At 37.6% G+C, this 72,089-nt stretch overlaps 1 protein-coding gene and 1 long non-coding RNA gene across 2 annotated transcripts; one reads left to right on the top strand and one right to left on the bottom strand.

Annotated features, from left to right (window-relative positions):
- Positions 22,726 to 32,144, bottom strand: SLC10A2 (solute carrier family 10 member 2). The gene is made up of 6 exons (XM_021385296.1): positions 31,699 to 32,144; positions 28,332 to 28,450; positions 27,114 to 27,202; positions 24,944 to 25,119; positions 23,973 to 24,130; positions 22,726 to 22,859 (listed from the first exon to the last, which is right to left on the bottom strand). Exons 1-6 carry the CDS (start codon positions 32,142 to 32,144, stop codon positions 22,726 to 22,728), a joined length of 1,122 nt encoding a protein of 373 aa, XP_021240971.1.
- LOC110392892 lies at positions 34,996 to 39,482 on the top strand. The gene is made up of 3 exons (XR_002434685.1): positions 34,996 to 35,374; positions 37,311 to 37,437; positions 38,333 to 39,482. It is a non-coding gene; the product is annotated as an uncharacterized LOC110392892 (long non-coding RNA).

Genomic DNA, 72,089 nt, shown 5'->3' with positions numbered 1-72,089 from the left:
TAAACTGGGAGTAACAGCCATCAGTGCAATGAACCAGCTGCAAAAAAAAAACAAAACAGGGTGTGAGAGTTCATGCCAGACGTGATAGTATTTTATAAAAGTGATTATTTTTATGTTATGAGCTGTGCTGAGAACATTCATTTACTTTGTATAATCCTGTAATATCAACAAGACTAAACTTCAGTAAATAAAAGCTCTAACTTCTGTACCAGATGCAAGTATTCCTTCTACAATATTGCCCTTCAAATAGTAACCTTTTGTTCAGAGTTTATTGGGTAATAAATTCCAAGCATTATGTTTATAGAGTTATATAGACAGCCAGCATTTTGTTTTGCAGTTTCTGTAGGTACAACTGCATCATCCTTGTAGAGTGATGCAGGCTCTATGCCGTATGGTACACAGTGACTCACATTCCTGTGCCTCAAGGCTGGCCCAACCCAAGATTTCTGTCTTGCATTTTTCACTGCTCGAACTTAACCCTGGGTATCCAATAGGCTTTGTGATCTTATGCCATTATCATCATCATCTTTGTTTGACTTTTCATTTCATTGTGTCTGAATTAATGCAAGTAGCTGCATTTCAAAGCATTAAGGTAGCAATACCATTACATGAAATGAAATACATATGTTTTGTAAGCACACAGGATTTCATAGGTGAAAATAACTCTAAAATTTCCATGACAGTGAATGACCAGATTTGAAATTAGTGTGAAAATGTAGTTCCTTAATGTTAAAGATATTTTTCTTTTGATATCAGAATTTGCTTTTATTCGTGATAATTACAGGATCCTTCTATGTTGCACCTGATACTAATTCTATTTTCCTTTCAAATCTAGTCTTACGGAAAACTTTTACAGCTCTTACCAGAGATGATGGTTTTCAAATGCCATCAGTTGCTTAATATTTAACATGCCTTCTGATGTCCTTAACCTTAGAGGTTATCAGATTAGGTATTCATTTCCTGCAAGGTGGGGAAAAAAACTGAAAATTGGTCTGGCTGATATTAAGAATGCATTTGAAGTTTTCATTAAGGCATTGCCTTTAATTGATTGGGAAATTCAAATCATACTACTAACAATTACTTGCATGTTATTACCAGAGTAAGAATATTTGCAAAATATTATTTCTTTCAGAAACTACAACTGCCTTATCCACCGCATATCTCCAAGACACATGCCCAGCAAACATTTCTTCCAATGCAAGACTTTGGAAAAGGTGGCTGTATTAAAATATAATATAGCTACTTATTTTATGTTAACTTGGTCCTGCATAGCTAAGAATGAATCAAGACTGCAAAGCTATGTGAGAGCAATAGTTTATTTCCATTTGGAAGTTGTGTAAGGCCTTGTGTGTAGTTATATACAAGTATATCTGACTGTGGAATTAATACCCCTAAAGATCTGCTCACTTTTTTTTTTTTTTAAACTTTAATTTCCTTTGTGAGCATTTTATTGTAATGTATTTATAAAGAAATTATTTCTACTGAGGCAAGAAACCAACAGTGCTGACTCTGTGTCTTTCTGTCAGGAAGGCAGAATGGAGTACAGCAAACATTTATTTAAGATCTGCGGGAATCTCCCATGAGGACCTTGCCAAGCAATGGGAACAGATAATTTAGGTCTGCTTTATTTTTAATTTCTTCACAGAAAGCTGAAACCGTCTAAGTGCATTGTTGACAGAAGGGGATTTCCAGAAGATGCTTGCCTTTGATCTCCTGCCATACAGTGCAGTGGAAGTTATCAAGTGTTCTCAGGGCTGATAGAACAAAATTTGCCCTCTGAATGCTCTTATCCATCAGACCATGTCCCAAATCTGTAATAGCTGTCACAGTTTTCTCACCAAGTTATCTCCATTTGAAGGAGAGCAGGTGTTATTTCTAGCACTCCTTCATGGCCTGGCATCAGCAGTCTCTCACTGTCAGGACTGCAGGAGTGTGGCAGTGCTCCAATCTGCACATTTCCCACAAACACCGGATGGCAGGCATCTAGGGATTAACAAGAGAGCCCACACCTACTTTACTGAAAGAAAACTATGGCAGTCAGGCTCTTAGTTTCACCTACCTACATTCTTTTAAATCTGTTTCTATTACAGAAATGTTAGAGTTCAAATGAACGCAGACTTTCAGCTTAGCTTTCACTTGCTTTGGGCATAGTGTGGTTGCATGAAAATCAAGTCCACAGCAAAATGAAAAAATGCTTCCTTTTCAATGCTTCTTTCAGAACACTGACAACAGATGGCTCTCTCCATGCTTCTTGACTCTTTGCACTTTACGTGAATTATCTTCAGTGTTTGAATCTGACATATACAAGAGAACTGCTCTCTGCTTTAACACGGCTTTCATATCTCAGAGATATCTAGGGATGCTACAAGACACTCGTTCTGAGTAGCTCCTTAGGCTGTGGTAGCCCTGTGATGCAATCACTGTTAAGAGAAAAAAATGTTCAGTTGTCACTATGGAAAATACTTTGCCTAAGGCCAGTTATACATCTGCATCATGTGGCTGCTAATTCATGAAAAGTGACTGTCTAAATGGAAGATCCATCTCTATTTCATCTTTCTTGCTTAAACAGATCAGAGAAGCATCCAGACTCATGACCCCATTCTGCTAGCCAGAGCAAAATCATGCAGGAAGCCCTGATTCTTTTTTGGATGTCTGTAGTCAGCTCCAGATAACTTAGGTCTGCAATTTAATGTTCCTGTATATCTATTTTTACTGAATCGTATTACAATATATTTTAGTCTAAAACAAAACAGAACATTTGGAACAATCAGCATTGGACTCATGAGCCTAAAAAACCCAACAGTTTTTTACTTTTTGGATTTTCCATTTCTCTACTTTCTACCCACACTTGAAACCATGCTTTTTTTTACCTTTGCTTGGAGCTTCTTAATGAATGTAGACCATTGACTGAGATACCTTGAGCAGTGCAAATAATGCTTAGTGCATCTAATTGTTTTCATCAATTAAGTTTGTTTTTCCTACAGAGTGGGATTTCAAAAAATGAAGTGTCTAGTAACATTTCTTCCTTTAAATTAATGTAATGTTGAAAGATTTTCCCAATGATTTTTGAAGAAATCTGTTACTGACTTTATCCTGAATCAGTTGTTGTCCTTACACAATTTAAATGGCAAGATTCAGCGTCCTAAGTCAGAAGGAGAATTATAATGGAAGTGACTTGTAATTGCAACACATAAATTTGAGATTTCCAACAACAATATACTTTCACATATCAGAACTCAGAAATAAATGCAGAATCATTATGAGTCACCGTTATGGTTTTGAGTTGCAAAAATTAAAAACACTAAGATTTTTTGGAGTGCTTATTATTTATTTCTTTTTCCTTCAGAGATTTTTCTTCCTCCATTGACTTCATGGGCAATTGAACAAACTACTGAAGGAAGCAATTATTTCAGCTATTGTGCAAAAGACGAATGGCAGCAGTATTACCATCACCTTCTTGAGCTATGTTTTAAAAGTACAGAGAAGTAAATTAATAGAAAAATAAATAACTTTGAAGTCTACCTGTAGGCTGGTTTTTGTGCCTGGGAATCATATTTCCACACACCAGTAATATAAGGTGTATTCCTTTCTGCACTGATTTACAGCTGGTTAGCTTATTTCAACCTGCCACTTCCTTCTACAATCCAGAAGATTGTTGCTCAGAATCCCGTGCTCTGTTTCCTTGCTTTCCCTCTCTGTCACATGTGGAGCTCAGGTAGTGACCTTGGCATGCTCATCTTCCTGAGCCAGCCCTGATTTGTTTGTGGGTGTAGTCTTAAATGATTTTCCAGGTAGTCCAAGGAAACATTTGACTAAATGGTAGATTGAAGCCAGCTCCTAAACCAGCCCTAAAGGTATTTTCCTAACATTTACTTGTTTTTGCATAAAATGTCCAGGCAGATCCTGTGGCCATGTCATCATTTTTTGCAAGGAAGTAATGAATGGCACTGGGACAGGGGTGATGGCACATGAATTAACTAGATATATCACACAATCTTCTTTGAAATATACCTTTCTGTCTGAAGGGTTGTGCGTTAGAAGGAGGGACACCATGGACTTATGTGCCCACCTAAACAAATAATTGATAACTCAAGCTTCCTGTGATTGAGTATTCTACTGATAGTAAGGACTATAAGTGATGATATAGGCAATGCAATAAAACATAATGAAAGGTAATGAAACTCTGCACTTTGTCTTACTAGATTTACTTGCTTACTTTCTTGTGATGTCTTCAGCAGGACTGGAAGCATAAGCTGCCCAGTCTGATATTTGTAAATTGTGATATGGCTCAAACACATGGCATCTTAAAATCAGGCAGAAAAATACTACTCCAGCTCTAAAGTATACACTTGTTGCTGTATGGTGGGGAAAAACATTTTGTGATGATGCTTTCACTACAGTAAGGAAGTTCATTTCAAAGTAGTTCCTTCTGCAGTAATAGAGGCCTGCAGTAGAATCATCAACAGGTAATCCCAAACTCTAACTTCAATGTTGGGAGAAGATGAGGAAATTAAATTTATCTTTCTAATCTGATAAAAAAAATAAAGGAACATGCCATTCTGGAGCTGAACATTTTCCATATAAGAGATGTCCAAGCGCTTCTTTTTTTTTTTTTTTTTTCCCTTCAAGAAAATACACATCTTTTCTGACCTTTCATCCACTTCTGCTTTTCTGTATCTCCTTCATTTAAATCAGTGCAGAGCAACAACGAAAAAGTATCTCTCTTATCTAAGTATACATTTTTTTCTTTTCCATCCTGAAAAGGATGGTTGTTAAGAGAGAAAAGTGTTCCTTTTAAAATCAGATGGTTGAAGTGTTTTAATTTAAACTCTCATGATTAAGGATGCACAATTTAAAATTTGAGGGCAAATGAGGCTGGCATCAGAGAAAAACTCAATGCAGATAATCTGAGGTCCAATTATTTTCTTATTGTCATCCTAGAGAAGAACACCTGGGTTACCAAAATAGCAAATACCAAAGTAGATTTGTTGCATACCGTAGGAAAAATTTAGAGATAAGCTAAAGAAAATCTAGCTTCCAGTCTCAGTCATTCCAGTGCTAGAGAAGGATTTGCTAAGAAAGATCTAACCCCACTACCTTTTTCATCCCTTAACCATTTTTTTGTTGTTGTTCCTACGATGGGGAACAGTTGTGTAATGACCAATTTAGCCCCAAAATGTGACCTCATCTAATTCTTAATACACACTCCCATCTATCTGTGAGGGAGGTACCAGGAAGTAGAACATCACTGGAAACCCATGTTCTTATTATTTGATGATTCATTTGATCCTTAAGTGGACAAAACTCAAAATAATTACCGGATAACAAAAGCCATAAATCAAAAACATGTTTCTTTTACCACTAACTAGACAATATCTCTTTCTAGAAGCCTTAATTGCACCCCTGTCTCCCTCTCTGTGCTATCTGTGGCATGAGGATCTTGCCTTAAGAAAACTAGTTCCTTCAAGACTAAAAATCTGAGTATAGATTACATGTCTGAATCAGGCAAATTTTACTTAGCCAATGTGAATTTTCAGTGACATCTAGCTTATGCATATATTTTATGTGTGTGCCTGTATGTCTATATATCTGAATATTATGTACACACATATAGTAATATCTAATTAACATGAAGAACTCTTTAGTAAATATATTAAGCCTTATAAAGGTGCAGCATATGTATTAAGAGCCAAATTAGAAAAGGTTTTTGCCATTTAAATTGCCAAGATAAACACAGCACAATTGAAGCAAACCTGTCCCTCTAGGCATTCACAAGCCCATGCCTGGGAGCTCTTAGAAGTGAACTTAGCACTAGCTGTATCTTATTTAACTTGGCCATTTAAAGGACTAACCCCTTAGCAACTTGGCTCACATTGACCGTATCACACCTTTAGATGACTGACCTTCCCCTCTCAACTTTCCCTCGTTTAGTGCACACTGAATGTTTTTGATCAGATCTGATTTACGTTATTTTGGCCAATTAGTATGAAAGACAAAAACAAGATCTCTAAAGAACACCTCTGAACATAAAATATAATTAGATTGAAATGGACCTGTTCACATTCTTTTTGCCTTAGCTCAGAATGTGAGCATTAAGTGCTAGCCGTCTTTTTTTGCCTGCTCACTGTGCCACCCCAAGAAGCTTTCCTCAAAGCCTGACAATGCTCTTATGCAGAGCTGTATTCTGCTCTAAAAGAAGAATCTTCCCTCTGCTTTGGGAGAGCATATGTGCTCTGTGCAGAGGGAGCAGGCAGCCTGTGTGTTACTGAAGACTTCTGCTGTCATACGTCAGGGCATGTATGTGGTACAGGCATATGATACTGTTAAAGTAGGGAAGAGGTCCAGGCTCTGCTCCTTCTGGTAAATCCATGCCTGAATGGGACTAACTTACAGTATGAGTATCCCATGGAAAAGTAACAATGCTTGCTACTACTCTGAAGAAAGAAGATTTTGGAAAAGGATTTCAAAATTCTGTTGCTGTACAAGACACAGGAAACAGAACTCCTTCATGTTATGCACGGTCCTTCACAGATCATGCCTATTTAAAGATACTCCCACATAGGCTCCTATCATTTGAGTCAGCAAAATCAGAATCAATGACAATGGAATTAGATAGAAATTTTGTGTTGCAATCTTTGTAGATTATTACCTATGATAATTAAACACTCAGAACTCACAGTAATGACAGCAGTATAAGGGTTTGGACAGATTAGATAGAAAGAATATAAAATGACTTCCCTGAGGTGCTTATGTCATCACGTACATGGACTCATGCCATCTACAGACCTAGCGTGAGATTCTACCCTATGCAATAAAATCTCTGGAGGAGACTCCATTCAAGGTGAAGTGGGAACGGAGCTGCCCGAGGAGCAAAGGAAAAGGGGGAAAGTATGGCCCCCAAGAGCTCTGTGGTGGATAAAAGCAGATTTTTTTTTCATGTGTGTGTGAGAGAGAAGAAGGGAGCAATTGTCCGATCCATCTTCTTGGTAGAAGCAGCTATGCAACATGGTCAATGTGCAGAATGTCTTTATGCCTATATTGCAGCACTTCTTCCTGCAATTACACAATTTGCACGTGGATGGCTGGGAAAAGAAACATGGAGTAAGATCAGCCAGCAAGGACATGCGACTTACAGTACATGGAAGTAACTTCTGCCTTCCCTAAGACTCTCATGTTAATTTAGGCCGTGTTTATACATGACTTGCTCCATTGTGCAGCTTGCCACAGACCGAAGGCTTTGAGGGTTATCTCTGTTTCTTAAAGATGATGGGTGGAATTTGTGTTAAAATCTCATTCCTTTTTGCATCTGCAAGGCTTTTAATAACTAGATACAGTTCAAAACTTCATTAAAAACATGAGGCTTACAGTAGGTAAAAGCAACTAATACTTGCACTGTTCACCTCTGTCTTCTCTTACTGTCTTCTATTTTCTTCCCTGAAATCAAATAAACATTTTACTGATAAAAACTTATAAGAGCATAGGGAGAGAATAGACTATCCTCTGATTAATATCTGTCTTGCGTTCTAAAAAGAGGTGCTTTGTGAAGCATTTGAAGAATATCAACCCGACATGTCAAAATGTTTTATTGCACATATAGTACATCACAGCAGCGAGCTGAAGAGATGAGAACACTACTAGTGCTGCAAGTCCCTGTTATAGAGGAAAATCAGCTAATCAAAATTGCTGAGATACCGAGCAGATGTCCCAAGCGCTGCATGGTGAGACAAAAAGTTCAGTAGCTCCTTCCAGTTCTACCTGGGGTTGGGACAGAAATAAATAATCTTTCTGTTAATCTTTTTCTGTTAATCTTTCTGTAATCTTTTTTTAGCTCTGAAAGTGTGAAGATGTAGGGACTAACAGGAAAATAAGATCAATACCACCAAGTATTAAGAAGATTCAGTTCTACAATATCTTTTTAGCTATGATAGATGAAAAAAATGCAGATGAAAAGATTCCTACAGCAGTTTTAGATCCTTTGAAGATGTATTGTCAAGAAGACATAGAAAACATTGTACTTCTTGATCTAAGTAGAATCTGAAAACATGATCACTGATCAAATGAGGATGTCTACTGTTTAAAAGTACTAACCTGAGCTAAATAGCCTTGACTCCTTTCTGTGCTCAAGGGATAGACACAGAGATCCCATTATGCTTGGCTTAAAGATGCTTCTAACAAATCAGATAATCTATGTTTTAAAAGTTGTTATTTCTTTCCCTTGATTACAAAGGGGAGTCTAAGGAAAGTAGATCAAATACAGACCATTAAAGTTAGGAAAGATAAATGTCTGTCAAGGTAGTCAGACTGTATCTCTTTCACAAGTGTAATAATGAAGATTTATTCTTGAACATATCACTGAAACTGAAAATATAATTGGAGAGAAAAATTAGAAAACTGAAAAATACAGACATACTACTTAAAATTCTGCATTCTATTATTTTTTTTTTTTCAGGGACGTAGTTGTATCTCAAGAACTTTAGTCAACAACATTTCCTCCCTTTCAGGGCCCTTTTTATGAATTCTCCTCTTAATCCAAGAGGATTAAGCAAAAGCAAGAGTTTTTGGGTGGCTGGATACCGTAGAGCAAAGGAGGAGCAACAAAGGAGGAATGCCTTATCCAGACACTACCTGCCTTTACCATAGTTTTGACTCTGAGGCTGCAAATCCAGATATTCAGCAACATGCAGAGGGGAGCAGGAGAGGCCTCTGCCACTGTGGACACATGGTGGGCAGGAGGGCATAGGTCCTGCTGGGCACCACAGCTGTAGGAATTTTCCTTGCATACATATTGTCTATAAGCTGGAAACCTGGTCTTCAGGCTTGAAATATAAGTGTTTAAGTGGATAGACAGATAGTTATGACCCGCACACTGCATTTCACAGAAGAGAAATATTAGTAGTGTGAACATGAGCTGCAAGGTGCTGTGTGTAAATTCTGAAAATTGCCCCTTTACAGTCAGGCCAGCCAAGCCCTTGGAAGTGTTGTCTGATGGTGCCTCCCATAAGGAGGACAAGGAGGATGTTCCTTGATGCCAGGGATGTGACCACCCATTGGGATTCCCTGCTGCACAGGGTGAGCAGCCGTGCGACTGCGACTTCTTGCAAAGGCTGGGCGTTTTTGTTCAAAATGACATAACAGCCAAGGACGTATCCAGGAGACTGGTAACATTCAGATTACTTGTATCCCCTTGGTCTTTGAGCTGGAGCTTTTTATTGGGGAAGGTAAATAAAGATCTTTTAATAGAAGCACACACAGTCTGACAATATGCCATCAGTATACCCTGTAGCTATGTTGTTGAGAGCTAAAAATTAAACCAATTAAATTCTGGTCTTAAACTCCACCTTCATATCTCTGATTGCAGATTTTGAGAACAAGATATACAAAGAAGCAATAACTTTTTCACACATTCTTTGGTAGGTAATATTTCTGGTCGTTTTTTTTTTTTTTGAACATGTGCTGGTATGTGCTGCTGTGCAGTGAAACTTTGTGATCTCTGGGGCAAATTATGCAAAATTAAATTCTGGAGCTCAATTCTCCTGCTCCCATTATACGTAAGGTTAAATGATGATATTTTCACATTTCTTTGTAAACATTTCACATAATTTCAGAAGCCTAGTTTCTGGACATAGAGTGAAAAATAGAGGCAACACAAAATAATTTAGGCTTCTCAGGAGGAAGAAAGAATAAATGCAATAGAATAGGAATTTTTTTTCTCTTGGAAGAGTAAGCAAAGATTTTGATATCAATTTAAGTCCACAGTTCTCTGTTTTTTTTTTTTTTTTTTTTTTTTTTGTTGTTGTTTTTTAAGATTACTGAATTACTTTAGTTTGGTAATATAGGGTAGAATATGGAAATTCAACAGCCAAAAAAATCCCATCCTACAAAGAAATTTAACTTTTGTTACAACATGTCAAGCAACAGAGTACTTACTCTTACTGAGGCCAGTATTTCAAGGTATTGGTTAGCTATTAAGATCTAAAACAAGACTAAAATATGAATTTACAATTTTCCATCATTTAAGCAGAGCTTTCCCCACACAAAAATAAGATATACTCATGTAGGTTCAATATCAACATTAGGGATGAAAGAAAGAATCAATTTGTGCAGGCTAAAACCTATGAGAACACAGTAAGATATCATTAAAATATTTTATATTTGCTTAGGTTGCTTTATAAGCTTTGCCCTATGAATACATTGATTACATTTGCAGCAGTTGTATTACAGTGCTGCTTAATAACACGGTCACAGAGGAGAACAAAATTATTCATCCTTTTTGACAAGCCTATTCCTGAGGATGCTCAGTCTGCTGCATAAATTCAGTAAAACAGCACATTAGTTGAAACTGTTTAATGTATATCTCACCTTTTCTGACTCAAATTAACCAATAAAATTAATGCCAGTCTGAGCACAGTACTGCAGCCAGATAAAACAAATTCTGCTTGAAAGTAACAGAATAAAACTGATTGAAATGTTTTGTTTAAAAGAACAAAATTAAATAAATCTTTGTATAGTTGAGGGGGTACAGAAAGAAAGGGAAAATAAATTATTTTCCTTTGTTTCTTTACAGTTTAGTAGCTGCCCATTGCTCACTTGCTCATCCAAAGTGCATATCTTTTAGTTGAACTGCTGTTTCTTATCTCCTGAAATTAATCTGATAAGAAAACCCACTTATATCTACAGAGTTGTAAAGGAGAGACTCTTTGATAAAAGTGTATGGCACACCCTATTTGATTTCAGTATGCAGTTAAAGACAGAAGGAACATTAAGATCCAAGTTGATCTCTACTTTAAAAGGGTACTCTTTCAAAAAGAAAAGTCACTCAGAGGCAGACTGAAAAATTCCTTCTACAGTTCTCGATATCAACAAGAAAGAGTATTACAAAACCTTTTCCTCCTACTAAATCTGATCCCTGTCATTTCAGACCTCTTCTTGGCTGGACTGCATTGCTTCAATTTAAGTTTCTTTTTTTCTTTTGTGTTATATCCACTTTTGTCTCTGTCTGCTCATATTCTTGCTCCAGTCAATAGTTACAGTAGTTGCTCAGCTGTTACCCACCCTTCTGTTATCCCTTTCTCATTTATTTTCTTTCTTTACAGTGTCCTGCGTGCAAGTATCTACTTACACACTGAAATGTGTATTCCTGGAAGAGATAAAACCTTTTCATGACAGCACACTGGCAGTGATCTAGCCAATCTGCATGTACTTAGAACAGAGGAGTGCTCCTGTGAGATGTGTACACCTCTGGCCATATCTAGACTTATCATCTGTTGTTACATGTCACACAATATGTGGTGTTATCTATTAAATGCTGACAAAGGGTTGGTATGTACTACGGTGCCTTTCTGGATGCAGTGTTTATATTTTGTAGAAACCCAAGTAAACACTGTCAGTAATGGGACTATCAGATGTTCAGATACTTCTTGATCTGATAAAAAAAATGTATGCAGTTACAAGGAATATTCTTCCACTATATAAACACTACTGAAGGAAAGAGGACTAGTGTCTGATTCTTGTCTTTGTTACTGAGGACTGGCCTCTGGCATTATGAATGGGTATCACAGAAACAGACGGCAGTATAGATGACTTGCTTCCAGGCCACCTTTTCATTTAGCAGCATACTCTTGTGTGGTAGGTAACCTCCACTGACAAAATGGAGGTTGTTGTTGACACACATTGCCCTGGGATGCATCTGTGTTTTGTGCTCATTGTCAGCGTGACTTTCTCCATCCGCCAGTTGAGCTGTACTCATCATTACTTGTCCTGCTTCTCCTGTGGCAGCCCTAGGAGCAGAAAATGGTGTCTGTTCTGTCTCTTGAGAATCTTGAAATCCTGCAGTACTGCACCACTGATTATCAAAGTACTCTTATATGTGAATAAAACACATCCCCCTTTACTAAATTTTGTGATTAAAGTCAAAATCTACATATTCTTCTGGCTAAGATGAGTTACTTTGGGGGTAGTCTGGAAGCAGTCCTCTGTACAGTGCTCAGTACACTCCTCCTGTTGTCTACGCACTATTCACTGTGCTCTTGGATCATCTTCATTTCAAGCTTCAGCTGAAAAAGGCAGGGATGTAAGCAGCTGTACCAACTCCTGGGAAAGATACGCTCTTTGGAGGCTTTTGAGAATGGCCATCAAAGATATGACATGGGGAATCCAGTCAAGAGTAGAGCTGTAAGGACCAGTTGGGGCACAGTCTACATGATGAGAATGCTGAGATATACTGAGCACAATAAAAAGAATGAAGAGTTTGAACTTTATTTTAGGGAATTAAGAAATATAGTATATCTCCTTAGACAGAAGAAAAAATGGAACTCTGCCCACCCTGCAGCAAAGGTCAGTTGGCTAATGTACACTGAAAGGGAGAGGGCAAATGAATAGAAAATGGTTTATCAACAAGAGCTGGATAGGAAAAAAAAAAACAAAACAACCAGCCAGTATCTACCCATTTGTCTAGATCTCTGCTGGGTTTACTCGGTAAAGGACCATTCGACTGAGGTACTGGGGAAAAGCACGTGTCAGGACACCTTATTTCTAGGACCTGAGTGGATGCTGGAGTAAACTTGTTTCCAATCTGAATGGTTTTATAAATGAAATACTTTCAGAGTCTGCATGTATCTGTTTCTTGAAATGCCTGATGAATTCTTCAGTAAAACTGTCAGTTGTTTCTGGAGTTCAGATATTTTTGCTGAACAGTTTTGCATCAAGTACAAAAATCAGTTTTGCACATTTGCAAAGAGTCTACAGATCTAACCTAATAGCTTCACAGCACCAATATTCCTCCTCCCTCTATTTAGTCAAGATGTGCTTTCTCATTATGTAGAGATGTGATTCCATATCATCGTATATGTTTGAGTTGCATATTTTTGAGAAGCATGCCTGAAGGCTGCACATCACCTCTGAACCTCGGTAGTCCTCTGTAGTTAAGCCCAAATGACTCATGTGATACAATTAGCCTTCATAACATAGTAAAAATCAGAAATCTGACTTTGAAAACTTAATTCTAAGGATCACTTTCATTCCCACTCATAGCCATTAACTTATTTAAAAGTAAAAGTATGTAACATTCAAACAGCAACATAAATGGTACCAGGATGAAATAGTTGAAAAAATGAACATTACATCAAAAATAAATACTCTTATGGGATGTGCTCATTTTTTGTATAAATGGATATTCTGTGTTCCACAGAGAGAGCAACTGTTTACACTAAAGTATTTATTTACACTATTATTATTTCATTATTACAATACACTAGTATTACTTACACTAAAGCTTAATTTGCCATTAACATCATGAGTCAGAGCGACTATAGATCTACAAGGAAATAATAGCAGAAAATACATGGTCTTTACCTAGAATTCTTTGATCCCACTCAAGTGAGATGATTTTGAGTATTTAAAGAAAAAAAAAGAGTTTGAGCATGTACTGCTACATTTATAAGTAAATAAGACAAGAGCAGGGCACAGGCTTGAGGACTGTCGCAGGGCAGATTGTGTCTGACTAATCTGGTGGCCTTCTACAATGGAATGATGACATGGTCCTGCAGAACATCCTTCTCTCAAAATTGGAGAGATATGGATTTGAAGGCTGGACTATTCAGTGGAGAAAGAATTGGTTGGATGGTTGTAGCCAGAGGGTTGTTTTCAGTGGCTCTATGCTCAGGTGAAGGCTGGTCAAGAGTGATGTCCCCTAGGGGGCCGTCTTGGGACCTGTGCTCTTTAACATTTTTATCAATGACATAGATGATGGGATCAAGTGCACCATAAGCAAGTTTGCTGATGATACTAAGCTGAGTGGTGCAGTTGACACAATAGAAGGAAGGGACACCATCCACAGGGACTTGGACAGACTTGAAAAGCAGGCATGCAAGAACCTAATGAGTTTAACAAGGCCAAGTGCAAAGTGTTGCTCTTGGGTTGAGGTGATCCCAGATATGATTACAAACTGGGAGAAGAACTAATTGAGAGCAGCCCTGTGTAGAAGGACTTGGAGGTCCTCATGGACAAAAGCTGGACATGAACCAGCAGTGTCCTCTTGCAGCCCAGAAAGTGAAGAGTATCCTGGGCTGCATTAAATTTTTTTTCCTAAATCCTTGTTGGATGTAAGGAAAAAGTCTTTTACAGTGAGGGTGGTGAAGCACTGAAACAGGTTGCCTACTGATGTGGTGGATGTCCTGTCCCTGGAGACTTTAAAGGTGAGGCTGGATCAGACCCTGGGCAACCTGGTCTAGCTGTGGATGTCCCTGTTCACTGCAGAGGAGTTGTACTAGATGATCTTTAGATGTCCCTTCCAACTCTAAGGATTCTATGATTCTATGAAAATAAGGGTGGCCAGCAGGGACAGGGAGGTGATTGTTCCCCTCTACTCTGTCCTAGTGAGGCCCCATCTGGAGTACTGTGTCCAGGTCTGAGGCTTCCAGTACAGTAAGGATGTGAATCTGTTGAAGAAGGTCATGAAGAGAGCCACAGAGATGATCAGAGGGCTGGAGCACCTCTCCTTTGAAGAAAGGTTGAGTGAGTTGGACTTGTTCAGCTTGGAGAAGAGAAGGCTCTGAGAAGACCTCACTGCAGCCTTCCAATACTTGAAGGGAGCTTATAAGCAGGAAGAGGACCAACATTTTCTGCCATCTAATAGTGGTAGGACAAGGGGGAATGGTTTTAAATTAAAAGAGGGAGACTTAATTTAGATATTAGGAGGAAATAATTTATTCAGAGGGTGGTGAGGCATTGGCACAGACTGCTCAGAAAAACTGTGGATGCCCCATCCTTGGAGGAGTTCAAAGCCAGGTTGGATGGGACTCTAGGCAGCCTGATCTAGTGGTTTAAAGCTCTGCCCATGGCAGTGGTGTTGGAATTAGATGATGTTTAAGGTCCCCTCCAACCTAAGCCATTCTATTTTTCTATGACTGCCTGTGGTGTTTGCCTGTTTGAACCCTTCCTGGCATAGCTTCATGCATTTGGAGTCAGGCTGATGAAGAGCATGTGGCAGGAGACAGACTGAAACATGATCATCTTGCTTGTGTCCCAAGAGAATTTAGGTCTGTGAACATGAGGGGAACAATGCCACTTGACTTTGGGGCCAGACTCTGCTTTCTGGCTTACTTTATTTATTAGCAGAGGTGTTGCCTAAAATTGCATCTCTGCTGTTTTGTTAGCATGGATTTGTTCCTGACCCCAGGCTATTCTTTACATAAAAGCTGAAGTGATAGATGGAAATCTGCTTCTGGTCTGGAGAAAACTGAGTGAGGAAAACTAGCACAAAGTGCAGTATAGGTTCATCTTCCTTGACCGGATCTATCTGATTCCTCACCACCCACTCTGTGTGATTGCATGGCATATTTCTGGTAGGTTCCTGCAAAGACCACGAGGAATATTTGTTATCTCTGAGTGAATGATCTCTAATGACTAGTCTGATCATATTCCAGTGGTGCTCTAAATACCATTAATGATTCCAGTGTTGTAAATGGTCCAACTGTCTTATGTTTTCTAATTGTGGTTGTAGTTTGTGTACCAAATGGGTGCTGTGGAAAAATTCTGAAAAATGAAACGGAGTGGGTGAGGTGATATAGAATGGAAAGGTCATCAGGGTGATGACTAGTCCCTCTGCAGACAACTAGGTATGTCTTCATAAAATAGTTTTCTCTAATACATTATTCATTTCACTAGATGTTATTCTGTACCTCTACTCTGCTGTTATTTCCAGACTGAGTGACTTTTTCTTTCCTTTCAATAGGCAAAATATCTGTAAGCAGATTGTACTTTTCCTTAGATGTAACAGTTTCTGGAAATGATTGCAGACACAAGAACTGCAGAACTACAGTTAGCTCTGTAATGGAAGAAGCAGGTGGTGGGAAGAAAGGGTGTAAGAGACAAGGGCTCATATCTCCACAGCTTCCAGAAGTTATTTAAGGATATTCTAAGCTGTGACTTGCACATCAAGCATCATATTAAATTGCCAGCAATGAACTTCTGGTCCATGAACTAGTTTTTCTTCCTTTCTTTCATGTCTATTTTTTGCACATGAATTTTGTTCATTTTTAAATTGATCCCTGGACATTCTGAAACATAAAATATGTCTTCACCTCCATAAGCTGTGTGTTTTGCTGTTTCCACAGTAGGTGTGCTTTTATGGAAAATTGGTCCATATCAGCTGTGGGCTACTTTATGAGTTCTGGGTATATTTTTAAAGAAAGAGCCTATGTGGAAAGAATTTGTGTTCTACCTACAGCAGATTTACTACTGACATTAGAAACACATCAGCAGCACAGCCTGTAACCCTGACATTTTCATTAATCCCTTGTAGTTAATTCCACTTGTGGGGAATTAATTGTACCATCAAATTATTTAAACAGGGACTTACCATCTTAGTATGACCTCCTTACATTTATTTGGAATTCAGATGGAGGAAAGTGGCTTTTAAAAACTGTGATGAAATTTCCCAAATGAGTAATACATAAACTCATAGCAGAAGAAGGAGACAGAAGGTCTGCAGTCATATTTAAAATAATGTCTCAGATTACCTAAATGATATCTGATCAGCATATCTAATCAGTATATCTGAAGCAATTAAATTACCTATGTGAAATGTCAGGCAAAGTTAGATTTGTGTAAGATAGAAACACCAAGTATGTGATTATAAATATTTGTCACTATTACGAACATTTGCAGTGAATAAAAAGTGCGCACTATCTGTGTGTGCTCTAAGGAAAGGGAACTGATCCGATTGCCTGGAAAAACTGTTCCTTTCCATAAGAATACCTAAGATATGTCATAACTTGGGGATAGATACATCACTTAAAGGAACTGATCAACTCCTTGTTGTGATCAGTAAGATTTTTCTTCAGTAGTGAGATTTCTTTTCTCTCTCTTGGGTGTTTAAAGGTGTTTGCTGTTATTGCAATAAATTTCTCAACTGAATAGTTTTAGAAAGGCAAAAGTTGAGTACTCATAGCTAAATCTCCATCCAATTGATGTCCAAATGACAATGATCTTATTCTCAATTTACTATTTCTGTAGTTGTGTGTTCACAAATCAACCCCATTATTTGAGGGAGGAGGCTGATTTATGTCCTCTTGAATGTTATTGGCAACACAGTTTTGTAGTGATTCATTTTAGAGTAAGTCTTTTATGAGCAAGTAGAGATAGCACTAATATATTTTTATATATTCTTTGTTTACACACACATAGTTCTAAGTGTCCTCACAGAATTTTATTCCTAGCCCTTTGTTCTGGTTTCAGCTGGGACAGAGCTGACTTTCTTCACAGTGTCAGGTATGTTGCTGTGTTTTGGATCTGGGAGAAAAACAATTTTCATAACACATGGATGCTTTCATTGTTGCTGAGCTGTGCTGCACAGAGCCAAGGATGTTTCAGCTTCTTGTGCTGTCCTGTCAGAGCAGGGCAATGAGGGGACACAAAGAGCTGGGGTGGGGGGGGAAACAGAACCTGAACAGCTGACCTAAACCAGCCAAAGGGATGTTCCATACTATATGACATAATTTGAAAAAACTTGGGGAGCTGGTTTGGGAGGGGGTTGCTGCTCAGGGATGGGCTGTGTACTCATCAGCTGGTGGCGAGTAATTGCACTGTGCCTACCTTGTTATGTTAGCATGTATTATCATTTCTATTATTAATTTCATTTTCTCTTCCTTTTCTGTCTTGGTAGCTTTTATCTCAACCCACAGGTTCTGCTTTGTTGGTTTTTTTCTCCCAGTTCTCTCCTCCATCCCACTGGGAGGGGGGAGTGAGAGAAAGACTTTGTGGCGCTGAGCTGCTGTTAGGTTAAATCACAACAGCCTTCCGAAGTCTTGTGTAATCGTCACCAAAGGGCTGGGAGAAATTTGTTAAGGAGGCATGGTTTTGGTAGGTTCCAAGAGGCAGCTCAAAATAACAGTTTTGTTTGTTTGTTTGCTTGTTTCTCATAATTCTGAAATATTTGCGGTAGCAATAAAATGAATTGAGCCTTGTGAGAGATGCCTAATGGGAAGAAAATTACAACAGTCTTCTTATGGACTTGCAATTACCTTGGGTGAGTACTAACCCTCTTCTGACTGTAGCGGGTTTCACATAGTTTGGGGGAAACCCCGCAAATAATGATGACTTGCACAGAAGTCACAAGGAAGATTCAGCTATCTTAACAAGGGTCTGCTACCATTTTAAATTGTGTAGAGACATGATAGGTGGAGGCAAGACACAAAACCTACAGAATACTCGTGACTTTCTGGATTGGCAGCTGAAAGCCAGGCAGGGCACTCCAGGACATCTCACGTTACACTGGACACCCGTGTTCAGGCAACTTAATTTCACTACTGATTCTATATAATGTCTTTTCTTCCAGAATTCCTTCCAAACTAAACCAAGTACCTGAGAGGTGTGATGGCTTTCTTTCCACAGATGTTTATCTTTTCCTACTGACAGTACTGACTCATGTTTTCAGGCAATAATGAAGGTTGACAACGGAAAATTACTTGTATATAGCTAAATTTAATGGAAACTTAAATGAGATAGTAATATAATTCCACAGCACATAGCTTCTCATAAAAACATGCACACTCCTTCAGGGCTTTCAACTATCCATCATCTACCATTCCAGTTTGAAGACTGGCAAATATCATGACAACTATTAGGTTTTGATTTGGTGTTTCCATTTAATTTAGTGTTCAGCTTAACTGAGATACTAGCGCTTCTGAAACAAATATATATTCCTTAGCAAACAGAAGCAGAGATTTTCTTGTGTTTTTCATCCGTTCTGGCTCAGAAAATCTAGACAGTCATGCTTAGTTGCAATTTGGTTGTACTTTTGCACTGTACTTTTGCATGATACTTATTTTAATTCTGGATGTGGGCAACTGATACGGTTAATCTGGGAAGAACAGGAGCATTACTGTAAAGTACTGAGTAGTGAAGGTCTGTGCTTTCAGAGATAGGGAATATTGATTACTGTTTTAGGCTAGCATCAAATGTACAGTATATTGATTGTCTGGGCCACAAAAAATAAGTTCACCTGTCTTTTCAGAGGCTGACAGAAACAATAATGATTAGCAGAGTTTGTAATTATGTTTCTTGAACATCATAACCTCATTACTCTGAAGCAACAAACTCATTTAACTTAAATTGCAAATCAATTTACTTGTTAATTCTATTCAAATTGTACTCTCTTGTGACTAAGATAGCACACTTTGTGATAGAATCACTTCTTCTACCTGTCTTTCGGTCAGCTGAAATATTAGTTGTATGTTCACAGGAGATTAAAGTCATTATATTCTTCTACCTAGTTTTCCTTTTTTTTTTTTTTTTTAAGATATGAAGACCTGTTTTCCTGGTTAAAGGAAACATACTGGATGCTTAGTGATTTTATGCAGAGAAAAGATACATTTAATTTCATCTTTTTTGTTAAATCTGATAGTCAAAAAACGATGCATTTAGTCAGACCATCTAAATCTTCTTTATCTAATTAGACAGTTCCAGTGAATAACTCATCCTATAACAGATATGCGAGACAGAGGGCTTGATTAATTTTGGTGGTCCTTCCTTTTCTTTGCTGACTAGAGAACACATCTTTATTCCCAGATTTATAGCTACAAACTTTGGCTTGGAAAGTACGATCACTGAATCTTTGCAGACCTTATACCACCTACCATGGGATGAAATATACAATTAATTCAAATACCTTTTGAATTTTGGGGTATGCTTATCCTTAAGTATACTTCATTTCATTTTTCCTGCAATGGTTTGAGATCCAGAATTGCAGCACAGTTAGAACATGAATGACTATGTAAAAGAAGACTCATTTTGTTAACCTAGAACATGTTAAGACATCAGAGTAACTTTTTAACCTGAATTGGTAAATACATGATTACCAGCATGTGTAAGTGTTAACTGCATCAGGAATCTGTTAGACTGAACATCGCTGCTTGATTCTTCTTAAATGCACATCCTGTGATGTCTCATCAACAGACTGTTTCAATGGATAGAAATAATGTTGCCTAAATGATACTGCCTTTCTTTGAAAGGATTTTCATAATGAAGGAGATTTTCGTGACAGGAGATGACACAGAGTGGATTAAATCAGTTGATCTCTGTAAACTGGCCTTTTCGTTCTGATGATACCAAAAAAAAAACCTGCAGCTGCAAGGCTGGAGGCCACCAGCATCCTTCAACTGAGAAGTTCACATCTCAGCATTTATAGGGATAACAGCTGAAGAACCATAACATCTTTCTGGAGATCTATGGAGAAAGAACACAGCTTCTCCAAAAGTTCTTGTGAGATAGCCCAGCCCAGTTGCATCATTGATGGGCACTGATGCTGCCCAGCCTCCTGCAGCTGGACATTTAGCAGCTGTCATGTCAACACAGCCCTGCCTCTGGCAACATCAGCAAGCCATGGAGTTTTTTTTTTTGTTGTTTTTTTTTTTTTAAGTACGATGTGCTCTAGAGCCATGAGTTGGTCAAAACATTTAAGCTGGCTTTACTTCACACAAAGCTTGGAACATCCAACTCCCACTAGAATTCATTGTAATGGCAGCAGAAACCGCTCCAGGCTTCATCTGGGGCCCTAAGTGCACATACACAATGTACACGATTAAAAAATACATATCAAATATGACTTCAGATGTCTCATGTTCATTTAAACTTCATCACTACTAAACATATTCATTTTACACATAATCTGAGATATTTTTGTTACATCTCGCAGCCATAAACTTTGTCTGCATGTTAAGATTTAGTCTCAGTTCTTTCCACCACAAATTACTCCAGTGGGCAAAATTATAAATAGTTTCTGACTTTATTCAGTGCAGTGTTTATACAGTTGCTTTAAATACATACACATACATAGTATAAGCAAGACGGGCTACTATTCTTCAATACAATTTCAAATTCTCCCTTAAAAAAACACAGAAGCATTGGGGTTCAGCATGGGGGAAGAGTAGCAGTTTGTTGTAAGAATGACTCTATCCTAACTAACATCTGCTGCCCATTTTTAGATGAAAACAGGATAAAGACAATAGGCTTCTTATCACAGATATTACAACTAGCAGCTTATTCTTTTCTCATTGAAAGTGGTGTTTCACATTTGTGATTCCTCCATAGAAGAACTGACAATATTTTTCTGTTTATTCTTTATTCTATAAAAAAATAACACACCCAGCTATGTGACTTCTCTCCCTAAAGGTTGAAATCCTCCTTGGAGGTATGACCATTCTGAACTTGCCCTGAAAGCAAAGCAACTTCAAGCCTCTCCAAACTCAGGAACATTTCAAGATCCTTTCCCCCACATATGGTATATAAAAATAATTTATCATTTGTTTAACATTGGGCAAGTTTCTGCAACAGCGGAAAGCTACACGTCTGGAACTTAAATTCCACAATTTCAGTTGTGTTTGTAGAAAACCTGCCATTTCAACTCATAACACCTCAGAAGGTCCACTTGAATATGACAAAGAGGTGTATAGTTTCCATGTGTTGACAGTTGGCTCGCTCTTGAAGTTTTTGGTCAGCCAAGCTCTCACTTATTTCATCTGAAGTTCTCTGGATGTTTTCTTTGCATAAGAGCTACAAGGACTAATGTTACTGAATGTATTCACAAAAAATTACAGCTGCAAAAAATTTACTGTGCTATTTCTCTTAAAATTATGGTATTTCTTCACACACACAGGACAGTTTTCCATATGTGCCCTTGAATTTTAAGAGACAAATAATGTATATTTACATCCAATTATGTTGGTTTGTGGTTTATATAATTAAAATATTACAGTCATTAACTACATTAGTGTCTTAATGTCATGGACATGAAGTAAGTCCAAACTTACTGAGTTTGTGCAACCACAGAAATATATGACTATCAACGAGTAGTGTCTCAACAGTGGTGAACATAGTCCTGAAAGATTCAAGGACAATTTTGTTGCACTTCAAAATGCCTCTCTTTCAGTGCAGAAGAGTATTATTTCTTACACTTCCCAAAACTCAGCCTGCTTTTTTTTTGCATGTAGCTGTCACTGAAATGGCCCTAGACTTACACCCTAAGCTTTATCTCTCTGCTCATGTTTCTAGCACCTAAAGATCCAGACTGAAGACACAAAACTGTTACTTTTCATTAATCCAACAACAACAACAACAAAAAGAGACTTAAGGTACTTTGCATTTGCAAAATTTATAGCTTTAGAACAAATTAATGCTTCGAGCAATTAGTACAGTGGAATAACTTTAGCCTGCCCAGACTGACCTAAATGAAACTTCATTTCATTACTAGCTTGTTTCAATTTCATGGTTGATTCATGTTCAGTGGAAGTCCCCCAGCTTTATCAGATCTTCCACATCAACTCCTGTTGCTGCTCAGGCACTTTTACAAGATTTATCTTTGTTTGGTGCAGGGGCTGAGACTAGCAGACCAATTTGCAGGATCATGATCCAGAGTCTGTAAAGCAAATATCTGCTTTTTCATTTTTAGCAACGGCCCAACTTTATCTTTCCTTTCTTTACAGAAACCATAATAATACATTAAATATTTCAGGGAATTATATTAAAAAAGAGATTTTAAAATTGTGGTAGAAACCATGTAGAAAATCAAAACAGAAATTTTTCATAAGTTAATCATTTTGAAGTCTCACTGTCCAATATCAGAAGAACTCCATCTTTTGCTAAATATTTAGCAAAAGATATAAAGCAACAGCATCTGAAAATAAGTTTTAAGTAAACCATGTATATTTTTCGGAACAGGGAGGTAATTGTCTATTTTGTCTCATTTGATACAAATCCTCCATTTGCTTTCGCTTGTGACGAAATTGATTTTGAATCATCTTTTTCTTCTGTTTTCTCGACGTCTGTATTAGTTTTGACACAGCGCCTTATGTAAACACGGTAGCCTGGAAATAATATTAAATGAAAAAATTATAACAATGACCTGAGAAACACTGTATTCACACGTAGCCACACCACATTTTATTACCTTGCTAAAATATTCAAATGTGTTGCTAAAATATTCAAATACTTCAATACAATTTGAAGACAGATTTAACTGTTCTATGTCAGCAACTCTCATCACTAAATAAATATGTTTAGAAAATAATAAGGAAAATGTTTAAATTCTGTTTTTCATGCTTGACTGCTTTTTGTTCCTGTTAAAACTACTGTCTATCTTTCTCAGGAAGCCTTTAGGCTGTTGGTTGGATCTGTGGGACTCATCCTTACTTCTACACAAAGCCTGTTTGGTGGAAACTAATACAAAGTGAGGAAAAATGATTATTCCATTTTCATGCAATTGCCAGCTATAGAGGTAAGAGCTGGGGCTATAGCTCCCAGGTTGTGTCCCTGGGACAGTGCTCTAGATGCCTGTTAAGATGGCTCATTTGAGACTGGGTGCTAAAAAGTCCCAGCTAGTTTTGGGGGTGAGCAAAAGGGATAAAGTCTCAATCCTCAGTAGGCTAGGTGTGTACTTGTAGTGCAGTGCGTATGAGGTGCCTGTAGGAGTAAAAAGGGATCTTTACATATAACAGAAGATTTATTTTCTCATATTAGCTGTGAAGCTAATCTTTCTCTTGATGTATGTCAGGAGAGTGAGCTTGTGCATACTTTTCAGGATGGTCCTGGTGTGAAGCTGTAAGCTCAGGCACCTTGGAGTGGTAGAGGGCTCTAGAGGAAGACACATTTGCCTTTCCTCAGGAAAGGGCAATAGCAAATTTCTGCCTAGGGTATACTTCTGTAGTCAGTTGTAGGTGACAGAGATCGCCTCCTTTGTTCTGAAAAATAAAGGGTCTTCCAAATCTTAACCTGATACTTACATAGTCCCAGTTACATACAGGACACAGTACAGTGGTGATGAACAAAGATAATTTGGGTCATTATGAAGTTAACTATTTTTCATTTTATTATTTTTCTCTCTCAGCTGTATGTTCTTGTTTTCTCCATATTGACGGAAAATGAGACTGGTGATGATGGCAATAATAATAGTGTTATAACAGAGAATATCTATACTTTACCTGCTAAAATCATTAGTGCAAACAACAGCTGGAAAATGCTGTAGATGAGTGGGAAAGTAAACATCAATTCAAGTTGTTCAGGGCTGAAGGAGAGCTGTACTATTGTTGAACATAGCTGAGTGTTTTGCATGCCTGTTTCCAGAGACACCGTACGACATCTAAAGGGAATAACACAATGACAACTGTGAAATAGCATCCTCTGCATCCCTCTTCCTTACAAGGTATCTTCAAAATCAGGAATCACACAGATAAATGTAGAAATACATTTATCTACATTCTTCAGCTTACAAGTGATACAATTTTTAGAACCAGAACACATGCAATTTATGTCAGTTAAGCAATTGCAGAGGAATATTATATGGTGTAGTCAAAGCTACTTATTGTAGAATCATAGAATACCCTGAGTTGGAAGGGATCCACAAAGGTTATTAATTCCAACTACTGGCTCCACACAGGACCACCCAAAATTCAAACCATATATCTGAGAGCATTTTCCAAAAGCTCCTTGAACTCTGTCATCCTGGGGCTGTGACCACTGCCCTGGGAAGCCTGTTCCAGCGCCCTGCCACCTTCTCAGTGAAGAACCTTTTCCTCATATACAATCTGAAACTTTATTCTCTCTCTTTTTTGTAACAATCCTCTAAATCATAGGCTTCTGTTTCTTCATGAGAAGTTGTACTTGCCACAACCTTTTTGTTTGTTAGGTATATTCTGCTCACTTCCTTTGAAGTGCAAGTCACGGTCACACGCGGGAAAGACAGGAGGAAATACCAGTCATAATCCATAGAGAAAAATGTGAACATTAAAAGTTTTATTTACACATTGTATACCAAAAACATGATTGAGGAATGAGTGACACTGCTGCAGAATTAATATTTAGGAAGCAGTCTCAGCATTGATTATTCCTTAAATAAAAACTTTCTTCACCAGTGAAATAAGACTATAAGGCTATGTCAGAGAGAAATCTATACCTGCTCCAAGATAGACCAGCAAGACGAGCCAGAAAGAATCCCAAAGAATAGCCAGCTGCTGGAAATATGGTACCAATGATCCATAACTTAGGTGAGATAATCCAGGAGCCTTTGTAGAGTATTCCCCCAACCACAGCAATGAGGACAATGAGAACTGCTCCCACTATGGAACCAACCTGTGAGAAAAAAGAGGAAGGACTGTGTGAATAAGAGACGCCAGAGAAATGTTGTGACATCAAACACAATGTCAAACATACCTCTGAATGTCTTTAACTGAGCCACTGAAACATCTTATTAAACATAAAGCTAAATATTTACCACCATTTAATTCCTGGGAAGCAGACAGATTAGATGACTGCCATTTTTCCCCAAAATGGAGTTGTACAATGTACTTCAAAGTGTGACTACAGACAGATCAAAGCACCGCTAAAATTAAACATTAAAAACTTCAGAGCTGTAACATGAATGAGGAACAACTCATGGGTTAGATTTTTCCCAGTTACTGGGACAATAACAGTCTAATAGCTAGGATAATGCACTTTTCCTGCCCACTTTTTGAGCAGTCACACTTTGGGCCTTAGCATAGTATATGCTAATTAGATGCTAGATTGTTGGTGCTAGGAAATTATTTGTCAAGTGGAGGAATATTTATTGCGTATGAGAACTGGCTGTGAGCTCATATGCGTTTCTGTATACACATAGTCACTGAGTTGATCTTATTTTCTGTGGCTGAACGTACTGAGATCCTCACTGCTTCTTGCCAAAGTAAGCGATAACACACTCTCTTCTCAATATCCAGTTTATCTCAATATCTCAATTTATGGTATGAGTTGCAAGAGATCTCGCCAGCAGATTTCTATGGTTAAGTGAAGGAGAAATCCATTTCTCAGCTAAAATGTGTATTCTCATTGAAATGACTTCATCAATCTTTGACTGAATCTTTTTAGAGCACTGAGTCAACAAGTGCTTTTGTTTGACTGAGAGATTAACCACAGGCACCTAGGAAAAAGAAACATGGTCTAGCCATGACATGATTTCTCACTATCTGGACCTTAATCTGACAGCTCAGTTCAATCTTTGCTTGATGCTTCATTGTCCAATATCAAGCAAACTGGCAGTGGTATCTACTGTGGGTTGCTCACCCATTCAGTACGAATGAGGATGAAATTGTGTTTTGCTGAAGGAGTAAGTGGAGTATTTTCTCATGTGAGTTCAAGTCCATGACTTTCCCTTAACTGATTATGTGGGAACAGCACTGTTTTGAAGTCATCTCTCAATGCCATTCAAGTTTTTAAGTAAGCTTTGGATACACTTAAAAATATAACAGGATAAACAAAAATGTCATGAAAATTAGTTTGACTTAAAAGGACCTTACTTGCATTCTGTAACTTCTGAGCTGATAGCAGAAAAAGAATAATAAAATATAGGTAGAATAATCAGTTGTCAGGTTATTTTTGTTTAAGAAAAAGTAGAAAATATTTATATTAACTTAGGGTGGTCAACAAAGGTGAAGGGTACTTGGCACATCTGAGAATACCTTTGAACCAAGCAGGGAAATATTCAGAATGATTAATTTTCTGTTAACATAAAATGTAGATAAGCTGTTACTATTACTATTTTGGTAAGGTTTGTTTCTGCCAAAAATCATAGATTCAATGCTTCTGAATCTATCTTGCAAATATAGTTGAACTTTCTGAATAGTTTTCTTAATTTTTTTAAATGTTGGAACATTTTCAACATATATATATTTAATATATGCATATTTAAATCAACTTCACACTCAAAATTGCCAAAAAATGATAAATTGGTTTAAAAGTAGAAATGTTTTTGTTTGACCCAGAATGTCTTCATTTTTTACCATTTTGAAGAAAAAATTCCATTTGACCTGAATGATTTTCCTTCTAATTTTCAATTTACATTATAAGCTGAACTCAGTTGTAGCCAAAAACAAAAGTATGTTCTTTGATGATGGCTTCTAATAACACGTACGACTCATGGACGTTTATGTAGGGGGAAAGCAATACATTTCTGCAGCGTCTCATTTGTTTTCTGCTGAAAACTCTAAGGCTGTCAGATACGAATACTATGAACAGTAATATTCTGCTTCAGTAGTGCCACCAATTCCATAATTTGTCTATAATTACCAATGCTTCAGCAGTACAAATCCCACCTTAAGTATTATTTTTGCCTTACTGGGCCATTTGTGATTAACAAATACTCCAACAGAAACAGGAACTACAAGAGCCACCAGTGAAATTCCTGTAAAAAAGAAAAGAGAAAAGATAAACCCACACATCATGTAGAATTTCATGATGGGAGCAGGCACTTTGTGGAGCAGCTGGAGGTACAGAACAAGCCTGTGGTGGATGTTTCTGGTATGCACACCCCAGCATGTGCACACTGTACCTGCACCTGCCCATTTGCTTTTCTACAGTCTGTTATCTTTGGCAACCTGTTGAAGTAATTGCCATTCAGCTGAGCTACATGCTCATTCACCTGAATCAAAAAGGCAGACAGAAATTTGAGTGCACTAATCACCACTATCCTGTGATGTGTGTAGCTATATTAAATGTTCACTTTGTCTGCAGGTGTTTCGCTACTGTACCAAATCAACAAATGGTTTAGAGCTTCTTTTGTTCTGGCCTTCTTTCTCCAGCTTGTCTTTTGAAAGCACAAGCAATATATGTGATTTTTTTTTTCCAGGACAATGGGAATTGAAATTGAAGAATATGAAAGTGACTCTGCTGGCTTTGTAAGATAACCACAACATGGAACTGAACTTGATAAGCACCAGGGCTACAGTTCTGCAGAGCATTGGAGCATATATTTCTAAATACTTTGACTATTTTCTCTTTGTAGCTGGATGAGATTTCTGACAGGAAGTCAAATGAAGCCACTCCTGGTGGTGTAGATTGCAGCTTTTCAATGAGACTCAGCAGTTTTAATCGCTTGCTTAATTATCCACATGTGCTTAAGTACTTTGCCAGATATGGCCCTAGCTCTTAGCTCTTTGCAGGATTGTGCCTTAAAGCTGTTACTGATGCTTTCATCCAGGGAAAGCAGCTATTTCTGTATGAATTACTCTTATCCCAGTACCACGCAGGTTTTCAAACCATATAAAAAGAAAAGAATGCGTGAACTTGTGAAAAATAACTGTACCATGTTTACAATGACATAAAATCTTTGATCTGAAGAGCTGTGGATGATTTGAAGTGATCTAGGTACCTGATTCCCACCAAAATCACTGAAAAGTAGGAAAATACACATTTTTAAAAAGTCTGGGGTCATTTCTTTGTGCCTCTGCAGGATGGTGATAGTATAAGAGTGATTGTTACTAGAAGGAGGATAAAGGAGAGTCAGAAGGGAAAGCGTGGTTCACTTGACTTACCAATGCTGTCATAGGGGAGTACAATTGCATCAGAATCAGTCCACATCTTAGTATAAACAAAAAGACAGAGAGGCATCATGCCCATTGCAAGAAGTGTGGAGCAAGTTGTCATGCTGATGCTGCAAAGAGATTGGTTAAAGTGACGATTTGTCTCATGCTAGTCTATACTCTCTTCATTTCCTTATTATGACTTAACAGCTTATGAAAAGATAGGCAAGAAATGCTGCTGGCTATAGTCAATTTATCCATGTGTCAAGTTAGAAAAAAGCTAAATGTTTCGTGCTGAAAAAATAAAAGGAAAGAAAAAAAACCCACATAAATACCAACATGTTCTGAAGACATAACACAGTAAGTTTCAGTGCAGAGCACATAACAGTAAATTTCAGTGCAAACAAAGAAGCAGAGCGGCAACCATCAGGAAGGGCTGTTGGCAAGTCTGTATGTGTGCTGACTGGCTGGCCTCTGAGAGGGCAGCAAGCTGGATCAACGGCCACTTTCTATTTCAGCATCAGTTCTGGAGCATTTTAGAATTTCACTCCAAAGCCAAAACAACAACAACAACAACAAAACATTCACCATCTAGGAAATACAATGTAATAAAATTCCCTTTTCTGGCTTTTCCTGCCCTAGGCCAAAGAGCAGGTACTGATAATTACTCTTTGAAGCTGAGCATAAATATTGTTGCTTCCTTGGTTTGTTCAAAGATGTTTCTGTGTTAAAATATAAAGTCTTAGAATCAGAGAATCATTGAATGGCTTGGGCTGGAAGGGACCTTTAAGATCATCTAGTTCCAACCCTCTGCTATAGGCAGGGACACCTCCCACTAGACCAGGTTGCTCAAAGCCCCATCCAGCCTGGCCTTGAGTGCTTCCATGGTGGGAGCATCCAAAATCTTGCTAGGCAACCTGTTCCAAGTCTTGAATCCATTGGGCATGGTACACTTTGTAGAAAAATGAGCATTCTGCTGGACAATGGAAGACAGAGTAAGACAGCTGAAAAGAGAGATAGCACTGGAGGATATAGTCAGATTTTTCTGAGTAGCATAGGTAAAATGTTGACTCCAAATCTTTCTCCTATGAGGTAAAAATAATGACAGAAGGCTTTACTTGGGGGACTTTGGAAACTTCCTTATGAGCCTCCCTTCTGATTGCTCTTTAATGTAGTTTACCCTCATAACAGAAGCTACAGAAACACAAACTGGCTACATTCAGAGAGATCTGGAAGAATTCATACAGAAACTACAGAAATGTCTGTTTTAGTTTTGGTTCCTTTGACTCTCCACTTCTGTGTTGTTGTATATAGTTAGGTAAGAGACTGTAGAAAGAGAATTCTTACACACAAAGGAAAAAGAGCAATGGGCTTTAACTCAGGTCTGATAAAGCCCCAAATGGATAAAAGAGCTCATGTTTCCTGTGTCTATACTTCCTACATATTCCTACAGTTTCTATATCTACATCCTGCTACAAAGGCTGCTCATTCTCCAACCCCAATCCCTGCAGCTTGCAGGAGAGGAAATGGTAATGCAGAAGCAGTTGTTGTTATGAGTTAGCAAGAAATGTCAAAAACAGGTGTTCCCATGGGAAACTTTAGAGGACATAATCTGGGTCTGAGCTCCTAAGAAAGGTATAAAACCTCATACTTCACCTTCCAGTGATTACACAAATAGTAGAAAATTAATTCTTGCTCTAGCTTATGGTTTAATTGCACTAGGAAGTGTTGAAGCAGGACTGTAGATAATGGTGATGGCTTATTATATACACAGATAAAATATCAGTTAATAGCAAAAGTCAGTCTGATATACTGTGCTGGCTCCAGAAACCAGTCAAGCTACTTCTACTGTTATTCTATCAAGACTGAAGATACTTGCATCACCGTCTCTGCTGTACCTCCTGTTTCCTCTAGTCCTTGAATTATTGTGAAAATGTAGTGATCAAAAGCCTCTGAAATCTTAAGGTAAAGGCCCTTACTTGAAGAATAATATTTAGTATGTGTTTTCAATTTACCTCACCCTCTGCCACCATCATGGGATATAAATTCTACTCATATTTATAGCGTCATCAATTAGGATTCTGAATATATGGACCTGAGAAAGGACAGTTTAGCTCAGTGTATTCTTCCAGGGAAAGATTAGGACGGAATTTAAGACTTGTGCTGGATGTCTTTTTATCTATGTTTTCTCAGCCCTGCACTCACTGAAATAGTCTTATAGTTTCTATTATCATAGGTTTTTCCTCCACAGTGAGGAAGCTGGTGATTAGTGGAGGCTGACTTCATACATAATTTGAAAGCAGGCATTACTTTAACACCTGTATGTAACAGAAAAGTTCACTGTTTTCAAAAGATGGAAAAAATGTCTTATTAAAGGCACAAATATTAACATTCTTAGTCAATTTGCTCTAACTCCACATCTTTCTTACTTCTATTATTTTTTCCATTTCTACTTCAGACGAGCATATGATAAATTGGATGAATGCTCCAATTTATGCTTCTCTGCAGGAAATAGAAAAATTATCTTGTTTATTTTAGAGCAGAGTAATCAGGATATGAAAAGAAAAAAAGATGGCTCATTTTTAAAAGCTGTTAGAATTAATGAATGCCCCAAGAAATTTTCATCAGGCGTAGGGTGCACTTCTACAGCGTGTTTGATGTCCAAGACCACACTATATATCCTACATATCTGTTTCTGAGTTTGGAGCACCCAGTCACAGACCATCACACCTAGTCACAAAGGAGTTTTTCCATAGCACCTCATGTACATGGCTGCACTGATCAGCAGCTTTGTGCCTGTAAAAATTTCCTTCAGTTTGAAGACTTTGCAGGAGGTGCCAGGAGCACGTAGAATTGTCACAAGTAATTTTCTTTTGTATTAGTTTCCAAAGAGAAAGGCTATGCCCGTCTGTTCATTGTGCAGAACACAAAAGGAGGAAAAGATATTTTTCCACAGGTGGTTTCTTTTAAGAAACTTTACTTCAAAAACTGCTGCATAGCTGCTCTTTCATACATGGGACCATGGTTCTAAAATTCTGTATTGTATTTTTTTACTGCCCAAAGTCTTGGAATAACAAAATCACAAAAGTCTAACTTAGTCAATGAGTTCATAATCCTTAGTATGCTATTTTCTGAAGAATCTGAGATTTTACAGCAAAGACATTCTCTAATATTCACAATTCTGTTATGGTATCTTCCTAATGAATTGTCAAGAACTAAGGATAATTCTGGTCTGCTTATATTTACCGGTATTACAGTAACTAAATATCTCTTCAAGAAGGAAGCTCCACCACACATCAGTCAAGACAAGAAAAAATCAGACAGTCCTTTTCAATACAAAGTTTACAATGTGAACATTTTAGAAAACAGCTGCTCTTACCTTAGGTCCATGTCACCATCCACCCAGTAGGCGATGATATTAGAGGCTGTGCCTCCCGGACAGCATCCCATGATCATCACCACGACGGCTTGAATAGGAAGCACGTTAAAGGCCAGCGACAGCAAGAAGGCTGTGAGAGGCATAATTCCAAACTGACAGAGGAAACCCACAAAAATACCCCAGGGTCTTTTTATGTGGTGCCAGAATTTCTTAATTTCCACATTGCAACCCATGGAGAACATCACCAAAGCCAGCATGATTGTTAGAACGGTACTTAAAACCACACTCAAAGTGCGGTTAAAATCGTCTTCTGATAACACACAAGATGTGCCACTGCAAACAGTAGCATTTTCTGGACAAGCTGTAGAGTTGTCCACAGCTGGACAAGCTGTGGAGGTGTCCAGCAACTTGGTATTAAAATGCCGAGAAAGTAAGTAAGCCTGCATTTTGAAATGCAGAACTGCTCAGTGTATCCGAGGCAAACTTTTAAGCCTGTGTAAATTATTGTTTGTCAGCAACTCCTTTTAAATGATCCAGGAAGCAATAAAGTTCAATAAATACCTGGACGCTGTTACTATTCCTTAAGGGTTTGGCACGATGGTGATTCATATAGTTATAAAAGTTGTGCTTACTTGATATGGTGGTAATCAATCATTTATTCATATGATAACGAGGAATCCCACATTGAGAGAACATCTGTGTTAATATTTAAGGGTGTAAAGGAGGCTTGTGGAATAGCTAAGCACACAAAATGAAAATCACAGGAAGAAGAGAAAGTTTAGACTTCATTCTTTGAATTTCTTGCATGCCTCCAGGAGAGCTGCTCGTGCATGAACAATGTGTGCATTACAAGGATCTGTGGGGCTGAGAGGAGCAACTGACACACAAGAAAACCTGGGTAGAGGCCCTGAGCAAGGATAAAAGATTCACCTTCTAAAGACTGCACAGAGCTGCATTTTAGGATACCATAAGAGCTTCTCTGCAACCCCAGCAGAGTAGTCAAAACTTCAGTTCTGCCCAGGGAGTGCTGCAGGAAGAGCTCTGAAGTGTCACATCATGCTACGTGCCGCAGCATTCAGGTGCAAGGGTCTACTGGATGCAGGGAGTCATATTGAATGGGATGTGATCCACGTTTGATTGTATTTCTGGTGTAATAGAAGTTATGGCTGGTGTACAGTGACAACATTCTAATCGTGTTCAGTTGCATTCTTTGCCATTCTTTCTCCATTTCCATGTAGTCCTAGAAATGGTTAGGATCCCCAGCCTTGAATTTTCCTGCAGTCTGCTAAAAGGTTGCCTGTATTTTTGGCTCTGGTTCATACAGAACAACTGTATGAGCTGACACTTGACACCCTGACATCTTCATGTCCCATCAGCCCACGTACCCAGTGACCAGCCTTCTGTGTCTCGCCTCACTCCTGGACGGGTCTACCCCTGTGCTGAGCCTGTCACGTGGGGAAGGGAGGGGAAGTGGCACAGGCTGGGCGTGGTGGAGCAGCAGGAGATTTATGGTTCTCCTGCCATATTTTGCCAGGTACAGCTGGCACTGTCATGCTTTGCTCCAGCTTGTGCTGGAAATGTTGGATATAGAGAGGAAGAGCACTGGGAGATGAGAGCAGAGGAGGAGGGAGATTTGTTTGCTGGGCTGGGCACAGGGAGTGGGACTGTGGGGCTGGCATGTTGCTTTGGAGCCTACTGTAGTCAGCTCTGGCCAAGCTGAAGCAGAACGTGTCCCCTTTGATGTGATCCCTGGTCTGAGGCCTGCTCCTGTGGGGGCTCTCTATGGGCTGTGACCTCCTTCAGACTCCTTGCATTGCTGCCTTGTGGGCTCCTCCGTGGCTGCATGGGAAGATCTGCTCCGTGTGGTGCCTGTGGGCTGCAAGGGGATGGCCTGCTCCTCCATGGGCTTCTCCTGGGCTGCAGGGAGCTTCTGCTCCGCATCTGGCCTCCTTCTGCACTGACCTTGGTGCCTGAAGGGCTGTTCTCTCACATTTCTCACTCCTGTCTTCCAGCTGCTGTTGTGCAGCAGTTTTCTCTTCCTTAAATCTGCTCTCCCAGAGACACCACCAGTGTCACTCATAGCTCAGCTCTGGCAGCAGTGTGTCCCTTTGGAGCAGCTGGAGCCAGCCATGCTCTGACACAGGGCAGTGCTGGGCTCTGCTCACAGAGGCCATCCCTGCAGCCCCCTGCTACCAAAACCTTGCTGTGTAAATGCAATACAACTGTGGTTATCATCCTGCTGGGTGGATGCTGTGTGAATATTCATGCATTAAACAACACAGTAACATTGTGAAATTAATATACTGTAAGAGCAAAAAAGAAAGTCACTAGAAAAGTTAGATGAGTTCTTCATGCTAAAACAACAACAGTAACAGTAGCAACAAGAACAAAACACTAGAAAGCTGGTTATCTTACAGTTCTTTTGTCTGTATAGCATACATGAATCCATCTCATGTTTCCTAAACCCTACCAAGACACTTTTTTTTAATCAGAGTTTTACACCCTCAAGCTTCTCCAAAATAGGGAACGTTTTCAAGGGAAGAATTAGGATACTTATTTGTCTATACTCGAGTTTTGGGGCAGATATAGCTTCAAATGTAGATCTTATACAAAAACCTAGTCCAAAACGTAAAGTACAACTGATGACTCCCAAACATCTTTAGTTTTCCATACATAACTTTTTTTTTTTTACTACACTTATAAGCTAAGCCATAATTATCTTCAGCAAGTAAGACTCCCACTAAAAGTCTCAGCATTTTGTGCCTAACCTCACTGTGCAAAATGATAGGTATTACTTTTTTTTTTTTTTTTTTTGACATTTAACAGTGAACCATTGAGAGGAAGTAATAGAAAGGGTTTCTGAGCATGCCCTATGGCACCTGTTTCTTTAAAAGTGGATCAGCTACACTGCTGTATCTCCCAAGTCACTGCTGGATGCCTGATGGGATAATGTCAGGCTAGCTGGCAGCTGGCAAGCCCTGCCCTGTGATTAGTGCCACATCTGTGTGACTATGATATGTTTTACAGGACAACAAGCAAAATAATAAGGAGTAGATTAAAGGAAGAGAAGGCTCCAAGATCTCAGGCAGAAAACTTATTCTCCTTATTACACTCTCTTTCAGACAGAATGTTTTATTTTTTCAAGCCAAGTCTCTTAAAGGGCTAGTTAGCTTTTAAAAGTATGGCTATATCACTTTATTTATTTATTTATTTTTTGTAAAATCCACATCAGAATCTGTATGTGCACTTGAATTTGCTTCTTGTTGAAACTAAACTTCTTGACCAGACCATCTTGAAATCTCAACAAGCCTCAAGGTCAATGGCAGCTTTCCAAAATGTATTAATATCTGTTATCTTGTGGGAACCAATGATGAGTGGTTTGGGAGAGGAGCTAGTGGGATATCATCTGCTGTTGCTCAGGTGGAGCTTGATGCATGGGCTTTCTTCTGCTACCTCCCCCTGCCAAGCATGTATGTGAATTGTGCAGTGTGCTGGATGCCCCTCCAGAACCAGCATGGTGGGGATGTTAGAGCTGTTGGTCTCCAGCTTCAGCGGAAAGATGTGAATGCCAGTTCTGATTTTGGAGTTACACCTCTGGATGTGGAGTTGAGACCTTCCTGCTCAGGCTTGGGGCTCAGCTAAGGGCAGCAGGAACATCACCAGCGTGGACTTGTGGGTCAGTAGATTGTGTAAACTTAATCTGTACTTGCTCCTAGGTTTGCTTTTGCTTCTAATCCTCTATTGTAGAAGGGGTGGCTCTGAGTCACTAATTCATCTGCTTATCATATAAAATCTTAGATCACAAAGCATCCTTTCTGGGGAAAGAATTGGACCATTCTGAACTCTGCATATTATTAGGCTGAAAACACCAATTTAGCTTGGATGCTAGTACTTATTTCAAGAATTCCTCATGTGTTGTTAGGGTACTGAAACCATATCCAGACATTGAAATATTTACAGACATGTTTAAAAGTTGATATGTTGTAGGGGGTACAGTATTATCAAGAGGGTGGTTGTCTGTTTCAGGAGTGCTGGATTTCAAACAGCCCTCTAGTTTATTTTGCTTTTTACAGTGTACTTTTGAGATTGGAAATGGATCAAAAAATGCAAATTTTTCTACTCCTTGCAAGTTTCCCTTACATTGACAGGGAAAACAACATTTCAGCAATGGCTGTCAGACACACTGAGCTGTACAGCTTCTGTTTTGCTGCCTGTTTTCTACTTGGGTTCTGGTTCTCAGCTGCTGAGATGGACTATGTACTCTATGAACACAGCTGGCGTATTTGCCTATTCCTGTTGCATACGTTATTCAGTGTGATTTTAAGAATTTGTAGCTGATGTCCAGGGAAGAAAGCAACTGTGAATGTGATGGCATTTCAGTGATGATTAACATCTCTCATTTGATTGTGGATGCTATCTGCCAGCATACCTCAGGAGTGGAAATAAACAACACTTAAAGTGAGAAATATCAGCCCAGCTGTATGTTTGTGACGTAGAACTACCGAATTGCTTTATTCTTAATTGCCTTCTTGAATTCTGTGATGGATTGATGAGGCTGCCAGCTTGTGCAAGTTACTTTAGTGGCACTTCAGCAAACATATCTAGGCAGATTAAGCCTGTACAGATCCGTCCCTCTGCCGACAATTATATAATTGATTTATCCATTAACTCAAGCAGTTATAAAACATGAATAGCAGTAAGTGCATACTAAGCTCTACACTGGGAGAGAAACAATTTAACAGTTTGTCTTTTATGGCTGTCTGGTGCTTATTTCTGTGATGTTTCTCCTAATGAGACTTATGAATCTTTCCTGTCTGCTTAATTCAGATTCTGAGATGCTTCTTAGTATATTTATGCTTTGGTTAGAAGAATCTTTTATTTCAGACAATTAATTTCCTAAAGGCAATTACCTGCTTCTTTATAGCATCTCAGAAAAAGAGACAGCAGTTATATCTAATGTCAGTGATTTTGTTTGTAGCTTTAAACTTTAGTATAAATATAGATGGAAGACTTCTTTTTTGTTTGTTTGGAAAAAGTGGTACTACATAATTGAAAGTTTATAGAGGGCATTATGAAAAGGAAATCTGTATGGGATGGAAAGAGAGAAAATTCTTGATGTTAAAACGTACCTAGCTCAGATTAGGTTCCCAAGGAATGCTGAAAAGTAACTATAAAGTGGTCTTACTGAGTCTTTGTTTTTACACATTTACATTTCAGCACTGGTTGCGTACATATGAATTCTGCCTGCCTGTTAGATTCCTGAGCTATGTCTGAAATGAAACATCTGTGGCAGGGGATATCTTGCAGTTGGCTGCTGATGAATTCAGCTGGCAAACAACCTGATGTACGAAGAGTTGGGCTTACAGGCAAATGTATTCCTCAGGTGTACTAGGTTTGAGAGATGCACTGTACGCCGATGACTGAGCTCCTGCATACGCTAAATAGTTGGTCTGAGGGATGCAATTCTCCTATGATTTGCCAAAGCTCTAAAAGCTGTGTGTGCAAGGAGATCTGCACAGAGCATTTGTGTTCTCTGATACATTTCAGCAGTGCCTATGTAAATTATGATAGAAAATGTAAACTTCAGTTACTGAGCAAGCTTCTGCCCTTAGTTTTCCCATTTAGAGCTTTCTCATGAAGAGGAATGCCTTGAAGCTGGAATTGTTTCTTGTAAGCACTGATCAGTGCTTCCAGGAATGGGAGAAGGATGTGAAGGAGATGGAATGCAAAGGCCTCTAGGTAAAACTGTTTTTCACTGTTACACATATGTTTCTCTCTGATTTAAGGCTTTTTTAAAGAAAACAAGCAGATTCATCAAATGGGAAGCCTGTGCCCCTTTCTCAAAACCTGAACTGTCTCTCTGAATAAGGCAGAGGAACCTTCATAGCACTTTTTTTTCTGATTTAGAGCAAGGATTTGTACTCAGGTCCTCTACATAGTGTTTTTGGAGGTGCTGGACGTGGACTTTCTAGAGAGTAACAGCTTTAGCTGTACAGTTCTGTGGGAAGGCCTTATTACCAGTGATTATTCTTTCATCCTACGGCTTTATAGAAAGTTCTGGGTCAGCTGGAAACGATTTTTTCTGGTGAATATAAAAGAATTGTCTCTTCATTAAAACTGGATCAATGTGTGGTAAAAGGCACATAAGATTTACCTAATGCTGACTCTAGAGCTTTAAGATCCCATATAATGAGGGGAATCAGATAATGGCAGTTGTTACAAGGTTAAGATTCCATTTGTGCTAGGTGCTGTGAAAGACCATAGTCAGAATGATTCTCTGTCATTTCTGGCTTTTCTTCTAATACTTCTCGTCTTATTTTGACAAATGGAAAATGCCAATACTGCTGGCACAGAAGTGAAGGCAAATCAAATGCAAAAAGGTGTTCATTGCACATATAAATGGCATATGACAAAGACGCATGTTCTCCTGAAAAGCCAATCTGTAGCTTTTACCCTTTTGTTTTTGGGAAAAGTCTTTTGATCTTCATGTCCATCATCTTAACTGAATTTTAATTTGCCTATAACACCCATCTTCATTATGGGTAATACTGGCAGGACTGCATTATTATTCTAGGCTGTTAAATTTTCATTTTTAAAATGATTTCAGTGATTATTCTTGGCTGTTTGTTTTCAGAAAACCTCTTACCACAATGAGACACTTCAAAAGCTCTTTAAATATTGGCTCAGTATCTGCAAAGATAATCTTAAAACCTTCAACAGTGCAACATGCAACTTTATCTGGGAGTCGATGGATTCTCAACGCTTTGGAAATTTAACAATTCTGTCTGGATATTGGAGGTTTACTCTTTGTAGCCTGAAAATTCATGCAGCTGGTGGTTTCGCTGTGGGAATTGAAAGTATGGAGGATGTGGTGTATTGTAGTGCTCATGTAATTGATGGGATTGGTACACTCTCTGTGTGAGTGTCTGTGTTGAATGTTTGTGGAACTGTGGGCATAATTGTTACTGGAGATATGAAAATGGTAATAATAAAGTTGTATTATTTAATAGAACTTGAATAACATTTGGGGCCTTCTGTTAGCCATTTGTATTCCCATTTGGGTGCACGATGCTGAAGATGCAAAAGCCTAACAATGTTGAATCTGATGATTTTGAGATTTAAGAGAATCCATGCTTAGATGCTTGACATTTTCACACAATGTTCATCAAAACAGGCAGTCTCACAAATTAGTACAGCAAGACAGGAGTTATCAGTTGAAAATGCTGAGAGATAGGACTTTGACCTCCACTCGTCCCCTTCTTCACTGACTCCTGCAATATGAGAGCTGGAATAGGACCTGGACCCTGGGTATCTTTTTCTACAAGTCCTGTGCGCTCATGCCTCTCTCTGCCCTAGTGAGTATTTGATTACGCCACTCCAAGAGGGACCATTCCAGCAGGAGGGCTGAGGGAGTACTTGCCTGCAGTAGCCTGCTGGCTCTGCACAGGGCACTTTGCAGGAAGCTCACCTGGGAGCTGGATGATGCAAGTTCAGGTCCCTTCAGGCAGAGATTGCCATTTTAATTCTGCTTCCCTTGCAGCTTGTGTGAATGTTTCAACCAGTGGGCTTTGGGGGTAGGAAAAGAGCAGAGATGTCAGTGGTGCTGTCTGCACGTTAGTGCATCTTGCCTGCGCTTTACTTCCATTGGTAGTTTTGGTGGTGCTGGGGCATAGTCAGCAGCAAATGGCAGCTTAGTGGAAGCCTGAGGAGCTCATCTGGAATCAGACTCCTGCAGTAGGATATTGTTAGTATAGTACCCATCACTCTTCATGGGTTCTTGCTCACAGGGGTATCTGTTTTGAAAATGCTTAATTTCCACCAGTTCTGTTTTGGAATGATTTTCAACCCTTATTTCCATCAAAATATAAACCGTCTTGTAACTTGCACTTCTGACAGAGTTGAGTGTCTTCTATTTAGAGTGTAACGTATCAAGAAAGTGAATTTAATCCATCTTTATAATAAAATGAATTTACATATGAATATGTAAAAAGTTATATGTATAGAACTATACATACACTTTTATATAAAAATTACACGCAGTGTGAATAATGACTGAACATAAGCAGAGAAGGTGGGGTTTGTTTTTTTTTGCAGAGAAAAATTGTACTTTCTGAAAATTTCCATGTGACTGAAGCAATTCTTCTAAAGACTTCAGTGCTCCTTCAGTAACTAATGACAACTTAAGAAGTGACATTTTTGCTATTGTTACTGAAATAAGCATAGGCAGTATAAACTTTCCGTACATTGAGAAGCCTTATGATCTTCACTAATATCTATTTTTTTCTTCAGTGGGATTTTGTGATCGTTTGAAAACCTGGTGGCCTACTGTAGAGTGGCATTTATTAGGAAGAAGAAAATTTGTTTTATTTAGAAAGCATTTAACAAAAATAGGAACACTCTAAACCATATTTTATAATCCTCCTTATGATATTTGCATAATTCAGTACAGTTTATTTATCCCTTTGCCCTCTATGCCTCAGTTTACAACTCTAAACATATGATTATTTACATATACAATCTTCCATTTAAAAATGTTTGAAATATACTTGACCTTTTTTAAATCATCAGATAGTAAATGGAGGAACTTGCTTGCTTTGTTTTCTGATTCCTGGACACTTGGAATATGCTTTAGTGCTATTTCTGTACTCTGTCTCCTGAAGTCTGGAAATGATCTTAAAATGAAAGTTGGAATGCTAACACATGGAAAAAATAATACTGTGGAACTCCAATAAAATTAAAAATTTTATGACAAAAAACCCACCAAACCCACAGTTATCTGTATTATCTGCAAAGAAACCTTTTAAATAAGTTTTAAATAAAAGTGTACAGGCTCAAAATACTAAAGTGGATGTGACTTTTGCAACTGTGAGGAATACAAAATAGATGAGTGCTAGTCATTATAAAAAATAGGACAGCACCATATTAACAGATATGTTAACATTTAAATATTGTATTAAGCCTCTTTTAAAACAGTCTGTGCAGTGTTATGTCAAATAACGAAGTTGCTGTCCAAAATTTTTTCATGTATATCTCTAAATGTGTGGGTTTAACTTTCTCCTCCTTTTTTTTTTTTTAACCAGTGTGACCTGGAAACATCTTGCAGTGGAAATAAAAAAAAATATTGAAAAAATGGAAGACTTAAGAGTAAAAAGTAGATCCTTAGAGACTGAAGTAATAGCATTAGTGGACAAGCGAAAATGAAAAAAGCAGCTCCAATTTAGATGTGCAGCCTGGTGAAGTCCATTTACATTATAAAATATTTGTCAGAAGTACATATTTTTTTAAACAAGTAAGAAAAAAGACTGAAAAAAGCAAAAAAGACTAATTTTTTGGGTCACGCAAGAATTTAGTTAGGAGAAAGAAAATAATAACTCTGGTTCAGTGCCAGCATCTGAACTAGTTTCCCCTACTTTTTGCAGAAAAGCTGCTATCTCTTTAGCTTTCTTGTGGAGGAACAGTCCTGTCAAGTGATTAATTTACCATGCTGTGTTTGTGTTCCCTGGAGAAGATGTGGCTTTGGCACCTCTGAAGGAATATATGTTCAAGGCCAGGCACTGGTGGCACATTTTGATGGTATTGCAGGCTGCAGTGTCAAGGGGAACTAAGTTGCACTCTGAGAAAGATGGTAATGAGAAGATCATCAAAATAATGCAAAAATCTCACAGCTCACCCAAAGCTTTTCTTTGGTGTGAGCTGACTTTCTGCATGTGTTTTGCTAGCTACATATTGACCTTGACAGTTGATGTACACTGAGAATGCTGGGCAGATAAATTTTCATTTCTTTAGCATGCCTTACTGTCCTTCTATCTTCCATGTTTTCTTAGATATCTAACTCCTTCTTTCCTTACTAGTACAAGCTAAGAAAGCCCCTTACTAGTTTTGTAGGCTTGCAAAAGCAGCCTCTTAAGAAAGAGATCATAGCATCATAAAATGATTTGGGTTGGAAAGGACCTTGAAGATTATTTATTTCCAACTCCCATGCCACAGTCAGGGACACCTTCCACTAGACTAGGCAGTCCAAAGCCCCATCCAACCCGGCCTTGAACACCTCTAGGAATGGGGTATCCACAGCTTATTTGGGCAGCCTGTTCTGGTTCCTCACCACCCTCATAATGAAGAATTTCTTTGTTTTATCTAACCTAAACCTGCTTTTTTTATTTTAAAACTGTTACTCCTTGTCTTGTCCTATCTATATACTCTCAGATAAAGAGTCTCTTCCCACCTTTCCAGAGATTCTGTTTAAGTATTGGAAGGCTGCAGTGAGGGAACAATCACCTTCCTCACCCTGCTTCTTTTAACGTAGCCTAGGATACATCTGGCTTTCTGGGCAGCAAGTGCACATTGTCAGCTCATGTTGAGGTTTTTTTTCCACCAGTACCCCCAAGTCCTTCTCTATGGTGTTGTTAAATTCATGTTTATGAAGTACAGATAGTATAGTGGAAAAAAATACAGTATCCTTTCTTGCAAACTAGCATTTTCAGTGCTATATTTTGAATTCAGTTAGGTTCTGAGTACACCTGTGCTTGCAAACCTTGTGTATCCTGCTAATGCTAACAACAAGAACTGAGAACTTCAGGGATTTATGTCTGCATAATATTTCCTACATTCAGCTAAGTCAGCCTGAGTAGTAGAGAGACCATGACATGCCAAAAGCCAGACCTGCTAGCACTAGCACTGTATAGAAAGCATAAAATATATATTCAACTGAGAGATGAAATACTATGTAATGGAATCATAGAATGGCTTAGGTTGGAGGGGACCCTAAAGGTCATCTAGTTCCAATCCCCTGCTGTGGGCAGGGTTGCCAACCACTAAAATCTCCTTTCTTCGTCAACAAGTATTACATTCTGCTGGTCATCAGTGATTCCTAGGCAATATTCATTTTGTCTTGATTTTGTGACTGAGTGAATGAGAAGTCTGAAGGTCTCCTTTTGTTTTCAGAACTGCTTGCACTTGTGTTATCAGCACTGAATGTACCTGAGCAAAGGCTTGGTGAGATGTTTAACAGGCAGAACTTTTCAGGACTCCAGTGGCCCTAGTGCTGCCATTTGTCTTTGCCTTTGGTGTGACATTAGTGGCAAAGATAGAGTGATGATGATTAATGCCTCAACCCCTGAGCCCTCTTTCCCTCTGAAGTCCCTTCTTGTCTTTGGCCCAGGATGTTTTAGCACAGTGGAGAGAGGAGGGGTGAAATAGGAAACAGTGACTTCATCAACATGAAATATCTTCCCATTCTGACCCCCAGTAATGAAACCACCCTGAGTAGGTGCAGCTTCACACGTGGTTAACCCAGCTCCCAAGAACTACTGCACGAACTGGGAGCTCTTTGAGCTGGTGGTCATCTCTCTTCTCTTCTAGATATTTTTCAGTTCATTACTGGAGACTTCCCAGTTCATTATTATAAACTATATAAGGAGCTGTTTGATTTTGCATGTTTGATGAGAAAGGTGGCTGGTTATTTGTACATCTCATTTTTTGACTCTTTTTACATAATAGGAGGATCTCTGGCATTGGAAAAAACATGCTGTAAGTGATGCATGTAAGCTTCAGCTAGAAGCAAGGGCTAGGTGTGAAATATATTTGTAAAAATTAATTTATCCAGGGAAGGTAATTATGGAAGGGTTTTCTGGAGAGGCTTGGAAGCTTTCCTTCTCAGGCTAAAGAAGGAGCTTAAAAATGAACAAGATAAATAAATTGATAATGCTCAGAATTTTCTTTAGAAAATGCTTTTTACTACCTACGTAAATTGCAATTTCTGTTTTTTATTTTTTAAATTGTACACCTGATTCAGTTACCTCTTTCTTCTGTTTTGAGGCTGCCTTTTCCATCTCAGGCACTGAAGTATGAACAGCTAGCTCATATGACATTTATCAATTCTTCAGCAGTTAAGTTGAAATGGGTATGTCTCTTCACGCTGTCATTATTCAGCAATATGTCACCATGGAGAGCCCTTTTTACCTCAGGTGAAAGAATGAAATACAGTGAAAAGCTACCTATTAGTCTGTCATCATCCGTAACTTCTGATGCTTATTACTCTCTCATATGCTTTATTCAGACCCGTGAAACATATGTGTTGTTCTGATTTCTGTGGTAACGTTAGCTCATTTAACAAAATTCATACCCGCAGCTCCTATTGCTTTTTCAAAGTTGTTGTTACACTTTCAAAAACTGTGATGGCCTCATGCCTTCAGCTTAGCCTTATTAACATAGAAGAAAGAAAAAGACTTTAAATTCCTCAGAATGTTGCAGCAAGAATATAGAAGCATACCGAAGAGAAGGAAGAGCTGTTCAGCTCACATCATGGATATGATCAGACTTTCCCTGTGTGGGAAACTACTTCACCCAAAGCTGTATAAGGAAGTGATATGGATAGTGGAATCATTCCTAAGCTAGGGAAAGAAAATAAAAAATGTTAGTTAACATAATGGCACAGTCAAGCTTTGGAGACTCAAATGCAATCTCCTAAATTGTAAGAAGGGAGAAATAAATGGCATTAACCATCCATTACCTATTTCGAAACTGGACGATGTAGAACTTAATTACTTCTAAGATATGCCAAAGTCTCATCTTTAGCTTTTAAATATATAATTATTATTACTGGTCACTGTAAGTACTGTAAATTACATGTGAGTCCTGAGTAAATGATGTTTGATTTAAGGGGGATGGGCATGCAAGTAACAGCCCGTGAAACCTGAAGGTGCAGGTGATTAACAGCAATACCTTGATGTTTATACTTCACATTAAACAACGCTAGACAGCAAGAAGTGGGGAAAACAAACATAAATCAGATAACATAGCGATGAGAGAGATTGTTCAGTCCCAAAGACTTCTGACTGTCCCAAAAGCCTTACACTCCATGGGGCATGGGTTCATGCTGTGTTCACTCGGATGAAACCTGGTATGTAAAACATGAAGAAATTCCGGATTTTACTTTACTAACACGAAGTTGCTTTGGTAAGAAGTGTGGGGATGACATCCACACACATAACTTCCAGACTGCATTATAGTCTTCAAGGTAGCGCTCATTTATTTAAAACAAGTTTTACTACACCTGCATGGCAGTTCTCTGTCTAATTACACTGATGTCTGGACCACTTGAACACATTGCGTGCACAGCTTATTGTAAAAGATGTGAAGCTGAGGGCAAAAACAGCCCACCAGCTTTATTTATGATAAAATTTAGAAAGTTATCAGCACTAGGAAGGAAAACATCAAGCAGAATGACTACATCATCAGCAAATGGTTAGGTTGGAAAGGATAAACTTTTGAGCATTCTGTTTTCACACTCACTTGTCATAAAAAGGTAATGATGACATTATCTCTGGGTTTGTTTGATTCAAAGTAGCTTCTCTGAATCTCTTTGAAGCAGTCTGAGGACTCTTCAGGGTCAGAGATTGACAGATTAAAAACTACTGCTCTGTAGGATATTTGTCTGTGTCTCATGGCATTTTGCCTCCTAAGAAACACAGACTTACATGTTTCCAGCTAATGCAGTTCTCCTCAGCGCCTCTGAGAACACTAATGTGGATTCTATGGAGCTTGCTGCCTTTCCTGAGAGACATCAGAGCAGTACTCCATGTGGACACCTCCTGCCATCTATATGCAGCAGTGCTGCTGGGGTTTGGAGGAGGAAGACAGTCCCTCCCATGAGCAGAAACAAGAATTCTCTTATTGCTTGGATTATACACCTTCACAGAAGCTGATTGCTGTTTGTGTCCCTTCTGATACCAAATCAACAATTGATTATGAAGGGTAAAGCTGTCCTAAATCCAAGTGAAAAATGGCATCACCATCTTCCCTCATTTTTCCCGAATTGTATTCATCCTCACTACAATCCTTTCCTTTTGTTCTATGCTCTGATGAAGTCTAAAGTTTTAGAGAAACATGTTTGTTCTACAGACACAGAGATGAAATAGGGATTCCAGGAGAATTTGTTTTGATTAAAATTGTGGCCATAGTGAAAGCTGGTTGTATTTTCTACATATAGTAATTTTGATTCCCCATACTATAGAAGACTTTCTAGAGCATTTTTCAGTCTGTTCTTCAAAAGATGAATTCCACCATTCCTTCATTCCTTAGTATGATAATTTTGTAATTGTGGCAAAATCTGCATAGTGACTAAAGACTCGGTCGTGTCTTTTGTTCTGCTGTGAATTATGCCACAGATGTTTTTGTTTTCCTACATGAAAGATCAAGAACACCTGACAAGAACATTTCCTTGATATTTTCACGGTTTATAATTAAAAATAACGATATAGTCTTGACTTCAAAGATAAAATGGCTGAAGTTAATTTAGGAATTGAAGGACACGTGAAAGGGAATCTATTTTTATGGAACATAGATGTTTTACTTTTGGTTTCTATTCTGTTACTCAACATTATATTTAAAGATTATTAAACAACTGTTAGTCATTACAAATAAAGACAGCTGCCTTGTTCTCTAAGGAGCTTATTATGCAACAGATAACTAGAGGAAAAAAAAATTGAAAGTGAAATCAAAAGCATAAAGCAGCCTGGCATATGAAAGTTTAGGTCTATTAACAATTCTGTTGGGCTCCACAAAGTATTCTGTTTTTTGTAATGATGACAAAAAGAAAAGCTAATACAAGTTTATATCAAATGCTTTCTGGAATTGCTAAATTGCTTTTCTACTCTCAAAAACATAAACCTAAGACCTCAAATCTCTATAAAATCTTGAAACAATCAATCATGGAAACAGAACCTGACTGGAGAAAATATGATTTCAAAATCCAACCTCTCCCTTTCCTTCCCCTCTCCACCCCTGTCCCCTCCCCCCTCTTCCTTTTTCATTTGTCCTTAATATTGAATTACTATTTCTGACACATTTCTTTTCTTATTCCTTAATAATTATGCTATCTGATTTCCATTTGAAAATAATGTGATGCCCAGTTGCCATAAAAAAAATAACCACAAAAATTAGGAGTTATATTTCTTCCTATAAAGTTATTTAATGCCTGTGAAAATGCCTGTGAATTATATTGCAATACATGTGAATTATATTCAAGTAGTAACTAACCTCTCACTCTCCCACAACTCCTAGAGGTGTGGCTGGCACTGTTTCAAACTGTGTTAGAATCTATACTGCTTATCTACAATTTGAGGCCTCATTCTTCAGGATGTTTTGCTAAAGAACTTATGACCAACTGTCATGGAAATAATCTATATCTTGTAAAAAAAAATTGTTCACAACTGTCTGCTTTTTAATATAAATTCACAGGCCAAGAATTTTTTTATAGTTTTATTGTAATTTAGAAAAACATTACATGAACGCTATTTTTTTAGATGCTCTACATTAAATTTTGCACAACCACTATGTAATGCTAAAACTGTAAATCCTCCCACTGTGGAAGGGTGAGATACCTGGGTCTAGAAATATTTCCACCTGAAATCTCTTTTTTTACTTCTTCACTGACTCAGACCAATAACACATCAGTTTCAGGATGCCTTCCAGGTAACACATTCAAAAGGCTCTGATGGAACATAAGCTTAGAAAACTAATATGAATAGTTTTAAGTTTGAATTTAGGTAATTTTTTGTTAGCAGTCTGTATGAATCAGCTATATTTCTGAGTGGACTGAAACGCAATCTCTTTTGGATTCCATCCCAGGGAGACCTATTCAGCAATCCACTTAATTGCTAGTGCATTTTCATTTATGTACCTCTATTGATTTTAATCTCAAATGATTTATACAACACCATAAACAGCTAACAAGCCAAGCCAATGACATTTTACTGGAGATGAAAATACCTATAAACTATCTTAACTTGTCCAAAATCTGCTTATAGACAAGACTCCTTGTGCTATGGTTGTAGTTTGTACTTATGTCTTCTCAGAAAAACTTAAACCTAGGATGGATGTATGTCTGCAGCATTCTTCAAATAGGTACTTAAAACAGCTTAAAACTGATGTATGCAATGGTTCTTTCACTTGAATATTAACACAGTCAACACTGAATGGTTTCTCATGGTTCTGCAATCAACAGATTATCAATACACAGACAAGTTGTCTGCCCTATAGGTATCTAAGCAGTCCATTAACACAATACTTTGTGGTTTGTGACTTTATTGTTAAATACCATGTAATCTAAAAAAAAAAAAAAGTGCAAATGAGAGAATTGTCCTCGTTAAGTGGATCCAATCTTATTTTAATTTTCCACTTAAAGTCACAATTACTGTATATTATTCACACCTTTTCATCCCTCTGGTTATATTCTATTAAAATGGAACTGATGCTTTGTGAGAACTACCCAAGACATGGAAGTAGGCTATCATTATTTATGTTTTTGTGTTGTCCTTTGCTGTGAGCAATAATAGCATCACAGACTGGAGTTATTGAAAGTAAAATAAGGTACACACTTTAGACGATTATCTGAACAGTGTATCTGGATATTCATTTCTGCTGTTATGACGCATCTCATCAGATTCCTCGTGCTTGGCAGTGGAAAAGGGAAATAGTGGGTTCAGGCAGGATACATTCTCTTTATGTATCATTTAGGCTGTAGGTTTGTGGCTCAGGTTTTAACTTCAATAGCACTGGCTAATTTACACAAAAATGAGATGTAGGTTGAATAGGGGATAACTTGCACTCAAAGAATATCATTGTGATAGAATTTATTTTATGTAGTTCATAAATGTAACAGCTTATTTATGTAATAATGATTAAGATCTTAAATATAACATAAATTTTTAAGTCTAGAAGTCTATGAGCTACAATTTTCAGGGGAAAAATGCACCAACATCACTTTTGTCTGCAGCTGCTCTTTAATTTTGAAGCCTAGAACTTTGGAAATTGCAAAGGTTAAGCAAAAGAACTGCCATGAACAAATGTATGGCTTTGGTTAGCTCTAGACTAAATTAGTTCCTGTAAAATGTAAATTTCTCCATTGTGCATTCAGACTTAAGAAAACAAATAAAAAATTTTGATTTGAATAACAAAATAAAGCTGAGTAGGGCAATATTTTTCACAGCAGCAAGACTGTGCTGTTCTCCAATGAACTGTGGAAAAGAGAGAACATTTTCCTAGCAATGTTAAAGAAAGACGTAAAGTGATGTAAATATTACAGGACTGTTGAAAATACTGGAACAATTTACAGATCAAACTGAAAATGTTATAAAATCATAGGGCTGGAAAAGACCTCCAAGATCGTCTAGTCCAACCGACCACCTACCATCAATATTTCCCCAGTAAAGCATGTCCTTTAGTACAACATCCAAATGTTTCTTGAACACCTCCAAGGATGGTGACTCAACCACCTCCCTGGGCAGCCCATTCCAGCACCTGACCACTCTTTTGGAGAAGAAACATTTCCTAGTATCCAATCTGAACCCCCTCCTGGTGCAAGTTGAGGTAATTCCCTCTAGTCCTATTGCTACTTACATGGGAGAAGAGGTCGACCCCTGCCTTGCCACAACCTCCCTTCAGGTAATTGTAGAGAGGAACAAGATCTCCCTTGAGCCTCCTATTCTCCAGACTAAACAATTCCAGTTCCTTCAGCTGCTTCTCATAATTCTTGTGTTCCAGACCCCTCATCAGCTTAGTTGCCGTTTTACGTCTACTGCTTAGTTATGACATCTCAAAATTGTATATAATATCAAAAATCATATTGAATCTGTGGTCAAAGTAGAAATACATTATAGTAAGGACAGAACGGAGCATCAGAAAAATAAGAAACATACAGTCTCTCAGTCCTTCATCTGCATTGTAAGTTGAATTATATAAACTGAAATTACCCCTGACTCTCTATAAACTCAGTGAAGGTCATCTTATGGAGTAGCTATATTAAGCTGAAAATCATTATCACAGATCCTTGTCCAAATGTACATACTGTTCACTGTGAAAATAAAATGTGAGGTTAAAATGTATTATTTAAAAAATGTATTATGTTCTTAGACTCAAAAATATAATAAGCTTTTTTTTTTGTCTTTGGTGTAAAAGGATCACCTTCAACAGATTTACATGTGACTGACTTTTAAAGAAGAGATTTTCTTTAGAAAAAAGAAGTAATCTGATAAATTTTCTAACAAACAGAAATAAAGGCATTGCAGAATCAGATAATAATATAGTCCCTTATAATGCTGAATTTTAGTTTACTTGTTTAACACTGCCCTTCGTGCTTTTGGCTTCCCTAGTAATTTCTTGTGCTTTAATATACATTATACATAGTTCTTCTACAGTGATAAATGTCATACTGAAAGTAGTCAAAATAATTCAAGTGATAGAATTGTAGAAATTACTCTTATTTACAGAAGATGACTTTTAGTGGCAGAAAGGGAATACAACCAGTTCTCATGTCCCAGCTAAGTGCATTGTAGCTGAGAGAATAGCATCTTCCTAACCTAAATTAGCACATTCTAATTTAATAAACTGAAATTTTACCATCCTTCCTCATGTGCTTTCCAGATATGTTTTGAAGCTTTTAAAAAAAAATTTTCTTAACTTAGATGTTGGTCTAAGCTCCCTTTTATCCTCTAGAAATTAATGGGTTACCCAGTGTATGATATGTATCATTACATTCCTTTCTGGCTTGATTGAAGAGAGTGTAGAGTGCTAGTCTTTGGTAAGATTTCAAAATGCTTCTCTAAACAGGATAAATTTGATCCAAATATATAAACACATTGTTGAACTGAGTTAAATGATAGCTGTTAACATAACTTACTTCATTGTTAGTACTTCTGAAATTGTGGAATAAATTTTCAAGGAAAGAGAAAAGCAAAGATAATAAGTCTCTTGCCACCTACATGAAAATGAAATTCTACATTGAATAAAATATGAAAGCTGTGTTACTGTTTTCTCAAGCATTCAATCAGTGGCACAGTGAAACCCAACTCAATGGTTTAATGAAATCAGTAAGGCTTTGTGTGAGCTCTTGAGCACATAACTCATCTGAACACTGTTGAAATCCCTGTACTATCAGCTTGACCTCATTATTTTGAAAAGTGCTGAGATTTTTCAGTAGTTCTTGATACGTTATAACATTAACACTAACATATTTGGATGAGAAACAGCTTGTGAAATACTTATTTTTATTTGCCTGCTGGAGTGTTGCTGCTTAAAATTGCACCGTATAACAAACTATACCCTAAACAGTGATACTAACTAACTGAAAGATGAATAGTTTAAAAGGTGTCTGCATGCCATCGTTTAACATTTCACCTATCCTGTTAATCATAGAACAACAAAGCTGGAGTTTGAGTATTGCTGTTTTTAGATCATGCCCAGCTCTGGCATCTTGTTTGTGTACTGTGTGTGTCTCTACAACAGATAATATAGTGAGGTCCTGGGTCATGTTTAGCATTCAACTGTAATGCAAATACACACAGACTGTCTGCACAGCTATTGTTAAGACCATCTCTCTTTCACAAGCTGTAAGAAATTCTTCTAAGGCTCATAGAAAAATCCCAGTTCAAGAATCTTTATCTGTGTATTTACATCCCACTAGCTGCTGTGGTAGTGGAGTGCTTTAATAAGTTGTGTGCACAGTGAAAGGAGAAGATGCTCATTAGTGTCTAATGTATTGTTCAAGGTTACACACAGGATATAGAAGTTTAATGAGAACTTAATGGGACTTCTACTAGTACTGATTAGGCGTATCTATCATTTTGAGGATGTGGCCAAAACTGCTTAACACTGTAAAGTTAAGGAAAAATGAATGCCCAGTATGTCACTACCTTACACCATTAATCACATTCATTAGTTGCACTCCAGTGACAAGATTCTAGCCCATTACAAGTGAAGTAGTGGGAGCACCACTGCCACTGGCCTGCTGATTTAAATAGTAATTAATCACATTAACTACAATGACTGTTTTTGTTCTTTTTGTCATACACAGCTTGTAGATTAAGCTAACTGTGACAAAAGTAAGTGTCTAGCACTTTACTGTAAATTTATCATCCACAGTCCCTTGCTGAAACTCAAGTTCCTCATCAGGAGAACCAAAGCTTTTGAGATGGCAAATGGGGAAGAAACAGTTCATCGTTGGTCTGTTTTAGAAGTTTATCCCAGGCAGGACTTTGTCTGAAGGAGGCAGTCAGCTACAACACCAACAGTGGAGATTTATTAAATCCTGATTTTCTGAGTCTCTTTAATGTCTAATCTTTATCTCCTGGCTTGAGGGCACCTAGGAAGACACGGATAATTATCACCACTTTTATGATAGACTTTATTAAGGTAGGAATGGTATTTTTGATCTGTTTTGGGTCAAGTAGATCTTGTCCAGTGTCTTGTTAACATTTTTCATTGTCATAAGGCACACTGTCTGTAGTAATAAAAAAGACTCATTAATATTTGAAAGGTTGTGGTGGAAGAATAAAGTTCAGATGACCAAATGCAGAAGAATTATATCTTCTTTATTCAGCAGCAAAACAGGCAATGTCTGGCAGTTCCCTTTGCAAGTCAGCACATGCAAAGATCAATTTACTTCACTGTGTTATTTTACATTTAAGGGGAAAATGTTTCTGCACATTTGCAAATGCATTGATGTGCTTCTGTTCCCCAAACTGAGGTTATCTGGAGGATGCTGAGTTCCTCAGGGTAACCTAGAAATGTCCCCAGGTATAAAAATAGCAAGTGTCCCCAGGGTGCCCTACATCCTGCAATTTCCCCAGGAATATTTCTACTACACTGGGAGTTGCAAAGTGCTTCCTCTGGTGGAAGATGAGATGCTGACATGTTAATGCCCTTCAAAAAATGTCTCCTGGAGGACACCTGACTTTGCTCTGCTCCTTTCTGTCCTGTGTTAAGTTTTTTATCATTAACTGTCCCAAGGTCTTTTTGCATTAGCTTCTTTTCTAACTCGCAAAAAAAAAAAAAAAATTATAAAAGTATGTATTTGAGAGGATAATAAGTAGAGAAAATAACCTTTAAAAGTATACATCTCTCATATGAAAGTAAAGAAGCATTCAGATGTTACCTAATGAGGTTAATAATATATATTAAACTAAATCGCATGTACGATGGTGCTGTAAATACTATTTACGAAAACAAACAAACAAAACCAAAGAAGAAACCCAGAGGCCTGTTCTTGATCAAAATGCTTTTATAGGACTACTGTTGCTCTGATTTTAGAGATATCTTAGTTTTAGAGATATCTGTGAGGAAAGTTTTATTTAAAGAGAGAAGAAAATTTAAGTATAGAATTTGAAAGATATTTAATGTTTGTAGTTTATTCATTCATAACTCATATTTGATTTCATTTTTATTAATTAGCTGAAGGCTAGGATGTGACTTTCCCTGGCTTAGGGCTTTTACTAAAATCAATTAGTAAACTATGTAATTTTATATGATTAACATGAAACCTTATTTGTGTACTGGAAACCCTAGGAATCCCCGTGACTCTTAGATTAAGACAGTTTAATTTATGATAACCTGTAACCTAAATAGAAGAATAAATGATGAGCTCGTTATTTTAGATCTAACATTTCTTGTTTTTTATTTTTATTTTTCTGCTGACTTCATGTGATTCCAGTACTTGGTTTGGAAAAGAGGCAACCCTGCCATTACAATCCCTTTAAGCGATATCTCCCAGATATTCCTTTTACCACAGCAAGAGCAACACTGAATACACAACCTTTGAGAAGTAACACTGAAACTACATATCTTAAAAGCTGACCTACCTTGAAAGTCTTTATAGGTTGTTAATCTTAGTTCAAATGTTTTAGTGCAATTATTTCTGTGGACTGGGGAGTGATGCACATACTTATGACTACCTAAGTGCTTTCATTTTGAAGACGTTTTCCAGTTAATATATCTCAAATGATAGGTATGTGAAATTTTTTTTTATTTTTAATTTGATTCCATCTTTCCTGAAAACTGTGTATATTTTAAAGTTTGATCAAAATCCTTCAGGCATTTTCAGGGGTGAACTTGATAAAGCACTTAATACCTTTTAATATGTGTTTGAATACACGTGTACTTAATGCTTCTCTATGACTCTGCTTTTGGAAAAGTTCTGGAGTTACTGGAGTCTGGGAAGCTACAGACACTTAAACCTTGGGCAGAATTTGTGTTTGAATAATTGTGTTTAATGTTTGTATTTTGTATCTTTTAACCAAGAGAAGTCCTTAATGTCTCATTTTGGGTCACCCATTATCTCTTGGGCTTTTGCTTGTTTTTTTTTTTTCTTTCCTGTTCAATTCTACATCCTCATAATTAGTTAAAATATGTTTAAATTTCTTTTGTTTCCCCTTGCAGCTCTGGAGGATTTGCTCATTTCAGGGAGTTAACCAGGTGGCTGCATTAGTGTTTCCTTACAGAGAATTGTAGAATCATAGAATCATAGAACGGTTTGGGTTGGAAGGGACCTTGAAGATCATCTAGTTCCAACCCCTGTGCTATAGGCAGGGACATCAGCTGCTTCAGGCAACCCTGACCACTCGGGCAAGCAGGATTTGAGCATTATGCGCTAGAGAAATGACACTTATGATCTAAAAGCCTTTGCTTTCAGATCCAGTTCTACCTTCTCAGAAACCCTGGTAGGCTGTGTTTCATTTTCTAGAGCTCTAATCTTACGAGAATGTCGCAGAAGTAGATCTTACTGAGTGCTCTTCTCACATGGTTTTAAAGGCTTAATAAACCTTAAGTTTTTTTCATTTTCTTTTGAGTGGCTTCAGTTTTCTCCTTTACTTGTGATCTCCATCTCACAGAGTTTATGCTGTTTGTTTCAGCCTCTACATGCAGACATGAAATAGGATTCATTTGCCAGCAAAACATGACTTCTTTTGTGCACTAACTACCTGTCTCTGGGCTTCTTGACCGACTTCTCAAGCTTTTCAGTATGTATACACATATAATGAGTTAATCCACAGCAAGCCTAACTCTTCTTTTTTAAAAGAGGTATGGACACCTTCAGAAGTAATTTATCCTTGCTGCAACAGTAGCCAACTGTCTTCTGAAGAAATGGCAGCTAAATTTGTCATGCTTGATATTACCCTTCCTTTTGATGCACAGCATGCTCACTTGCGCTCTCAGAAGCACAAGGTTTGGATATAGCTGTCAGAGTGCCACTGTGCTTCAGGCTTTTAGCCTCAAGCTCTGCTTCTTTGTTGATGTGACCATAGCTATCTCTGTGGTTTCAAAGACCCAGGTGTAATACCCGACTTCTTCCTTTCTTCTTCTCTAGAGGAATATGCTGCTGCTCCAAGTGCCCTACCTATGGGCAATGTTATCTGCACTTAAACTGTAATTCTTCTACTAGTGGACTGTATACAAAAGTTTTCTTATAACTGAGAATCAATTATGTTGTGACAGCAGGTCGAGAGAGGTGATTCTTCCTCTCTGCTCTCGTGAGACCCCACCTGGAGTACTGCATCCAGTTCTGGGGCCCCGAACACAAGAAGGACATTGAGCTGTTGGGGCGGGTCCGGAGGAGGGCCGCAGAGATGATCAGAGGGCTGGAGCACCTCCCCTATGAGGACAGGCTGAGAGAGCTGGGGCTCTTCAGCCTGGAGAAGAGAAGGCACTGGGGGGACCTTATTATGGCCCTCCTGTACCTGAAGGGGGCCTACAGGAAACCTGGGGAAGAACTTTTTATAAGGGCAGGTAGCAACAGAACAAGGGGAAATGGTTTTAAATTTGAAGAGGATATATTTAGACTAGATATTAGGAAGAAATTCTTTACTGTGAGGGTGATGAGACACTGGAACAAGTAGCCCAGAGAGGTTGTGGATGCCCCTGCCTTGAAGATGTTCAAGGCCAGGCTGGATGGGGCTTTGAGCAACCTGGTCTAGTGGGAGGTGTCCCTGCCAATAGCAGGGGTTGGAACTAGATGATCTTAAACATCCCTTCCAACCCAAACTATTTTATGATTCTATGTTTAATTATATAGTCTTTGTCTTAGGAGATCAACTTTAAAAGGTATTTGGTGATACAAAAATTTCAGTGTCAACTATTTTGAATATAGATGTGTTACTTTTGCTGCTGCAGTCATAAAGACTTTTTAAAATTACAGTTATTTTCTTGTCAGTAGGGAAAGAGGCAAAATTACTAGGGCACAGAATATCTGAAAAGTCCTCTGTAAAAACCTAACTTTCACCATGGACACAAGAGAGAAGACAAAATGACTATATTTTTAACTTTGGTACATCTCTCAGGAGTCTGGAGTTGGATGGAGTGACTCCAAGACACATGCTTCCCAAATTTTAAAAGGGCTGTTTAAAAGACTGAGGCAAGCTGGCTACTAAAATATGTTCCAAAGTTGGATGTGTAAAATTAGATGGATGGTTTCTGACATCATTTGATTAAAATGTTTTTAACATATTAATTTTAAATAAGTCCCTTAGAATTAGAGTGGCTAAAGGACCATATCTCCAATATGTTTTGAGTTTAATGCTCTTTACATCTTTAAAACAATTTAGTGGTTTCATTAAGCTTTCATTAGCAGGTGGATAAAATGGGAAGGTACATAGGAAGAAAGTAAATTATTTGTTTTTTGTTATTATGTATGTTCTACAATGAACATATGAACCTGCATGTACACACTGCCCATTAAATTGGATATACTCCTGATGTTCTTAGGTTCTTATAAACATGGGTTCAGAATTCAAGTGAAATAGGTTTCCAAGATTAATTTCAAAGGATCATTTGTAAATAAAGCAACTGGTCTCCTGTTCAGTCTTTGTCATAAATGAAGTTCAATGATGTTCACTAATGCTACTCATAAATTTGACTGTATCCTCTGCTTGGTTTTGCAGTCTGTGTTTTACTAATTGGTCATGCTTAACAGGAGACGTGCAAATATTTCCTGATTTACCTGCAGGGGAAGAATAGGACATACACTACATATTCAGTGGTCTTCACAGAAGTTTTAACAATAGTTTTTATTTCACATTACTAATAAAGTAGTATCTTTGTGTGGAAGTGAATATAAAAAGTTAATTAAAGAATTCTGTAAACTGTTTTCTAGGAAACAAAGACAGTGAAGATAAGCTTAAGTCTCAGTTAGGGGTTTTTCCTGTCATTTTTCTGTATCCACAACCTGAGAAATCTATGCATGCAAATCTGTCCTGCTGTCATAGGATCAGTTTTTGACATGGTGGAATGAAGAGTTTAGACATTTTGAAGTCAATTTCTCTTATAATTTACTTTCTTATTGGAAAGTATGATAGTGTTATGACTGGCAGAGAGTTGCATTGAAAACACACAAATTTCTCTGTACAGAAAACTAGAGTTTTGGAAAAAATTCTTAATTACCTCTTATTTAACCTTTGTGATGTCCTGAAGGCTTTGATCACACTGATATGTTTTCAGTGGTTCTCTTTCCTACTTATACTTAAAAATAATGTTGGAACTAAATCTGTGCCAGACTGTGCTAGTGCATAACATTATTAACTGTTTGTTTGGTGTTGGAGAAATTATAGGCTTCCGATTTTTATTTATTTTTCCCCTGAGAGATGATTGTAGCATTTATCTTAATATCTCATGGGTACAAAAAAGTGTTCCCACAGACAGCAAGACATCAATTACAGATTTGAAGTGTGCTCACAGACATATGGATGTTATGTTATCAGCCTGTTCAAAGAATTAAGTAGTGAGGATCCAAGATGGTCCAGATGTTACAAATTTCTGTTGGCGGTCACTGCAGCATGCAATCTCATGCAAGTGTTGCTTCTTGGAATCATTCAAGGTGAGTTATATAACAGATCTTTTAAATTATTATTAACAGGTTAGATTTAATGAGCGATTTGCAGGAAAATTGGAAGATTAACTAACGCAAAATTTTCTCATAGAGTGGAAAAGAATCAGAGCTCTTATTATGTGAAAAGAAGGTCTTGGTTTTTGTACACATGGTCATCCTACTTCTTCAATGACCTAATTGTGTTTTGCAGCTCTCACTACAGCAACAGAATAATTAAAGCAGAGTATAACTCTGAGGCAAAAAATGTGTCTTAAGTGCTTTAGGCTTAATGTTTTAGCTATATTTTGCCTATAGGCAATTCTGAAAACTGATGTTCAGAGTGCAAGTAAATTAGGTGAGTTTTTTCTTTCTGAACTGAAACAAAAAATAGCATATTGACTGCCTAATTTTCTGGACCAAGTTCAGAACTGCTAGCATTTTTATGAAAAACACTTTTCAAGGGCTGTGGAAGCCTTTAAATGATATACGTTAACACCCTCTTCCCCCAACATCAATGGATTTTCTCAGCTAGGTGCATAATTTTCTGTTTTTCTCTTATGATGGGTGAAAAAAAATGATGGAGTATAATGGCTATGGGTGCTTAGCAAAGGTAACTAAATCATTGTTACCATGGTTTCTGTAAACATTCAAAGGCTAATCACTGAAATTTAGAATATTATGTCCAACCAATTAAAATGGAAATTGCAAATTTAAACGGAAGATTTGTGGGAATTAATATCATTATTAATTTATCTCCATTACAACAAATTCAGGTCAGCAAAGCCTAAATGGTGTAGCAGAAAATAAGGCTGGTTCATGACTTGTGAAAAGTAAGAGAATAAGCGCTAGAAAACCAAAAGATATTACTTTTAATACACTTTGCTGTTCATGCCTGTAGGACTAAGGCAGAACAAAGAAAAGATATGTGTGTTTGATTTTTCTATTTGCTATAATCATATAGCTGATATGCAATGTTATTATATATACAGAAAATACAAACACTAATAATTACAGAACACTTTTAATATATACTTATAATAATGCTTTTAATGTATAGTTACAATAAAAGGTATATATTTAGAGCCTACGATAAACACCCCGTGCAAAGTTTTTGGACTAAATATTTGCTGCGATACTTTTCCCTCTCGCTTTTAAAAAAGTGTGAGGTGAAGAGAACAAGAAATGCACAGATGTTAACTTGTTTTAGCCTCTGCCCCACAACAGAAGTAAGTCTATGCTGGAATTCATTTCAGTGCTGTAATCCATTAGCTGCACGTACAATAGAAATAGCTCTCCTGTAATCAAACCTAGACAAAATTTGCAAAGCTAGCAGAAGTTTCTGCCTTGTAAGAACATTTTCATTTTGCTGGATGAACAAAAAGCAGGAAGAAACTCATCCAAAGTAAGAGAGAGACTAAAATACATCTTTGGTTTTATAGACAAAAATGAAGCCTAAATTATTTGCAGAGTGTTGAAAAAAAGATTCAATTTTTCATTTTAACTGTTTTACTACTTTCTGAATATATATCAGTTTTGAATCTTTGTTATACATTTCCTTTTATGAGTTCAACATTAATAAACAAACGCCTTTCACAGCCTAAAATTAAATTTAAACTGAAAAATATGTCTGGAAGAAAAAAATTCTCACATATAGCAGGGCTGCAGATCTGCAGTGGTTTGAATACTTACAAAACTCTTTTTACATACAGCAAGAAGGGTACTTTTATAACTGCTTACAAAGTTACAACCTGTGCGAGGAATAACCAGTCAACTGAAATGTAGATGTGAATGAACATCTGTCTTTAAGTCTTGGATTCTATTGCCTTTGCTTGTTTCAAGCTAAAATGAATAATGCTAAGTAGTATAAAACATTTTCTAGTGATTATTTTTTGTTTCAGTAGTTGTTTAAAGAAGTCTCTTTTAACTTGTTGCTCAGGATCTTCTTGTTTTCACTGGTAGTATATTTAGCAGGACTTTAAAAAAAAATTAGATTTCTCATGAATTCAAAGTTTGAATTTGGCTGCATTTTAAAATCAGGCAAGAAGAAAGTAGTTATGCTTAGTGACAGACTTGCTACTATTTAGTTTTGATAATACTAGATGAAAAATTCATTCCTAATTATTTAATGCATTTTTTTTCTCTAAATGAGTCTTCCAGTTAAATACAATCTTGTTTTTCATTTGCTGCTTGCCTTAATTACGGTGAATAAAGCATACCTGATGCAATCTTTCTAAAATAAAAGATGGCAGAAAAATTTGGATCACTTGATTCAAAAGATGTCAGGTGTTTATATTTTCACACAAGGTTAAATGTTAATTTCCACATATTACAAAGTAGGTATTGTAATTAAAATTGCATCTCTTCTAAATGTCTTATTTTGAAATGACTTTTATGTGAAATAATACCTGCTTCTCTACTACCAAAAAAGCACAGAAACCCAGATAATTACATGAAAATTAGTCAGTACCTTCTTATTAATACGTAAACCCAAACTGAGCAAAGCTTTGGCAATTAAATATATGGTTAAACAAAATACAGAGAACAAAAAACCTTTACACCAGCTTTGCAAAATGATTCTTCAGCTGGAGCTGAAGGAGATTGAACTTCTGGTTGATAGAGAGTCGTCATCATTTTGTTCCACCATTTTTGTTGGTAACAGTGACAGTGATGGCAGCTTCTGTCCAGTAAGGAGGTCTCCATTGCTTTGAAGAAGATAGAGAACACTGATCAGTCTCCGCTCTAACACTCTCCATCCAGACCAGCACAGAGTTCAGATATATATAGGCTTTCTTGACTTGAATGTTTCTAGTCAGGCCATGAGTACAAAGTACAGTAGAGAGAAAACATCAGCATTCTGAGATGAACGAAATGAACTGGTTTTAAACATAACCATATTTTCTTCTGATTGTTTTTTTTTTTCTTCTGAAGTCTTACAATGTAATAAAATCCACGTTCTGCTGCAGTATATATTCAATGTACTACAAGATATATTGAGATGAAATGGCTCTGGGCAGCCTGGTCTAGTCGCTGGCACTCAGCAGAGGGGTTGAAACTCGATGATCTTTGAGGTCCTTTTCAACCTAGGCCATTCTATGATTCATTCTATGATTCTATGAAAATGTATAAGATTATGTATTCTTTCCAAAGGTTGCTATAAAAATACACATGAATATGTGGAAGTCTTAATTAAACTTTAGCGTTGAAAAAGTCACTACTTATTTCAGCCTAAGTGATAAGAACATTTCCATTGAAGAAGTTAGAAAGCTGATGATTTGAACATAGAGATGCAATTATTCTCTTACTAGATTATGTCCTGATGGGGGTCCAGTTATATGCCAGCCTGAATCATCAAAGAATTGTTAAAAATTCCCTCAGCTCCCAAGCACAATCTGTACAGCCATTTATCAGAGCGGTTTTCTGACTAATTCAGGCCTCTGTAAAAGACTTCTCATCTCTGCATTACCACCTCTTAGAGCATCCTAACTTGTTAAATAAAAGTACAGGCATACACTTTGTAGTGTATGCATTGCTATGTTCTCTACCATGAAATTATTCTACTAGCTTGTTTTATTTAAGAGTGGCTACACTGTAGGGATGGAATAACCTGAGGTTAGCTAATTATATTGAAGTCATCTTTAAAATATATCACAGTCAGTCAGAAGAAATTGGAAGGACTTATTTTCAATATCCAATACATCTAAGAGAATAACAACTGCTTATAAAGACGTAGGGAAAGATCTCCTTAATCTACCTATTCCAAGACATAAGCTCTTTGTCTTAACATCTGTAGCATGTTGGCTGAATAACCATTGCAAGCAGGTGGGCAAGAGCTCAGAAAGAGGGGCTGAGTCTGATAGAATCACATTGTTGGAGATTTTGACCATTACATCAAGTCTAAAGTGAGCTTGTTAAGATCTTATTAGCTTAGGGATATTTAAGTTTTTCTTCATGGAATACTGGAGTACTAACTGTCTCTTGCTATTTCTGATTTCCTTTTGAGGTGCTAGGATCACTGAAGGAGAGATACAGGCAACTTCCTTGTTTACAAAATGCAGTTTTTCAGTGTCTGGGAATTACTTGTCACATAAATATATGACTGTTGTTATTTGTCACTACTTTAATAACTGTACAAATAGAACAATGAATGACACAAGCATCAAAGGCAGTCATCCCTTTTGGAACGATCATGGGTTGGGGTTGCACCCTCTCACTCACATAATCATCCCTTTGAGGAATACTGCTGCAAGTCATTTTGGACAGAATTAGATATCTGTGGTGCTCTGAGGTACTGGTACCCATTTGTAGGTCATCTTCTATCAAGTCTCTTAGCATAAAAATATTAGAAATGAATACTATACAAATCAAGTCCTAGAGTGCTATCTTTAATTAAAGAATACGTTTCTTTTTAAAGTAAAACAGTTTTTTTTTTTGGTTGGACAGAAATACATCTGCTGTGTTTCCTATTAGGAAATTCCTGTCAAGATCAAGTAGCAAACAAAATTCACGGACTCTTGGTATATACGAGGGAGTGTGTTTTTTTGGTTGCTATTATGATATTTAAGATTAGAATTTTATATTTAAGACATTGATATCAAAGTTTGGTAGATAGGTTTTTATTCTTATAAAGTTTGGAGAGCTGCAAGATCAGCAGTTTTCAAACCCCATGGAGAGGCTGTATGTTGAGTATCACACCAGAAAATGACATCTTCCACTATATACTTTGCAGGTTTTGTCCAGGCATGAGGTGCATTCATGTATGCATATATTGTGCATTACATTTACTTTTTAGATAATGGCACTTTCCTTACTGCTTAACACTGAGCGTTCAGAAGAATAATGCATAATGCATATATCAACATGGCTGAGAGAAATTCCGGGCTTTAATTTGAAGAGGTTTGAGAGGAGGGTTAGTAATATAGAGATTTGAGATTAATTTTCACTGAGATATATTTCCCTTCTTCTCTGTTTTGCTGGCTTTAGATCCTGTCCAGATTTGCCCTTCTTCTTACAATATCCTTTTTCAATGATCTTTTTTGGGGGAAAGAAAGAAAATGTGCATTGCTGGACATACACCTTCTGGACACCTGTCTTCCTTGTCTATGACACCGAAGAGAGACTGTTGGTTTCTGAAAGAATTTTGACTACACTGGAACAGCAGGTATTTTGTTGTGCTCCCTTAAATAATATATCTAAAAAAAAGAGTTATGACAATATAAATATAAATCAAGTTGAATTTTCTGGAGTGTGAGGTACAAAGTAATGAAAAAAGCCACCTTGATTTCAAATGTACAATGTAAATATGCAGAGAACCCAAAAGGGTTTAATTTATTCTTGGTCTAACTCTCTTGATTTAATTAGCATTAGACCATGCATTAATTTGTCTAAATATAGTTTACATCTATATTGTAAACTTAACAGTTGTAATCTATCTGCTTATCACCTGGAACACATAAAGTAATAGCAGGGGATCAGAAAATCTGTGGTTGAAATGTTTTGAATTTCCTGATTAATTATATAAAATGTCAAAATAAGAATTCAATTCATGCTTAAAAAAACAAAATTATAGCAACAACATCTGCTATTTTGCAAGTTCATATTCACAGGCAGTACATTTTTGAGATCAATCTGACATAATAAAAATGGAAAAATTGTTTACATTTTATAAACTGCATGTTTACCTGCTAATAACTATTTCACTTTTGCCATAAGCTTATAGTTAAATCACAGTATAATCAGATTTTCACTGATCTGGACATTCATGACGGAAATTATGAATGAAAACACAATGGGGCAATTTTTGTGTTACCCTAGAGGTTGAGAGACCTCACATGGTGCCATTAAGATCCTATCAGGATGTAACCAGATGATGGTTGTTGAAGAATTACAGAGCAACCCCAATAACTGGAGAACTTCAGTGCATTATCTGTTAAACAAGTGTTCATCTGCTCCATCTGTTTCCCCAAATGTTCATGTTTAGGCACTGGGATCCTCATCTTGGTTATGTTTCCTGGGTGCTGAAATAATACAAACAAATTGCACAAAGGAAAAAAAAAAGCCTGGTAAAAATCTGTACTTTAAAAGTGAATCTTTGTTCATTGTATATGCTCTTGAAATACATGTTAGAGTGATTATCTTCAAACTGTTGAGAACAAACAGTGAGGTTATTGTGGCTCCAGCTCCCTCAAATATTTGTCCTACTCTAGTTATGAGGTTGCCATGCATCTAGAGATGTTTAAAATAGTCACTCAGCAGATCTACACTGAACAGTTAAGTGTTTTTAACTTGTTAATGATGTAAGATTCTGTCTTTAAAGGTAAACCAGCCATTAGCCATACCTGTTTAATTGCTTCACTAGCAGCTAAGTTATCTCTGGAGTGGTAGCATGATCCCTCTCAATGTGTGAACCTCTTCTAGGTATGGAATGCAAAGGAAATGGCAATAATCATCTCCTGTCAATTAAAGTGTTTACTTCGTAACATTTTACAGTGCTACAGGGAGGTGAGCTTCTCTGCTTACTCCCTGTGAATTAAAATAAACTCCTGTATGTTTCACCTGTTTGAAAAAGGAATCTTTCAAAATATGCAGCCCCTTACAGAGCTCAAATGATTCTTCCTTATTTCCATTTAATTGTCAGATTAACAAAAACTTGAAGCCTTTCTTATCAACTCCAAGTCTTCCTCCAGGCAATATTTGTCTATCACCAATCTCAATTATTGTTGCTTGTTTATGTAAGGACATGCTAACTGTTTCAAATAAGCTGTCTCATAATTCTTGCTTCAGAGTCAGAATTAAAAAATGAAAACAATCAGTCTGTTTAATCCCATGTCCAGACAGAGAGAAATTACTTCCTTTTTAAACTTGCAATGGGAAGTAGGAGGTCATGGAGAGTTTTGTTTTCAAGATGTTTTTTTGCAATGGAGTCTCACAATCTGAAGGATTCCTTCTTGAATCTTATTCATATAAAAAGATTGTAAAGAATTTAGAAGGTGAACCTAAAACATAGAGCTGAAATGTGTAACTGTTTTAAGTTGTTATCCAAAACCTTTATTGGAGGTACAGTATTATAGGTACTGCAAACCTAAGCTTCTGTAGTCTGAGAACCTCCTCTCCTCTCTGTAGTCTGAGCTGGGTGAAGACTGAAAACATCAGCTTCCCTTAAACATCGTTAAGTCTTCATGGCCATGTCTATATGTGATCTGAGAATATTTCTAAGACCCTGTTGCCATGGGTGAGACAGAATGAATGACAATCCACATGGAATCTGGATTCTGGGATTTTTTTAAGAGCAAGAAAGACCAGTTCTACCCGACTTGTTTGTCTGAGGCACACTCTTTGTCACTGCCCACAGTGGTATGGTCACTAGACATTGCCATCCCTTCCTGGCAGGGCAGTCACCGCTGGCTTGGGATAGGCAGGAAGAGATTTGATTTGGTTCCTGCTGTGCTGCTGCTCACTGTTACATACTTTGGGTGCTATGGGGCAATGTCACTGGGAACACCCCACCCCAACAGTTCTCTCCATGCATCTCTTGTCTCCAGAAGATTCCCCTACTGCTAGGACATTTCCTTCAGGCAAGATCTTCACCTTTTTTTCAGTCCCCAAAACCCCATTTTTCCAATATAAATGCTCTATATGTGGAATCACAATGCATGAGACTAGCTCGTGTTTCTGGCTCATGTCTCTTTATGAACTGGAGAATTCAGGATGTGCCACTTCTATTTAGTCCATGTATTATCAAAGTTTACAAGCAATCTGTACTGGTTGCAGCTGGCAAGTAGCGGGAATCTGCTTGAGGCCTTGAAAGTTCAGATATCCACCTCCCCCATGCACCCAGTTATCTGCCACCTCTTCACATGCAGAATTTGAGCTATTTTTTTTTTCTCTGCAACAGCTAGGCAACCCACATGCTCTTTAACTCTGCACTTGGGTGACAAATACCACGAGAGTAGCATTGCCAACACTTTAGTCCCAAGAGAACTGAGCTTTCCAGAGCAATTCAAGACTCCAGTCACTTACCCAAGGCAATTATACCTTACCTGGTATGGGTCACTTTGGTCACCACTTGCGATCTCTCTTAACCGGTACAACCCAAGCCCCTAATGATCTTTTTGCGCATTTCAAGGTTACCAGCTAAACATTTGTCTCTGAACAAGTAGATTTTGTTCACTGTTTCCTGTTTTTTTTTCTCCACATTCAAATGTTTACCTTTTATTGCTTTCTACTACAGATAGCATCACAGTTTATGAATTATAGCTTAAGCTTGGAGTCTTCAGTTGAATTTTTAGCAATACCACAGACTTACTGTGGGGCTCCCACTGCCTCTCTGCAACTCTCTTCCACATTTCCCAAACTAGCGTAATACACTTTTCTGTTGAAGGAACACAGTATGCATATAGAGGGCAAATTATAAAGGATGAAAAATATGAGAAAAACATACTTTGGAGTTTCCTTTTAAGCTTTATTAAAATATTCTGAAGGAATATTCAGCGTATTTTAATGTTATCCTTTTATAGAACTAATTGAAAACAATGCTAGCAAGTAAACATGTTTAGAAGTGCATACTTTCTTCAGGGAGGTCTAATAAAGCAGCTTGTTATGCTCAGATCCTCTCTTCCAGCTCCCCTGGTATCTCTGTATCTTCACTGTGCTCCAAATACCATCTGCTGCTGCTTATGTGCCTCATCACTGAAATGTAAACTGAAAATCCTGCACACTGGCACAACAAGTGTACACTGAAGACACATCTTCCTCTATTGGTGAAAAACAAAACCAGAACCACATTACAGTAACAGCTACAGAATGTAAAATATTCATGGCGACCTGTTATGCCCTAGAATTAGAATTTTAAGCTTAGAAATGCATTAAATGCAGCAACCATTTTTTGCTTTGGCTAATTGGCTCTTGCAGCTCCAGCAAGCTGGGTAGAATAATTCTTAACAGGGTAAAATCAGTGTAACGAACACATTAACATTGTTTTCCCTAAAGATTAAATGCAATTTCTCTCATGAGCAGGCAGCCTGGTTAATCTGTTGAAAGTTTCAAGGTATTGAGAACCTTCTCCATGCAGCAAACCAGAAGTCCAAGTAAGTTATCTCTTCTGGGCTCCAGGCACTACACTCTAAAACTTCGAGTCATGAAGCACAAAATGCATAAAGTGCAATTTGATATTGAACCGACTCTAAGTGGAAGATTTCAGTTAGTTCACTAAACATTTATATTGCTGTGAAGTGTTCCGTATTTGATTAAAAGTATCTAGAAGAAATCTTCCCATACTTGGAAAATAGCAACTTGGAAACTGACTGTGCTGACAATTAGCATTATGCAATTGAGACTCGAAGGCAGTTTTGTGCTGGTGAAAGGTTATCATGTCAATGACAAGTTGGTCTGGCTAGAATGGGATATGTGGTCCAAGACTGTTGTTGCTCTTGGTGTCTGGCTGGCTCACCATGTGTCAGAGGAGGCTTTTACTTATTACTGACACACAGTCATTAAAATGAGGTTTACAAAATCATCATTAAAAAATATAAAATCCTGAAAACTAAATACAAGCAAATGTGCAGAGGGTTCTTTTCTGCAGTCTTTTTTATTTTTCAGTTCTTCAAGCTTTATTAACCTTAAACTTTTCTCTGTATTTTTTAATGAGATAAGACCAAATTTATTATTTTTGTTTGTTTGTTTGTTGTAGCTAACATGTTCTGGTATTGTAAAACTCAGGTACAGAAGCTGAATGAAATAACAGGCAAAGTGAAAACTGACTATGCAGAAATATGTGTCCAGTAAAACTCTAGGACTCTGTGACTTTTGTGTGGATGAGGAATGTGGGCATTGTGTAAGTTGGTCAGGACAGAAAAGTGATTTCAAGTTACTTTTTCACCTATTCTTCCATAAAAATATCTTAACCTGGTTTCACCAAAAGCTTCCTAAAGCTTTTAGCTTTGGTTGTGCTGCATTTAGTGGATTGGATTTGGGATAGTATATACCCATACCTGAGGAATGTTACAATGATAAAATAATGCCAAGTCATCTTATTTTATTATCTATATCTTAATGTGAAATCAGCACTATAATTAGGTAATTTGAAAATGTAATAGAACTTTGTCCTTGAATTATTACAGATAGATTGCAATGACAGCTCTGAGCCAAGAGATGAAATAGAGAAAGGATAGTGTAAACTGCATGGAGTCACTATATAATAGCAATTTTCAGTGTTCTTGTAATAGATACTGTCTAATAATTACACATTGCCTAGGGAGAATTCATCAGACTAGTGTAACAAATAATAAAGCACATTATCATGATAAGTGCATGAATTAAGTTAGAATCTCAAAAAGTACAGAAGTTCAGTAATTCTTTTAGGAAACTCAATCTACATTAGCAATTTCACCAAAATGAGGGCATGTGTTGGGTCCCTTATTGCAGAATAATGGAATTGTCTTTAATAAAAAATAGAGGTTTGATTGTAGAGTGAGATGGTAGATTTTCATTGTTTTGGCTGTAATAAAGACAGATGCAGGACATTATGTATTTAAAATGAACATTTTTACTCACTAAAGCAATATACATTATATACAACATGCAGCGCCAGACTGATAGATTGCTGGGAAGACAGAAAGAATGTCAGTTTGCATTAAAACAACAGCATTACTTCAAATGGCCCTACCACTGCAAATGAGATAATAATTCTGGCTCTCAATCTGCTGTATTTAAACCAGTAAGGTCCACTTTTTTCTTTTAGCACAATTTTTACTAAAGTCAGTCGGTCAAATTCTGCTCTTAAACACACTTGGACAACACTGTTTATTTCAGTGAAACCATACAGACCTAGCGGTGGCAGAATTTAGCCCTCTGGCTTGTTTTTTTTACAGTGACTTTCCTGACATTTGCAGACCAGGCAGACTGACATGTAAATTTAGACCTATGGTCATTGCAGTTGTACATTGCTCCCTTTTCCTTTTGATCAATTAAGAAAAAAAATTGCTTCTAAAACTTAAGTCTTAAATTTGCTGTATCATTATAGTTTTTTTTCCTTCAGTATAATGAATACTGAGTTGTGTAATTATCTTTAGAAGAGGCATTAAATAAAACTCACAATTTGAAATATTGAACTAAGTATAGATTTGTGAGCAAAGTGTAGCTTGTGTAAATAATTATTCTATCTTCCTCAGTGTCTTATGAAAATTCTGCTTGTCCTTTGGGATCATGTATTATTATGTGCTTCAAATTTCTTATCCATTAAAAAAAGACATTACCATTACAAAATGTTAAATTGAAGAGTCCTAAATTACAAATAATAAGTTACAAAACTTGCCATGTAAATAGAAATCAGCACATACACATCCAGTGAACTGCTACTACTGATAGTTGGCTAGAATATAAAACAGAATAGGTGGCATGAAAATATAAGTAAAGTTATGAAGATTATAAAATATATGCGGTTGATGTTTCCTATCAGAATTTACAGATGGCTTTCTTATTTTTTTTAATAACATTTTAAATGTAAAGAATGGTAGTTCTTAACTTGTATTTATTTGAGGAATGAAGTAAATAACTAAAGGGAAGAAAGACTGTTTTGTGTTTATTGTACAGACTTCTGAGTTACTCTTCCTGGATCACAATTCTGGATATACGACCAATTTCTCATCTCATCTAGAGAAGTCCTTAACTATGTAGTTTGATAATCATACCCTGAGCAACTCATGTATGCCTTGAATTGGAAAGAAATTAGATAACACAGGATAGGTGTTATCTAGGAAGCATAGGTAATACTGAGTTTTTCAAAAGTATCTTGGTAGCTAGTTTCATTGTTAGGTGCCTAAATGTTGCTGAAACAGTTCTGAGAACTCAAGTCCCGTTACATTTAATTGATATGTGCTAATGTGCACTGATAGTACTTTCCTGGAAATACCAATGTTCTAACTCAGATCAATTTCCCCAGAGGAAATGTGGTAGGATCTGTAAAGTGATACATATTAAGTCAGCACCACTACATTAAATGACCCTCTGAGTGGAACAAGCTATTTTGCTTGAACATCTGATATGTTCGTCAAACAGTTAATGCTACTGATATAGCATGTCAGTCAAAAGTAATAACCCTTTACACCCTGTACTAGCTTAACAGTATCAATAGAAACCAATGAAAAGGACCTCCCCTTAGTGCTCGAATAAACTCTGAAATTAGACTCTGAAATTAGACTCACCATGTAGGTGACTTTGGAAGAGTCCATTCTTTTTCCCTAAAAACTCATTTGTAAATACTCTCTGTTCAAAGTTGAGACTGGGTATTTTAAAATAATTCTCTCTGGACCTAGGAATTGTGCCTTCTAGATGCAACACATGGACTGGGGATGCTGTGGTCCAGATGCCTTTGTATCCCCAGGGCGAGAGCATCTTCCCAGGCTAGGAGTTCAAACCCTCTTAAATGGGCATTGAGCTGGAACATGTCTTCCATTTTAGTTTGTTTTATGGTCCTTGGGTAGAAGGCAGGAAGCATCCTCTTCCTCTCAGAAGTCTATGTTAGATAAAATTCCTTGAGGAGCTGAAATTTGCAGTGCATGCAGTATGAAGATATCAGATTTATCCTAGAACTACTGTCACAATTTGATTGTTAGGGATCCACAGAGACAGAGAAGAGATAATTAACTTTGGTGCTTGACTGTCTGTTTCAACTAGATATTATTTTACCAATTTACATGACAGTCTTAAAGGACAGAAAGTTTTTTAAGAAAAACAAAAATCTATGGAATGAACAAAAAGGTCTTGGCATCCTGTAATGTAGTAGTGCCATAAAACTTCGCTTGTATAGTGCTTTCTCCTTGGGGAGAAGTGCAGTAAACCTGCAATTTTATGTTATGAAACATACAGATAGTTCCTCCTCCAAATTTCCCTTTTGTCTGTGACTTATTTGGCTTCCAACTTCAGTTCTAACACAATTGCCTGATTTTGTAACTGCTTAGTACAGTGGAATTACAGATTTTATCCAGACAGTTATCAGGCAGTAAACTTCTTTAGATACCACATAATATATATTTTTAGTTTTAGTTTTGTTGTTCTCTGTGGGAATACTATTCAGCCTCTCTGTAACTGGCTTTGAACTCCTGCCACATTTTCATGCATATTCTACAAGCTTATGGATGTGCCTGTTTTTATTTTGGCTGCCAATTTCTGAGATGTAGAAAGGTGCTGATTTCTCTGCTACTAGCATGTTAGAGGACTTAATTCTGCACTCTTATGGCTGAGCAGTGCTGTGCTCTGATTACCCAAATGGAATATTTACACTACTTGGTTTTTAAAATGATTGTCTTTATGTGCTTCTGAGTGAACTAAATCCCTTTTTCCTCTTTTTTTTTAAAAAAAAAAAAAAATTCTATAGACTTCATGCAGTCCTGAGGCAGCAATAGGAAAAGTTCTTACTTTAGAATTGTTTAAAGTACTTTGGGAGCTTGCTCCTTGTCCTGTACCGTTGCACACTGGTCCTTATTCTAATCCCTACTGAGTGCATAGAGGTCATCTTCATATTAAGATATTCTTTTACACAAATAATGCTCTGTCTCCTGACATCACATGGCTGCCCTTAGCTCTCTTTTTGCAAGCTCTGTGTCCAGGCATATGTGCACTATGCTCAGGATCCCGTGCTCAGCTTTGCAGTGCATGCACAGCCACCAAGGAACAGCCGGGGAGATCTGGCTGCACTGGCTGCTGCCATCCCCCCACATCCGTCTTATGCTGCTCATTTTAGCTGGGCATTTCAGCTGGGGAAAATTTGGCTGCACATTTCCTATAAGTGATGGGGAACAATGTATATTTTACCTGATTTATTATACAGTTTCACCTTCCTCTTGTTCTCTTGTTGCTGAGTTGCAGGTAAATAAGATGATCTCAATTACTGAAAGCCTTGTGGTTTGTGCAGCGTTAGATTTTTCTATAATGAGCCATCATTATGATTTGGGAGAAGCTTGTTTTGCTTGAATGGTTTATCAGAGGTTTGGTGTCTGTTAATTGTTTCTTGGCTTTTTTTTTTTTTCTTAATTTTTATTCTCTGACTGTTCTATTTGGATTCCAAGAGAAATGTACTTTTTGTTTATCTAATACGTTAATTAAACTACTCTCCATTGTTATTCAAGCATATCACCGCTGGTATTAAATAATATAAACAAATTGCCAGCTGCAGGACAAAAGTCAGGGACATGTTTTGGAGGAAGCTATGCAGCATTACTGATGCAAATTTGTAGTGATGCACTGCAAATACACAACTGTAATGGAAACCAGAATTTTTTCCCATATAGTTGGTGTGGCTGTGGGTTGTCTCACATATGTAACACTCCGTGTTTTGGTTCCTTCAATGGAGTGTCAGGATATGGCCCTGCAGATATCAGACAATGTGCCTCTTGCTCTCCTGGGGATGAACGAGCTTCCTCCATAGACTAAGCTTTGTAAATCAATTGTACATGTCCTGCACCAGACAGGGAATTGGTGGGCATTGTGTGAGGGGTCACTGACACTGGGGGACAGTAGTCCTGCCAGCGCTGCTGTGGGGGGCACTGCTGCAGCACTGGGCACATCTGCCCACTGCCACGAAGTGGGATGGCCCATCAGACACAGCTGAGCTCAGCAGCTGCAGCCTGTGTCTTTGCTTGTTTTTGGTCAGAACGGTTTCTTAAGTCACCATGCACTTGTTCGTGAGCGCAGTTCAATTTTAACAGCAGGAATAAAGCACAACCCACAGGACAATCCGTAGACCTGTTCTGCAAACTGGATCACTTCA

Source organism: Numida meleagris, chromosome 1 (assembly GCF_002078875.1).
Source record: "Numida meleagris isolate 19003 breed g44 Domestic line chromosome 1, NumMel1.0, whole genome shotgun sequence".
Classification (NCBI taxonomy): domain Eukaryota; kingdom Metazoa; phylum Chordata; class Aves; order Galliformes; family Numididae; genus Numida; species Numida meleagris.
Note: the sequence above shows the minus strand (reverse complement) of the source record. Positions and strands in the feature narration are given on the sequence as shown.

Excerpts from the sequence above, each read along its gene's own strand:
- SLC10A2 (XM_021385296.1), bottom strand. The coding sequence starts at position 32,144 with ATGCAGGCTTACTTACTTTCTCGGCATTTTAATACCAAGTTGCTGGAC. Across the intron at positions 28,451-31,698 it reads GATGGTGACATGGACCTAAG|CATCAGCATGACAACTTGCT; the intron begins GTAAGAGCAGCT and ends ATCTCTTTGCAG. Across the intron at positions 25,120-27,113 it reads AGGCAAAAATAATACTTAAG|GTTGGTTCCATAGTGGGAGC; the intron begins GTGGGATTTGTA and ends TTTTTCTCACAG.